Source organism: Sapajus apella, unplaced genomic scaffold (genome assembly GCF_009761245.1).
Source record: "Sapajus apella isolate SASKATOON/1434 unplaced genomic scaffold, GSC_monkey_1.0 scaffold52, whole genome shotgun sequence".
Taxonomy (NCBI): domain Eukaryota; kingdom Metazoa; phylum Chordata; class Mammalia; order Primates; family Cebidae; genus Sapajus; species Sapajus apella.
Window position 1 is genome coordinate 767,545 of NW_022436992.1, and position 71,464 is coordinate 839,008.

Here is a 71,464-nt window from a genome sequence, read left to right on the forward strand (position 1 = left end):
ACAAGGGCAGGGAAGAGAAGAGATGCAAGATTTGGCAACATGTAGGTCATTATGATTACTATGACAAAAGCAGCTTGAGCTCAATTCTGTCTGGAGTATAGGGAAGGAGGGTTGAGGACGTGCATTTGGAAGGGTACATAGTTCTCAAGTTTTGCTGAGTGCATCCGTAATCCCAGCTATTTGGGACGCTGAAGTGGGAGGACTGCTTGAGCCCAGGAGTTCAAGACCAGCCTAGGCAACACATGGAGACCCTGCTTTAAAAAAAAAAAAAAAAAAGGTTTTGCTGAGAGGCTAGATGGATCATGGATGTTTTCCCCCTTTTTATCCATATATTCTTATTTTTCAATAATGAGCATTGATTACTTATATAATAAGAATTTTAAGCCTATACACATTGCAGACAGCATCCCACTGTTTGAGGGGAAAACTCTTCAGTAGAACATGGCAGACTTTCATCTTCCTTCCCTGAACCTTTTCTAACCTTAGGCTCGCCATTCTCCACCAGTGCCAATCTCATGTCTCCTGAAATCAGTATTGAAGTCAGTATTTCATTTTTGCCAGTTTCCATTGTGTGTGTGTGTGTGTGTGTGTAAATTTGGAGTCTGGTGTGTCAAGTAACAGCTGGGGCTGGGGACTTACCTCTCAGCATTGGTAAGTCCCCTCACCCACCCCATCTCACATCCAAGATCATCCAGTTACACACTTACCATCCCCAGTTCATTCAGGTTATCAGTCTCAGAGCTACAGAGATGTTCCTTTTCCACCTCCTACTTCCCTGGCTCTTAGAGAGGTGCATGGGATAATGGGGGAAATGAATAGGGCCTAAAAGTAGAGGGACAGGGGCTCACCTCCCCATCTGCCACTTATTAGCTATGTGACCTCGGGCAAATCTCTTTTCTTTTTGAGACAGGGTCTCCCTCTGTCACCTAGGACGGAGTACAGTGGTACCATCATAGCTCACTGCAGCCTCAAACTCCTGGGCTCAAGCCATCCTTCCACCTCAGCCTCCTGAACAGCCGGGACTACAGGCACATGCCACCACGTCCGGCTAATTTATTTATCTATTTTTATTTGGGAAGATGGCTAGTCTCACTATAACGTCCAGGCTAGTCTTGAACTCCTGGTCTCAAGCAATCCTCCAAACTTGGACTCCCGAAGTGCTGGGATTACATGTGTGAGCCCAGGCCTTGGGCAAGTCTCTTAACGGCCTGGTGTGCCTCAGTTTCCTCATCTGTAAAACGGGGTTAGTAAAACCCGCATCCTACCAGTGGTGTGAAGGATGGGCCGACTCTTGTATTGCCTGCTCTAGTGCGATCAGCAGCTAAGGCGGCTCGCTTTCCGGCTGTGCTACAATAGGTAAGAACCAGGTTGCTTTAGACGTGTGACTTGGGCAGTGGGAGTCCCTCACATGATCCCGGGATGCCAGACAGTGTCTCTTCGCACAGAGCGTGTGCTGGTCCAGTGACCCGTTTTTCTAGTCGCCCCACACCCCGGGTCCGTGATCACGCTCCCCCCACGCATAGCCGAGGCTGACGCGGCGGTGGCTCATGCGCCTTTCCGCCCCAGCCTTTCGCCACGGACCACACGTCCCATCTCAGGCGCCCCGCCCCGCCCCCGCCCCCCGCCCCCGGCGCGCCTACCCAGGCTGTAGGCTCGGGTGTCGGAGCGGCCGCGCCCGCGAGCCGTGAGCGCTGATTGGCTGCACCGAGGCGGCGGGCGGCCCGCCGGCGCACACACCCTCCCCGCACAGCCAATGGGCGTGCGCACGTCACGGACCTGGAGGCCCGCGGGCCGGCAGCCCTTCAATAAGCCACATTGTTGCACGAAACTCCAGCGCAGGAGTCCTGGGCCGCCGCGGGCAACGTCGTGTCACTCAGCTAAGAAGATCTGCGGACTGGAGCCACGCGCGTGTGAGCCGAAAGGTCCCATTGCCCAAGTGGAGCCGGGCTGCGATTCTTCTCAAGTTGAGGCTCAGTGAGCCTGTGGCCGAAGTTAGCGCCTTGACGTGGGACAACTCGACACGTCGCCAGGAGGGTACTGAGGCGCCTTCTAGCAGTTGAGACACCAAAACGCCGTCTCCAGAGACCCGCGCCCCACGCCAGCCGGGCGTACCCTCGCCGTTAGCATTCTTTGTGCGCCGCCAGGACTCCCAGCACCCCGCCAGGCAGCCGAGCCGCGGCTGCACAAAGCAGCCGAACCGCGCCGCCCGCCTCCCCACACGCGCCCCCGCCTCGGTTTCCCAACTCTGCGCCGTCGGGCAGCGGCAAGATGATTGCCTCGCATCTGCTCGCCTACTTCTTCACGGAGCTCAACCACGACCAAGTGCAGAAGGCAAGTCAGCGCGGGCAGGGCGGCGGGCTGGGCTCCGGCAAAGTGGCGTGGGCTCCGGGAGTCTCCTCCTCGACCCTGCGGGGACCCGCTTCCTCCCCACCCGGGGCCCGGGACGCGGGAAAAGTTTGGGCAGCCGGGACACTCCTGGGCGCCTGGAGCCAAGTCCGCTAGGCACGGCTGGCGAGTGCGCGCCGGCGGGGAGCCGGGGTCGCGCTCCGCCTGGCGCCCTCCCTCCCAGCGCTCCCGCACGCGCTCACGCTCTCTCCCCCAGCCCCTTTTTCCCGGTTACTGGAGGGACTGGTCATCCCACACGTAGTCTGGGATTGCTGCGCCCACGTGGAAGGGAGCCCCCTTCAGCAGCGCGAGTTCCGGCGAGAGCACGTGGGGAGGACAGTGGCTGCGGTAGGCGGCTCCACTGCCGCGTGGAGCCGCCGGGGGCCGTCAGAGCTGGCGGACCGCATGTAGGAGACAAGCGGTTCCCTCCTCTTTCCTCGCTGCCCCGCGAGGATAGGCCTGGGGAGAAACTGACCCGGGAAGGTGTAGGAAAGAGGCAGAGGAGCTCTGCCTGCCGCGCCCCCTCCCCGGAACTGTGGCGCCCGGAACTGTGGCTTGGCTATGGGCGTCCCCCACTAACCCTCGGCCCCCCCCAATCTGCCTCGGGACTGCCCCGCCTCGTGGCCCCAGGGCCTGCCTCCGAGTCAGGGGGAGGGCTTTCGTTGTTTCTTTCTGGTTTGTTCCAAAAGTTACTCGGAGAGGGCCAATCCCCCGCGTTCCTGGATTCCTTGAGATTTGTGTCCTTCCGAAAATGACCTTTTTCTTGTCTTAGACCTCAACCTGTCTGCGCCCACCTCTCTCTCCGCAGTTCCCTACAGCGGAACGCTCACCCCGCCTGGGTCATTTGCATAAGAAAGCCTAGGGCCCAGCTGGGAACCTCACAGTCCCGGCCTCGGGGTGTGGGGGTGGGGACGGGGACGGGCTGGGCTAGGGGCGCTCTCAGAATTGAGTTTCTGAAAGGCCCGGGATTAGGGGATTGGCTCCTGGCCCGGGCCTGGGCTACGATTTGAGGTAGGGAACAAGTTGGGAAGGGATTAGGGGAAGGGAGGTTGTTTTAGAGCCATGAGGCAACTGAGCGTTGCTCAATTACATGCTTGAAATATCAATGTCTGGTGGGAACACATTTTTTGGAAAATGTCTTGACGTTATCGTTCTTTGCGACAACCTGCTCGTACTCCCATTCTAGAGGTCCCGAGGGCATAGGAGGCACCTTGATGTAGTGATGGCAGGTGAACCTCCAAGAAAAGCAGGAGTTACTCAGCCTCAGTCTGGAGGAGAGAGCAGAGGCGGTTGGTTTACTTGAGTTTTACTGTTTGTAAACGGCTGTTATTCTCCAACTAATTCCTTAAGATTTGTGTCCTTCCGAAAACGAGCTTTTTCTTGTCTTAGGCCTCGACCTGTCTGTGCCCACCTCGCGCTCCGCAGCTCCCGACAGCCGGGCGCTCACCTCAGCCGGGTCATTTGCGTAAGAAAGAGCCTCCAGCCCAGCCGGGAACCTCACATTCCCCGCCTCTGCACCTTAATTCAGTTTATTTAAAAACGTGTCTTTGAGCTGGCAGGATCTTGGTAACTTCTTAACTTCCCAGAACTCTTGGGGAAGGCTATCATCTCTTGGCAAGTCCTAAAATACACAGTGGAGGATCATTAATCTTATTGAGTTCTTTTTGTATTACCCAGGACATTCGAATCCTTGCATAAATTCACTCTTCCTCAATTCAGAGGTGGGCATTAGGACTGGAGCCCTGGTGGCCTTATACCGCTCTCCATCTTGGAATGGGGGTCATCTCTCGGTTCCCAGAGTGGAACGGGAATTAGCCAGGATATCTGGAAATGAGTCGTAGTTCCTCTCTAGTGGTTTATTAACCACAGGACCCTGAGCCTCTTTGGACAGCCCGTTTCTTTTTGTAAAATGCCAGTAATAACAACAGGCTTGTCCACTTTATGGAGCTGCGATGATTAAGCACAGCAGTGTGCAGCTGTCATTCCTGTAGGCTTCTTTTCTTTACCTGTCAGTTTGAGTAGTGTGTCCTAGGACACTTAGGTGTATTTCCTCTAAACTACCAATGGGGGCAGAATTGAATCAGGCCTTTAACTCAATAGGTGTCAGAACCTGGGTCTCCCAGCTTAGGTGAGCCAAGCTGTTTGATTCCAATGGCAGTTAGAAAGAAAGCAGAGAAAGACTCAGAGAATATCCGGAAGCATCTTTCTGAGCTGCCATTGGAAAGAAGAATTAAGATAGAAGAATGAGTATTGAGTATAACTTCAGCGTCTTTTGAAAAGACCTTTTGATGTGGACCCCTCTGAAATCCCCTTGTGATAACATCATCTTACATATTCTGGGTTGTAGTCTGATGACATGGAAGGCTTGGGCTCACCTGCCAAGTGAAGTCACTTGTCTCCTGATGGACAAGACCATGTTTTGGGGCATTAGAGATGAGAATAAGAGTTATTTGCTCACTTTTGCCACATTTTGGAACTCAGGAGCGACAGCAGAGCACCCACTGTATACCTGGCACTGTTCTAAGCTCTTTAGGTATGTCAGATTATTAACATTCAAATCAATACCATGAGACAAAGACCGAGTGCTATCAGCATGCCAGTTTAACTGGTGAGAAACTGAGGCCCAGGGTAACTTGCCGAAGACCACCAACTTTTCTGTACGAGCTGGGAATTGAAGCCATGCAGTTGGCTTTAGAGCACCATGCTCTTGAGCACATACTTGCCTGTCTCTGGGGAACGTGAGCAGGCTCCTGGCCCATTCCTGTGCCCACTCATGGATGCTGACACCACCCGCCCCCCCACCCAGCATGGCCACAGACGGAGCTAGCTCTTCTGTTGGTTTGATCAGTGGCACCGGCACCCTCTGGCTATTCTGTCTGAGAGTCCCGGATTCATTTTCATCAACTCTCTAACTTTGTCAACTAGTCTCTGAGTTACTTTGGAGGACTCCTAAGGGTGTCCCTATTTCTAGTCTCTTTCTGGAGCCAGACTGGATCTTTTCAGGAGCCCTCTACAGCTCTTTATTGCTTCCCACTTCTACCCCCCGGCTCAGCCTCATCTTCCTCTCCATCCTTTCATTCCTCTGTCCTGCCTGTTCATGCTAGGTCCTTTTGCCCTTGCCATTTCTGTGGCCCTGACCTCTGCTTGGCTTCTTTCCACTTAACCCCTTCCAGCTCAAATGCTGGTTCCTCTCTTAATTTTCTTTCTGCCTCCTTCCCCCGCTCCAGTGTGCTGACATAAGTGTGTTTGAATCTTGCATGACATTTGCTTCATTTCACCATAATGTTAGATAGAGTTGGTGGTTTTCAGTTTGGGTTCCTTCCTTGATTCTCCTTCGGCAGGGAGAATCTTGACTGTTAGGTTTGTCGCCCCAGTTCCTGGCCGCTGGTGAGGTGCTCAGTGAGTACAAGAGTGAAGGAGGAGAACTTCCTGGAGAAATAAGCTAAGTGAGGGCTGCAGGAAGTAGAGGAGCTGGGTGGGGCGGCTAGTCCTAGGCTAAAGAGAGGGAAGGGCAGTTCTCATCTATCCTGTCATCCAAAGCATGGCCTGAGGCTGGTCCTGAGAGGGAGAGAGAAAGGGAGGAGAATTTCCTGCCCTTCAGCAATCAAGGCCATATGTCCTGCCTGTGGAGAGATAGAGAATTCTTTCTATTAATTGAGATAAATTAGTATACAAGATGCAGGATTTTGTCTCTTAAGAATGAGAATCAGGGTTAACCACAGAAATAAAATGAAGCATATGCTCTTTCCTCTGGCCATTGACTAAATTGTTTTAATACACACAAACTGGTGGTGTTTGCACTGGAATCCTGTAATAGACATAGCCCACGTAGACTCCTTGCTGTATGAGCAAGGGGTGACCTTTATTTAGTGCTGGGCTTGAGAGGAATATCTTGGAAGCAAAAGGATTGAACAGAGACCCCAAGAGTCAAGAAACCTAAGAATTTTGATGTGTGTTTTTTTTTAAGAACCTACAGGAGCGCCAGGCCCTTTGAGTGTGATGTGGAAGACAGAAACCCAGGCACTTCTCAGTTGTCTAGAGACAAAAGGCTCCAGGAAGAGATAATTTATGGCCATCTAAGTCAAAAGAGAGTGAATTACCATGGGTGGGAGGGGAGTTAGAGGCCTCAAGGAATCTTGGCACATTTGGACACCTACTGTGTGCCATTAGTCTCCATATATGAGATTAGAGTATCGAGAGTGAATTGCTGATTAAAACCCTAATAAGATTATTTTTTTCTTTGTTAATTTTCATTGGGCAAACTGACATTGACAGGTTCAGTTCACTCCATTTGTTCAATTTGTAACATCTCTGTATCCTAACTCCATCCCTTTCTCTGCTCAGAAGACAACTGATGGTAGTAGGAATACTTTGTAGCTTTTGTTAACTATCCCTTTGTTTTATATTGCCAAATTTCTATTTCAGAGATCCCTAAGAAGTACTTTTTTCTCTACCTTTGAATGAATTAACATCCCTCTGAGCTCAGCCAAAGCCAACTTTTTTTTTTTTTTTAACATCACTTTTTAAAGTTGAACTTTTCCAGTACCCTGGGGAGTTCAGGCATTTGGAGGTCCTTTTCCGGGGGGAATCAGAGCAACACAAACCACAGTTGGCCGTGGGAGTAAGAAGATCTGTTGAACTGAAAGACCTTGGAGTCCCAGAAAACTGTCTTCCTTTGTTCAGATACTTCCGGTTTAAAAGACCAAATCTTGATAAGAGATTCCTCATTATCATCGTTGAGCTTTGAAGTCAGGAGGTTTGGTTTGTTTCCAACACTGTGTGTTGTCTGTCTTTGCCTTTTCAAAGCTGTGGAGGTTGGGGTGTGGCAAATTAAATCCCACAGCTTACTGGACATGTCTTCATATCACACTGTGTGCATCACGCACCATGCTTCCTTGCACTGGAGTGGCTCTTTCTGCTTCTTTCTTACTTTTTTTTTTTTTTTTTTTGAGGCGGAGTTTCGCTCTTGTTACCCAGGCTGGAGTGCAATGGCGCGATCTCGGCTCATCGCAACCTCTGTCTCCTGGGTTCAAGCAATTCTCCTGCCTCAGCCTCCCGAGTAGCTGGGACTACAGGCATGTGCCACCATGCCCACCTAATTTTTGTTTTTTTAGTAGAGACGGGGTTTCACCATGTTGACCAGGATGGTCTCGATCTCTTGACCTTCTGGTCCACCCGCCTCGGCCTCCCAAAGTGCTGGGATTACAGGCTTGAGCCACCGTGCCCGGCTCTTTCTGCTTATTTCTAAAGCAGTATTCTCAGCCTTGGTGCTATTGACATTTTGGGACAGATACTTTTAATTTTTGGGGCTATCCCAGCCTATCAGAAAGAGCATGAATTCCCACCTTACTCAAATTTCCAGAGACAAAGCCTGTCTTTAAAAATTCTTCATTTTGAGCAGTAGTTTTCAACTAGGTGAATTTTGCCACCCCTCCCCACCCCCCCCCACCCCCAGTGGACTTTGGCAATGTCTGGAGACATTTTTGGTTGTCACAAAGGTTTGGGTGAGTGTGTGTTACTGACATCTAGTGAGCAGAGGCTAGGAATGTTGCTGAATATCCCACCATGCACAAGATAGCTCCCCATAACAAAAAATTACCTGGCCCAAAATGTCTACTGTGTCAAGATTGAGAAACTGCTTTAGAAGAACATGGTCCATGCCCCCACCCCCTTCAGTTTTCAGGTGTATTGCTCATGGTCATACAGTAACTTAGTAGCCCCAGTTGGGACCAGAGCCCTGAGTTCTCAACAGTGTGCCATGTCATGGAACCATCATAGTGGTAAATGGGCTTCTACAAAAGATGAACTTAAGGTGAGGTCTCCACAGCAATCTGCAGATGCTCATAGTCCCTTGCAGGAGCTAGTTGCTGTTTCTGTGTCCTCAGCCAGAAAAATGTGAGCATGCAAGTGCTCCAGAAAGCCAGCAAGAGAAGTCTACTCAGTTGTCCTTGGGAGATGCTCACCCTGGTGCTGCTGGAGTTTCCATGGAGGTTGGGCATGAGCCAGGCTTCCCAACAAGACAGGCATGTGAGCCGGTAGAATGGGAGCTCAGAAGGCACTTGAGCCCGGGAGCAGAAGAGAGGAGCTGGTGACATCCACCGAGGGACAGCCTGACAGTTACTGGGAGAGGCTGTTTGATGAGCTGGAGTCAGGCTCCCTAGGGTTGAACTCTGGCTCTCTGCATAACACGCAAGTATGAGCTTGGGTCAGTTATTCAACCTCTCTAGACCTCAGTTTGTTCTCCTTATAAAATGCAAGGAAATGGATAACACTTTAACAGAATAGTTGTAAGAATTAGAGAGAAAGAGGGTGAACAGGTGTGAAGCTCTGAGAACTGCCTGACATATAGCCAGTGCTTTATGTGTTAAGTGTTGGCACAGATGGTTCCCAACTTAACAATGGTTCAACTTAATGATTTTTTGACTTTATAATGGTGCAAAAGTGATATGTATTCAGTAGAACCTGTACTTTCAGTATTCCTATAACCATTCTGTTTTGCACTTTCAGTACAGTATTCAGCAAATTACATGAGATATTCAACACTTTATTGTAAAATAGGCACTATATTGTGTTTGGTGGTAGGTTAGGTGTATGAAATACATTTTTGACTTACTAATTGGGACATGACCTCATTGTAAGTTGAGGAGCATCTGTACATGAGAGACACACTCTTAGAGATGTCCCACTGCACTGTCTTCCTGGACAGGAGCACAAAGAGGCCCTACTTTACCCTGGATAATTCCCAAGAGCTTCTTTTAGAATAAGTGGTGTCAGGCCCGTTTGTGTCTCTGTCTGATGTTGGATTGAATCAGAGGACAGAGAAGGCAGAAGGATGGAAAGTTCCTGAAGCCAGGGAAGAAGGATGCATCCTCCCTACACTACCCCTTTGTGGAGGTTTCTAAAACCTTCTCTTTCCTGGGTGTGGGAGACCCATCCTTAAGCTCTTCCTCTAAATTGCTTTTCTTCTGGTCCTTTAGGGAGGTGGCATCCCCATTCAAGGTCTCTGGGATGCCTGGCACATTGGTGCACCTGAGGCTGAAACTTCCTTGAGATGCTGTGGGAGATGCAAGCTGTGCTGAATGATCACAGTGTTATTTCCAGCTTATTTTCGCTGGAGAAACCTAGTCTCTCTTACCCCAGTAACTAACTCAGAGAAGAGCAGAGGCTTCAGAGGGCAGTTGCTGAGGCTGCTTACTTCGGATTTTGTTTTCTTCTGTTGTATAGTTTGCCTTTAGTTAAATACTTGTTTGCCCATCCTCATATCTCTCCCAGACCCTGGCTTTCCACAGGGGAAATCATTTGCAGTGCCCTGTGCTGAAGAGTTACAGGACTCACCATGATAGGTTTGGCCTCACCGACCCCTGGAGTTTCACTGAAGAGAATGGCCATACTTTTGGCAGAACCAGGGTGCCCTGGGCTCTTGACAAAGCCCCGGGGGATTCTGCACTTGGACCCATTCCCTCCTTCCCACCTCTTGAACAGGTCAGGAGTCAGGAGTGTTAGTCCTGTTCCTGTGAACAGAGAATCTCATTTCTCCTAAAATACTGCCTTCTTTTAGGGGCAGTCACTCATTTTGTTTGCTGATGGATTGTAAAGCATTTCCCAGACATTCTTTCCCACCTTAGTTAAATCTTATCTCAGTGTTAACCAGAAGAGTGAGTCAGGGTCTGAGAACCTGGCCCCTGAAGCCCTGGGGCCCACCCATCTCCCACCCACCTTCCACCCACCCAGCTTTCCTGCCTGTCCACTATTTCTGGCCTGGATGCCTGGAGGTGGTCCATGTTTGTAAAAGGCCTTTTTCCCAATCCCTTCCTTCTGGTATCTCTGTATTGTCTGATGAAGGAAAAAAGCCAGATGAACCATCTGACAGCTTTAATTAGGGTTAAATGAGGGCATTCGAAGCTGCCACTTTTCCTTCTTTCCCATTTGAGGGACTTCCTCTTCCTGCTTCCTTCCCAATTTTCCTGTCTCAAGCCCTGTAGCCTCTTATCAGCTCTGTGTGTAGCAACTCAGGCTGCCCTTAAGCTGCCCTCCAGGTAGACCCTGTTATTATCTGTTATTCAGATGAAGAGACCAGGCACAGAATAGGACAGAACCTTGCCCCAGGGCAAGCCAGAATCCAGACCCAGGCAACCTGACTCCAGAGCCAGTGCCCTCAACCCCTACCACAAAGCTGCTGGGACAACTGGAGATGGTAAATTATCATGGGGTTATGAGTCAGGTATCATCAGGGAAGGGACCTTTGGGACCATGTAGTCCAAACAAACCCTTCATTTTACAGTTAAGGAAACCAGGTGATGTGTACTAAGGGACCAGCCCAAGCTTACTCACATAGGATAAGCCCCAGATCTGGAACCCAGCTTCTTGATCCCCCTCATTTTTTTTTTTTTTTTTTTTTTTTTTTTTAAACATCATTTGTGCAGCATAAACTCTTATTATTTTAGGTGTCAGTTTCACAAGAGCAAAGGCAGGATTTACTTAGTGAGTTGTATTTAGGGGGATGCTCTAATTAATTGTCCAAACTGGGCCACTTTTGAGAATGGAAGAAAGCACTATCAATAGTTATGCCATGACCACAGGTGTAAACTGAGATTGTCTTGGGTAAGCAGGGAAGTGTGGGTACCTTGCCTGTGGTGGGTGTGTCTTGGGGTGGATAGGGCAGACTGGGACAGACCCAAAGGCATTTGGTCCAGTAGGTGGACTGCTGGCAGCAGACAGGAGTGGGGAGTTCAGATGCCACTGTGGGGCAAGAGGCTCAGGGGCAGATTCTGGTTCCTGGCCTGGGGCTGTCCAGGGGTAGGTGGAGTCTGACCTCTAGGGGACCTAGCATCCTAGGCAGGTTAGCCAGGTAGACTGGGAAGAAACCTTGCTACTGTCAGGATCTCTTACAGTGCGGGCTCAGGCCTGAAGATCAAGGTCCGACACAGAGCACCTTGTCAGTCAGCAGTAGTCTGCTCTTCCCCTTCACCAAGTTGCTTTTCCAACTTTTCTCTTTGGTGTTCCCGTAGCAGAGGTTTCCTAAGCACCTGTTATATCTCCAGTATTGAGATAGCTGCCGATATGACTGGAGAGAGGCCATTTGTGCTGGGCTATGGAGGGTAAGTGGGAATTTGTTAGACAAGGGGAGGGGACTTTCTGGGCAGTGGGGCCAACACGTACAAATTTCTAACTTTTTCAAGATAAACACTTCTCAGATTCACATTGATGTATGTGATTTAAGTGATTGTAAATCTATATTTTATTACAGTAAAAGAAACTACCCACTGTCTGCCCTTACTGTCAGTTTGTAATTACTTGTTAACCAATCTGTTTCTTGCTAATAGACTGAGCCCCTTGCTGGCAGAGGCTGGTATCTCCTTTATCCCATTATCCTCAGGGCCCAGCCCTGGCACACTCGACTTGGCGCTCAGTCAATGTCTGTTGGCAGGTGAACTGTGCCATGGTCACATGCATCTGGGACATATTCCCCCTTTGCACTGCTGCCCTGTAGTCAGAACAGAATGTCTGAGGACAGGAGGACCCAGGGCTGGGTGTCCCAAATGCTCATCTCCTGGACCCCGGACAGGTGCTGCTGCCTAAGGTCTGTGTGGCTGTAACTTGATGCAGCTGAGAGTGAGAACTGGAAGAACAGGAAGCTCTGTGACTCACAATGCTGCAACAGAATCCTGGAGGAGTGGCCCATATGCCTCTCTGGTGAGCTCTGCACTTACCCGCTGTCCCGGGATTGTGAGTCTTTGGTGTGTCAGAGCTGGCATTGGCCTGAGGTGGCATGGCTGCCCCAGCGAGGATAAGCTCCTTGTCCCATCTGAAGAAGTGGCATAGCAGATTTGTCAGTTTCAGTCAGTGGGCTTTCAGAGGACAGGAGACTTACAGAATCCATGTTCTGCTGTGTGTCCTCCTCCTGCCCGGCTCATCTTTTTTTTTTTTTTTTTTTTTAAATCAGAAACATCTGTCCCTGCCCTGGCAACTTTATACAATAAACTGGCTGCTCTATGTACAGTCTTGGCCTTCCCCAGAGGAGTCTGTGAGGGCATTATTATTAATGAGGTCATTGACAGCAGTTGCCTGGCTTTCCCTGATGGGCACACCCGTGCCCTAGGTTAGGGCACTCCCTTGGCTGGTCACCGGATGCTGTGGGCCTTTCAGGGACTAGGCCTGTGGTTTCAGGAGGCTTCTTCAAGCCTCAGTTTCCTTGTCAGAGATTTGTGGTAAAACACTGGCAAAGGAATAATGCAAAAATATGAAATTTTTTTGAAATTAAGTTGCAAGCATGTGTCAGCACAGTCAGTGGAAGGCTTTGTGTGGCCAGATTTAAATGTTGGATCTCTCTTTGGCCTCTTTTGACCTCTTTAATCTTCTTTGGCTCCTTGACCATGTATAGTGGATAAACTTAGGGCCAAGTCAGTGCCACCTGCCTTTTTTTTTCTTCTAGTGTCTTTTGAATTAAGGGATAATTGCACATGGGAAACTGAACGCAGCGGGTAACCACCATCCAGATACTGTAACAGATCATTACCTGAACCAGCCCCATGTTCTACTCACTACCATCACCAAGTGTAATCACTGCCCTGACTAACAGTATAGGTCTGTTTTTGTACATAATGTAAATAGACTCATATCGCATATAAAAGATGTCTTTTGTGTCTAGCATTTTCACCCCGCATTTTACTGTATTTTGAGATTCATCTATATGGTTGCATGTGGTGGTAGGTGGTGCATTCTTGTTGCTGTGTGCTATCTCCTGCAATACTCTGGTTTGTTTGTTTGTTTTTAAAAGACAGAGTCTTTCACTGTTGCCCAGGGTGGAGTGCAGTGGTGCGATCATAGCTCCCCACAACCTTGACCTCCTGGCTTCAAGTGATCCTTCCGCCTCAGCTTCCCAAAGTGTTGAGATTACTGGTGTGAGCCACTGTGCCCATCCCACCACCCTGTTTTGACTGTGATTGATTTAAAGCAAACAAGAGTAGTCAAAAGGCCCTTGACTTCCAGAAGGTATGGTCCTTTCTAAGTTTCTGTCAAAGGGGCCAAGTAGGAGTGTTGACCTAATATATAGATGACCTGATTGTATCTTCAGGACAAGAACATGCATGTTAAGAAAGGTAAAGTTCAATTAGTTGGTCTTCAAGGGTCTAGAAGCTAAAGGGTAGGATTTTTAGCTGTGGTCATCCAGGGCTGCCTGGAGAGACGGTTCTAGACGTTAAATTAGAAATATCCCAAGACTGGAGAGAAAAAGTTCGGCTGTGCCTCAAGCATCCTGCATCCTTTGCTTTGAAGCTTCTATGCTTGTGGAGTAACTTTCTTATCCTATTTGATCACTTGAATTCACCTCTATACCAGGAGGGCGTGCCCTGTAGATATGACTGATGAACATGTGCTTATTCATGTATTATGTATTTTCTGCCTGCTTACTAAAAGGATTTGGTGATCTGGTTTAGCTTTCAGTAAAAAGATTTCTAGAACAAGAGTCATTAAACGGGCAGAGATGATTACCGAAAAACTTGACAGGCCAGCTACGGTGGCTCATGCCTGTAATCCCAAACCTTGGGAGGCCAAGGTGGAAGGATTGTTTAAGGCCAAGAGTTTGAGACCAGTCTGGGCAACACAGTGAGACCCTGTCTCTACAGAAAAATAAAATTAAAAAATCAGCTTGGTATAAGGGTGCATACCTGTAGTCTTAGCTACTTGGGAGGCTGCAGTGGAAGGATCATGTGCCCAGTAGTTTGAGGCTGCAGTGAACCATGATTGCATCACTGCATTCCAGCCAGGGCAACAGAGCAAGACCCTGTCTGTAAAATTAAACAAACTTGATGGAACTCCAAGCTTTCTAACAGTCAAGGCCAGAAGGGTAACTCTCCTTGAGTCAGTCATTTTCATCCCATCGGCCTAAAACAGGAAGCACAATGTGTCTGGGCAGCTAGACTTTCTCCTGACACTAAACCCTACTGGGGACTGAATGGCTAGGGAAGCGTTAGTGAACAACACAGCAGCTTTACACAGCGCAGTGGTCTTTATAGTCTTTCCTTCCTGTGAGCCCTTGATTAAAAGTGATAGAATTAAACCTATGACCCATTTCATGGGGAGCTAATGTAAGGTTGTAAAGGTAAGGAGCTTTCTGTTCCTGGTTCATAATTTCCCTGGGTCTTGGGCTTGCCCATGCCTCCTGAGCCTTTCACACTGCTGTCTCTAGGTCAGCATTTATCTGATGAGCTGGTTGAGCTCCAAAACTTTCCCCTTTGATTGCCAGTCTTTCAGGCCACTTAAATCTGTGACATTTCCCATGGGCTGCCTTGTATTACGCTCTGCGTTCTTATCTGACAAGATTAATCTCTCCACACATTCTAGAGGCACTCATTGGTCTATAATGTGAGCCAGCTTCTTTGATATAAAGTCCTAGAGAGCAGGGATCTTGATTTTTAAAAAATTTAAAAAAATTGTGATAAAATAATAATCACAAAATTTACCATTTTAAACATTTTAAGTGCACAATTTAGTGGTATTAAGTGTATTATTCACATTGCTGTGCAGCTACCACCACTATTCATTTCCAGAATTAATTTCTTGTAAAATTATGTTTCTGTACACTGTAGTGCTTTGCATATAATTGCTGTTTCATAAATGCCGTAACATGGGAGATGCTGGGGTCGCAACAGTAGTCAGAATTCAGGGATTGAATGATACTGATCTTACAGACTCAGACATTGAAATTTAAGGTTTTGTTTCTTCTATGCTTCCTTTTTAAACCCCTTAAGGTACTCAAGGTAGGATCTGTAGTACTTTATATAAAAACGGTCAAGATTGAAATATTGCTGTCTTCTGGATGTAAAAATTTGATCAGAGCCAATTTCCCACAGGGACCAGATAGGGTGGGCTCAGGATCCAGGCAGTGGCACGAATCTTTCAGTTGCATTGGGCCTGCAGAATGAGATGGACGCTTCTGGACCAGAAGGGTTGACATTCATCGGGTGATCCAGATTCTAGTCTCAACTGTGTGACCTTGGTTGAGGCTGCTCCCTGATGGGCCTTGGTTTCTCTGAAATCCCTTTCTTGCACTTACCTCCAAGCCTTTCCTTCCTGGCTTCCCCATACCTGGCCAGGACTGTGTCTGGCCCACCCTGCCCACTGCGTTTGAAAGTGGAGCCACTATGAGTGTCACCTTTTGTTCTCTCCATTCCTTGCTTTGTGACAGTGACACAATTTCCTCTCCTTTTTTTAGTGCTGGTCTGGAGGAAAACGCAGGTACTTAAGGGGATGGGTGTTAATGGCTTCCCATTTTGGGTGTTATCTTATTTCATAAAGATATGGGGTTAATTTCTCTTTAGGGCTTCCCCTGACACTATCCCTAATTCTATAGAGGAAGCGGGCATGTCAGACCAGTATGTTATGGGAAAAACTGAAACTGACCAAAGTTACCCAATAAGGAAGCTCTAATCTGACTCTTGCTGAAGAGATATCAACTAACAGTGCTATCTCTGCCTAACACACACCCTCGCTTCCTGGACTGACAGGTTGGCAGACAGGAAGGTAACCCGCTCCTTAGCCAGGCTTTGCTCTGGCCTGCCTCTGATTCCTCAGCCTGGAATGCCCCCTCCTCTTTTCCTCCTCTCTCCCAGATAGAGATTTAAAGAGAAGCAGCCTTGTCCACGCCCATCACAGAAAGAGAAGGAACAGTTTGGGGAAACAGCCTCTGCTTTGTGACTAAGTAGGGTTGAGAAATGCCCATGATTGCCTGAAGGTGCCCCTGGGTGGAGAGAATCCTTAGAAGAGAAGGGGTAGAAGGAAAAAGGGGGTGATAGAGAACTCTTGTCCCCACAATTATGCTGATGACTCTGTTGTGTGGGGCTATTCATCCTGTTTTGTAGCGAGGAAGCTAGGGTTCAGATGAAGAGTGAGTCCTCTAATGTTACACACCTGTACAAACGCTACCACTAGGATTATTTGCATACTGGTGTTTCTGATGCCAGAGCCCTCCCGTCACCACCACCGGCTACAAATCGAGGGTTGACCTGAATGAGTCTGCTTTGATAGTTTCCAGAAACTTACATCTCCTAACAACAAATGCAGGGTTTGTCTTCCCAACTCCCAGCAGGCTAGATCAACACAGGATTACTTCACAAGGACACATTTGGCCTAATATTTTAACCACCGACTCTCAAAGACCCCAGGCAGGAAAGTGGTATGCAGTGTTGACCAGAACAGGGCCAAAGACAATCACATTATTGGCATATTGGTAGCCTGCCAGAGGAGAGGGGAAGGTGTTTGAGCCCCAGCCTACAGTTGTCCTTTGGTTAGTCTGGAATGGATCCTTAGAATTCTCACTGTATTTTTTTTAAAAGCTTCTTATATGATTCTGATGTGCAGCAACTTTGGAAACTCTTATCACAAGTGGCAGAATGGAGATTAGGCAGAAGTATCAGGAAGCAGATTTATCTTTGATTGAGGGAAATCTTTGAAACAAGTAGAGCTGATCAACAATGGAGTTTAGAGAAATAGCGAGCCTCTCAGGCTTGAAAATATTCAAACCTAGGCCAGATGACTATCTATTGGGTGAAGAGAGACAAACTAGACAAACTCGAATACTGTGTTTAGTGGGATTTTCAAGTAGTTACCCTAAGAGCCTTTTCTTTCTAAGGGTGAATACTTTTCAACTGTAGTCCCACTGCTCTGTGTACATCCGCTGGTCTCCTGCTTGGCTTTCTCCCTTGACTTTGGGCCTGGTGCTCCCTCCCACTGACTGCACTATGGGTGAAAGTTGGCAAGATTCTGAAAATTGTATTCATCTCCTTCCCAATCCAGGAAAATCGCCTTTGTATGGTGGCTGCTACTTGGTTTTGACTTCTGCTTCCTTTGGCTACCAACACAGCAGTGCCCACGATGGCTGGGTGGGCTTCACTGGTGTGTTTAGGAAGCTGTGGCATCAAGTGACTAATTATTATCCCTTCCTGAGTGGCCCTAATAAGCTGGGTGAACACATCATCATGCCCTGGTGCCATCTATTCTCAAGTTTTGAGAGTTCAAAGAGCTCCAATGTGAAAGAGGGGAAGTTTGGGCCAAGCTACTGGCCTGGGCATTTTTCACAGCTGTTTCATATCCTCTGTCTTAGTCCCCTCTTGTGATAGAGAGGAAACTAAGGTCCCGGGGTCATCCAAGAAACAACAGGGCAGGCAGGGAGTGCTCATCTACACTAAGAGGGGCCCACAGGACAGGCGAAGGTGGCTGTCCTGAGGGCCTGACATTGGGGCCAGACTGACCTCTGTGGAATCTCAGCTATGTCCCCTCATCACCCAAGTGACCTGCCAAACAGGGATACAGAATTTTTACAAAGACAATGGAGAACAGGTCATTAAAGCCGAAGGATGGTGCCTGACAGGTGAGAAATGCTTAAAGAATGTTTAGCTGCTGTAACTGTCACCAATACTGTTTTCATCTGTCATTGAACATGTGGAAGATGATTTTCTATTGGGCAAAAGGCAACATGTGTAAAGGGTGACTTTAACTCGATTCTTAGGGTTAAGGATGAGAGGTGTCTGATTGGAGTTCCAACAAATCTTGAAGCAGTTTAAACATTGAAGATAAACTAAGATTAGCTGCTGTAGAGTTTGCTCTTTTGTGTGCATAATGTCATGCCACTGGACGTGATGATGGGACCTTTTAATCAGGTGGGACAGGCTCAGATCCTCAGTGCAGGAATTCCTGTGCCCTTTGCAAACACCTGGAGCCTTATATGATAGGGGGAGCATTAGTGAGGCTTCTGGGCCTTTCTTCTCTTTGGGAAAGTAGTGAGGTGGGAGCATCTCTGTCACATGTCATACTCATGACAATGTTCAGAGACATGTCTGCTGCCCCCTGACTTGCTCAGTCACCCCTGTGGGCCTTGCTCTCCACTATCTGCCCTTCATGTCTGCATTGGGAGGTGACTGGAATAGAAGGTGGCCTTTTAATGGATATGGCCAGCCTGCATTCACTGCAATGCTGTTTGACATGTATAGATCCTGCTGTATCCAAGCAGACAGGGGGCAGTCATCTAGCAGAGTGGACAAGACCAGTGGACCCAGACCGGAGGCCAGTGTGAGGTCACATCCAGGAAAACACAGCCCTGGAGGCTGAGGTAGATTCCAGGAGTTGGAAACCAGCTGGGAAATATAGCAAGACCCTGTCTCACAAATAAATAAATAAAATAAAAGATTTAAAAAAAAATCACCAGAAAAGCAAGTGAGAGAGCTATCTGATGCTTCTCATTCTCCTGGTATTAAATCTGGGAGAAGTTCATGTGAATTTATGTTGGAAACAGGATCAGTGAAAGAATTAGGAGCATTGCCTCCACCTGTGCACAGAGGCTGCATTATCATTTACATAGAGCCTCTCTGTTGTGTCAGGTGCTGTGCCAGCCTCAGGTATGCAAAGGTGAACAATTAGACATTGTTATTCTAGCCTTTGGTGATTATGATTTGGACCCTAATATACATTTAGCTCCAAATTGTGGATGGTGTTGTGAGGGGAAAAGCTCAAGCTCTCAGAATAACAGGGAAGCCTGACTGATGTGATCTGGAGGATGAGATGAGGCCTCTGTGGAGAGAGGCCTGAAGGAATGGTAGGAGATTGGCAGGTCATACACCTGGGGGGCCTGTGTGCCTGAGCTTCAAGGCAGGGATGGGCAAGTTGGGGAAGTTGGGGAACTGAACCAGGGAGAGAATCTACACAGAGTGCAGACGTTACAATAAGATTAGGAGGTGGGGCTGGCATGGTGGCTCACCCTTTTAATCCCGGAACTTGGGAGGCCAAGGCAGGTGGATTGCTTCAGTCCAGGAGTTTGAGATCAGCCTGGATAACATCATGAAACCATGTCTCTGCTAAAAATACAAAAATTAGCTGGGTGTGGTGGCACACCTGTGTAATCCCAGCTACTTGGGAAGATGAGGCATGAGAGTCTCCTGAACCCAGGAGGTGGAGGTTGCAGTGAGCCAAGATTGTGCCACCGCACTCCAGCCTAGGCAACAGGGTGAGACTCTGTTGTCCCCTGCTCCCCCCAAAAACCCCGGAAAATTAGCTCAGCATGGTGGCATGTGCCTGTAGTCCCAGCTACTCAGGAGGCTGATGTGGGAGGATCACCTGAGCCTGGCTGAGATCTCATCACTGTACTCCAGCCTGGACAACCTGAATGACACCCTGTCCCCAAAAAAAAAGATTAGGAGGTGGCTAGAGGCCGCATCCTATGGGGCCTCGAAAGAATTTTGAGTTTTGTTCCAATGGAAAGCCATTGAAAGATTTTAAGCCGGGGATCAGCAGAGTCTGGCTGGGTGTGGAAGTGGAGGGAAGAGGTAAAAGCTGAACTGGGGACTGTAGGAGTCCAGGAAAAAGGCAATGGCTACCTTGCCTAGGGTGAGGGGCGATGGGATTGATGTGACTGCATGTGTCAGGTGCTGGGGGAACAAGAGATGAGGGTAATGAACCCTGGCTCCAGCCAGGGTTGTCACAGGCCTTCAGACTCAACCATTCTGAAAAGAACTCTCCTCTGCCTTAATAGGCCTTTCTTTTTGGAGAATTGGTATGCACCAATTCTCCAAAAATTAGATCCATTTTTATAATTTTAGTTTCTTTTAAAGACAAAATCCTATCAAACCAGTTCCTACTAGTGGTCTTTAATAGTAACTTTCTGTACATAACAGGTTTTGTTCTTTTGAAGGATCGAGTGGTGTTCCATGACATAGACCTATACCGTAATTTATTTAACCTGTGGGTCTCTGCTCTTGTCTTCCTCCTTTCAGGTTGACCAGTATCTCTACCACATGCGCCTCTCTGATGAGACCCTTTTGGAGATTTCTAAGCGGTTCCGCAAGGAGATGGAGAAAGGGCTTGGAGCCACCACCCACCCCACTGCAGCAGTGAAGATGCTGCCCACCTTTGTGAGGTCCACTCCAGACGGGACAGGTACTGCACCTCGGGGATGGCTCTAGCTGCTGCGTTACTTGGGGGTGGTTTAGTTGGCTTTGCACAGGGACCTAAAGAACTCAAAAGCCTCAGAAACCAACTCTGGCTAAGGGAAGCATTCAAGGAATTAAATGGAAGGGTGTGTGATGGATGGACAGGAGGTCTGGGAAAAGCTGGCAGTCCTGGCAGTCAAGGAGAAGCACCTTTGTCAGCCCTACTGTGGCATTGCTGTTGGCCATTTGTTTTCCACCTGTGTGCTGAGAAAGGCTGCTTGGCCCTGTTTGGCATTTTACAGTCCCACTGAGGTTGCACGCAGTGGTGGCAATGAACCACAGCAAATGTACCTCATGTGGCCACGACTCTACACCATGGTAGCTGCTCTCTGGCTCACCTGCGCACGCCCTAACTGGGACACCGTGTAGGCATGCGGGAGGGACGATGTCGTGCACATTGACCTAGGTTTTTTTCTCAAGCCCCGTGAAAGAAGTACTAGAAATCCAAATAGACTTAGGGAAAGAATGGAGAGCCACAGTGCGTATTAAGGAATTAAAGGTTCTGAAGTCCCGAAATATGAACCTATTAAGCTTTGTTTAATCACCTTATTTGGATACAGAATTCTTATTTTATGTTGTACCACCCAGCAAGTGATTTAATCAGGTTGGGGGAAAAGGATCATGGTGAAGATTCAAGTTGGAGAGGGCCAGTGGGTTAGGGCTAGATGACTGAAGGCCTTGAATACAAGCCTAAAACATTTATAAGTCTCTCTGCAGTAGCACTGGGGAGTGAATGCAAGTTTTTGGGGGATGTGAGCAGAACCATCTTGGTAACGTTATGTCATTGGCAGTATAGGTAGAGTGGAGGGGGAGCAAGGCTTGGCTGGCGGAGCACAAGACCTGACCCTGGTGGGTGGCGGTGGTGGGTGGACAAGAATAGGATTCAAGGGTGGGGCCCAGGTGTTCAGCCCAGCTGCCTGGGAATGGCAACATCCCAGAGAAGGGGACCAAGCAAAGTTGTGTCAGAGCTTTTATTTAATCCTATAATAGGTGCCTCCATTTTAGAGATGAGCAGCCTGTGAGGTCCATGAGGGGTGGGGGATGGAGGGTAGGTACTCACATCTAGGGGACAGGAGAAAGAGCCCAAGGGGCAGCTGCCAGGGCAGTGGAAGAACCAGGAAGCACAGTGTCTGAGAACCTAAGCGGGGCGACATCTCCAGGAAGCTGTCAGGTCACTGGTGAGGCATCTGCAGGGGCATTGTTGGGAGAGGAGTAAGGGCAGGGCGTGGGTCAGGGCTTGTTACTGCACGTGCCTGTGCGATTTCTAGTGCATATGTGTCCTTGAGGCTCATCTCCCTAAGTACCTCTAGGGACCTGGTTGTCTAATGAGACTTTGAATGGTTCCCAAAATAAGTAAGTGTTTGCTGAAGCTTTGGGACTCAGCCTGGAGCCAACACTGAGGGTATGACCTTGTTTAGAATTGTTCTCTGAGTGTGTATTTCTCATTTGTGTGAAGAGCCCCTTGAGGTGAGGGGCCTCTGTGGGTTATCTCTTTTTTGTCCTCTAGATTGGCATGTTTACCTACCACTCCCTCTGACTGGAAACCACACCCATTTCTGAGATTTTTATTTGACATTCAGGGCCTTGTCTTTATTTCACCCAGCACCAATACTAAGTAAGGACCCTAAATATTTTTTAAATACATATGGTCTACGGACCCTTCTGAGCACCTTAATGTATTAACTCATTTGCTTTTCAAAAACCTTTACGGTAAGTACAAATTGTATCCACTTTTTTTTCTTGAGACAGAGTCTCACTCTGTCATCAGGCTGGAGTGCAGTGGCATGGTCTCGGCTCACTGCAATCCCCGCCTCCCAGGTTCAAGTGATTCTCCTGCCTCAGTCTCCTGAGTACCAGGGACTACAGGCACACACCACCACCCACACCCCCAGCTAATTTTTGTATTTTTAGCAGAGACGGGGTTTCACCATGTTGGCTGGGATGGTCTCCATCTCTTGATCTCGTGATCCGCCCACCTCGGCTTCCCAAAGTGCTGGGATTACAGGCATGAGCCACTACGCCTGGCCTATTTCCACAATTTTTAGATGAGGAATTTGAGGCTTGGATGTCAAGTTGTCCAAGATCATACAGCCAGTGAGAGGCTGAGTTAGGAATCAAGCTTGTGTAAGCCGAAGTTCAGGCATTGGTACTGCACCTGATGCCTTCTGTCTCCGTTAGTGCATGTGTCAGCCTGTGCACTTGGCGCTGGAGCACACTGCAAATGCTCAACTAAAATTTTTTTTTGGAATGGAGTTAGGACTGATTGTTTAGCCTGTGTTTAGCCTTAATTCAGCCTGCCTATAGGCAGGCTGAATTAAGTTTGTTGGGGATAACTAATTATGGGGAAAGTTTTCAAAATTCTCATTGCTTTCCTGAAGCTGGAGGCACCTAGACCTCCCATGCACCTTGAAGCTTGCACTGTTTGTAGCACATACTGGAAGGTCTTATTCACTGAAACAAAGAAAGTGTCTCCTGGAATAGTGGAGACCAGATTGCAGGAAACCTACACCTAATCCCTCCTGCCTCATTTGCAGGGCGTCCATAGGTTAGCTCCTCACCCCCACACTCTTGGGACTCAGCCTTTGCCTTTGTAAAGTAAAGAGGTTGGACTCAGCAGTTCCAGTCTGTTCTGCACGTTTACTAGAACTAGTGTGCTAGTCTATTTACACAAAAACTTCTGAGGTCCTGTAATGGGAGATGAACCCTTAGTGTTCATTGGATGGTGTCTTAACTCATTTTTGTGTTGCTGTAAAGTGGAAAAAATATATATATACATATATATACACATCATATATATATATATATGAACACACAAACATATATGGATACATATATGACAACTCAGCAATTCCACTTCCAACTATATGCCCTGAACAGACTCCTGTACGAATCCAAAAAGACATGGCCCAATAATGTTCATTACACTGTTGCTTATAATGGCAGTGTATTGGAATTTTTTTTTTTTTTAGATGGAGTCTTGCTTTGTCACCCAGTGGTGTGATCTCAGCTCACTACAACCTCTGCCCAGGTTCAAGTGATTCTCCTGTCTCAGGCTCCCGAGTAGCTGCAATTACAGGCACCCACCACCACACCCAGCTAATTTTTGTATTTTTAGTAGAGATGGGTTTCACCATGTTGGCCAGGCTGATCTCAATCCTGACCTCAAATGATCTACCTGCCTTGGCCTCCCAAAGTGCTGGGATTACAGGTGTGAGCCATTGTGCCTGGCCTGGAAATAGTTTATGGCATATTCCTGTGATGGAATATTATATAGTATGTTACATACATGAGCGTATATGAATACAGATATATCCCAAACAATAAGTGGAGAACATTGAGGGAGGAGATGTACCTCATAGCAGTTGAATGGAAATTTAAAGAAATCCCTCAAAGCTTTACCTACTTTGCTTATGGACACACACTCACATCATAAAGTTAATGGGATATTAACTGGAAAATGCATACCTGATAGCTGATAGGGGCTACTCCTGGCAAGAGAAAGGAAAATGGACTGGGGAGGAGAAGATGAGGGAATGCCATTTAAAGTGGTCAGCATCAGCTGGGCGTGGAGGCTCACGCCTGTAATCCCAGCAATTTGGGAGGCCAAGGTGGATGGATCACCTGAGGTCAGGAGTTTGAGACCAGCCTGGCCAACATGGCGAAACCCTGTCTCTACTAAAAATAAAAAAATTAGCCGGGCCTGGTGTCGTGCACCTATAATGTCAGCTGGGAGGCTGAGGCATGGAGAATCGCTTGAACCTGGAGGGTGAAGGTTGCAGTGAGCTGAGATTGTGTCACTGTACTCCAGCCTGGGCAAAAGAATGAGACTACCTCAAAAAAAAAAAAAAAAAAAAAAAAAAAAAAGAATAAAGATACAGTGATCAGCATCAGGGCTTTCAAGTTTCGTTTTGTTAGTTGGGGATGTGAGTTATGGAATATGGCAGTGAAGATAGGTGACTCCTAAGTTGATACAGATGATCAAGAATGAAAATTCTCTGTTGTCAGCACCCCAGTGAAGTGCTAAGAGGAAAGGCCGAGGTGAAGTTGTGTCAGCGATTCCCTGGGCCAGGTGGTTGCACCCAGCCTGGGTGCCTGCTGCTGCTGCTGGGGTGAAGCTGCATCCCTCTCCCACAGAAGGCTCGAGGCCTTTGCTTCAGGGGCACCTGTTCAATGACACCTTTCTTAGCACCTTCATTTCTCAGCCTGTTCATGACTAGTATTACTTTTCAAATCTGAGAAATCAAACTTCAGCTCTAGAGAGAGCCAATCCTTAAATCCATAGCTTTCTAACTTTTCTGTACTTTATCTTCACTGCAAGAAACATATGCATATAAATATTTATATGAAATGAAACAATTTTGGGGACCAGAATTTATTCTTAAACATGATGAAGTTGGGTTTCTTGTCTTCTATTCTTTAAGAAAGTTGCTAGTCAGAACCTACTACATGTTTTTCACATTGCAGTTTGAAAGCCACTGCCTTAAATGATCCTTGGCCCAGTTTGGTTCTAGATGAGCATTTCAATTCTTGCTGGCATGAAATATGTAGTTTCAGGACAGTGTGGGGTGAGAGGTGAGAGTCAGAATTACACGTTCAAATGGGTTTGAATTCAAGCTGTGTGCTTCAGAGCAATTTATTTATGCTGTGACACTCTATTTCCTTATTTGTGAAAAGGGGAAATATCAGGGGATTGGTTTTCTGAGACTTAAGGGAGCATCTGATATGTGACTTTCTCACATGTGCTACAAACACCCCTGCAACCACAAACCACCACTACAAAAGGCACGCTTATTGCCAAATTTACTAAGAAAAGGTGAGTGAGTCTCCCAGGTTCTTAATTTCAGAAGAGATTGGCATCAAGGGAGCAGACGTGAGGGTTCATCCCCATCACCAGGGGCGCTGCATTTTGGAGTGAAGACCAGGCTCCAGTTCTCATACCAGCTCCACTTATCTAATTGTAATCAAAGTCCTGATAGAAAATGTAGGAGAGGCCAGAAAGTTTCAGGCCATTCTTTTGTGGTGGAGGCCTCCACATCATGGCTTATGGGCTGTCTGTAAAAAGGCAGGGAATGTCAGCAGCCACTGAGCCCTGTGGGGGTAAAATGTTCAATGCCAGTCCTGAAGTACCTGTGCTTCAGAGGTTGTGTGGTCTACACAGTGTGAAGAAACATAGTTGGCACAGTTAAAAGTGCAGTAGACATGAATGGCCCGGGAATGTCTTACTCGATGACTGAATTTGGTGTCAGCCAGAATATATTTAAAAATGGTCTCAATTTGTCTTTTTGCTTCATTCCTAAACAGTTTTAACAAGTTGAAAGAATTCTATAGTGATCATCTATATTTTACTCGGTTTGCTTTATGCTTCCATCTGTCAGTCCATCTTGTTTTAATTGATGTATTACAAAATATAAATTGTATTTTATAATGTATTTTGAGAAATACAGTAAATACTAATACTGAACTCTATTACTATGTATGCTGAAGTTTTAGGGTTGAAATGTGTACTTCAGCATACATAGTAACTAGAGTTCAATATTTGTTGTATTTTCTTTTGATGTAAGATCTACATGCAGTGAAATAAATCTAAGAATATTATCTAATGAGTTGACCAATACAACTGTTTAATACAACCTCCACCAGAAAAGGGAATGCTTATACATTTGGTGGGAATGTAAGTAAGTGCAGCCTTTGTGGAAAACAGTATGGAGATTTCTCCAAGAATTGCTCTCAAAGAACAGTATAGAGATTTCTGAAAGAACTAAAAATAGAACTACCATTCCATCCAGCAGTCTTACTGTTGGGTATCTACCCAAAGGAAAAGAAATCATACCAAAAATATGCCTGCGCTTATGTGTTTATCACAGTACCATTCACAGTAGCAAAGATGTGGAGTCAGCCTAAATGCCCATCAATGGACAGATGATTGGATAAGGAAAATAGGGTATATATACACAATAGAATACTATTCAGTTTTAAAATAGAAGGAAATCATATATGTTGCAGCATCTTGGATGGAACTGGGAGCTGTTATTTTAAGTGAAACAGCTCCAAGACAGACAAATACTGCATGTTTTCACTTATAAGTGGGAGATAAAAAATGCGTCCACATGGGCATAGAAAGTGGAATGATAGACAGTGGAGGCTTGGAAGGGTGAGGGGTGAGGATAGGAGGGTGGACGTGTGGATGATGAGAAATTGCTTAACGGATACGATGTGTGGTATTCGGGTGATGGATACACTAAAAGCCCTGACTTCACCATTGTGAGTATATCCATGTAACAAAATTACACTTGTACCTCATAAATTTATACAACTAAAAAAAACCTCCATCAACTTAGAGAACATTACCATCACCCCAGAAAGTTACCTTGAACCTCTTCCCAGTTAATTCCTGTTCCTGACCCATCAGAGGCAGTCACATTCTAATTTTCCACATATATGAGTCTTGCCTGTTTCAGAGCTTCACATAAATCGACTCATACAATATTTGTTTTTTATGTGAGTCTTCTTTTGTCATAATGTGGGATTTATCTGTGTTGTGTCTATGTGTCGTTCAATTCTTTTGGTTGCTGATTCCATAGTATGGTTAGAATCACCTATGATTTGAGTATTGATGGAAACCTGGGCAGTTTCCAGTTTTTGACTATTTGAGTAAAGCTGCTATGAACATTATTGCACAAGCCCTTTTGTGGACATGTTTTTGGTTTCTTGTATAAACAACTAGGAGTGGAATTACTGGGTCATTCATAGAGTTTGGTATCTGTTCAATTTTTAGAAAACTGCCAGACCTTTTCCCCAAATTGTTGAACCATTTATACTCCCACCAATAATGTTTGAGAGCTCTGCCTGCTCCATATCTTCAACAGCATTTGTTGTCTGTATGCCTTTATTTCTCTTTTTGCAGTGGAGAGCTGACTAAAGAAAGCATTCATTTGTATTTGCCAGGAATCACACCATCTTGACCTCTCTGTAGGTAGCCCTAATCTGTGCTATGATCCTGTGTGTGATTGTGGTACTGGCCCTAACACAGCTCTGTCAGGGGCCCACCACACACATCGTAGGGTTCTGGTTTTCAGAGAACAGCTTCATCTTTTTTTTTTTTTTTTTTTTTTTTTTGAGATAGAGTCTCCCTCTTTTGCCCAGGCTGGAGTGCAGTGGCACGATCTCGGCCCACTGCAATCTCTGCCTCCTTGGTTCAAGTGATTCTCCTGCCTCAGCCTCCTGAGTAGCTGGGACTACAGGCACGCACCACCACGCCTGGCTAATTTTTGTATTTGTAGTAGAGATGAGGTTTTACCATGTTGGCCAGGCTGGTCTCGAACTCCTGACCTCAGGTTATCTGCCTGCCTTGGCCTCCTGAAGTGCTGAGATTACAGGTGTGAACCTAGCCGACAGTTCCATTTTAAAAGGGAATGCAGGGGCTGGGCCCAGTGGCTCATGCCTGTAATCCCAGCACTTTGGGAGGCCGAGGTGGGTAGATTACTTGAGGTCAGGCATTCAAAACCAGCCTGGCCAACATGGTGAAATCCCACCTCTACTAAAAATACAAAAAATTAGCTGGGCATGGTGGTGCACACCTGTAATCCCAGCCATTCGGGGGGCTGAGACAGGTGAATCACTCGAATCCGGGAGGTGGAGGTTACAGTGAGCTGAGATTGTACCGCTGCACTCTACCTTGGGTGAGAGATCGATGGAGTGAGACTCCATCTCAAAAAAAAAAAAAAAAAGGGAATGCAGGAAGAATTGAAGGTGAAGGTCACTTGTGGTCAGATGGTGACAGTTGGGATGTAAGCATAGATAGTCCATGGCCATGAGATTTCACAGTTTACATTGGCTTGAACTGCTGAACAAAAGTTGCTAGGGCAAATCAGATGATTATCTTTTTAAAGGAATCCTAAATACAAGTTGGCTTTGTGTCATTAAAATAAGAAGCTCAAGTACAACCCAACTGAAAATGTGCCAGCCGCATGTTCTAACTTAGAAATGAAGTATCTTTGAGCTGTGTTTATTACCCTTGTCTTGGCAAGATCGTTTGGATCTAACTATGCCTTATAAGGCAGAGTGAGGATAAGGCAGTGTCAAATCGATCATTTGACTCTTCATTTCTGAATTGTGAATTATTTTCACAGGTAAGTATACTTCCATCCTCTAGCCAGACTTAACCCTCTAGAGAGCGGGGAACCATGATGCTGATGGTGATGGTGATAAACATTGCAGATAAATTTTTTGTAGTAGAGACAGGGTTTTACCATGTTGGCCAGGCTGGTGTCGAACTCCTGACCTCAGGTGATCCACCAGCCTCGGCCTCCCAGCGTGCTGGGATTACAGGCATGAGCCACCACGCCCGGCCTATAGATGTCTTAAGTGCCAGGTACCGTACTAAACGGTGTGTTTGAGCTATTTCATCAGTTCTTAAAGTCATCCAATGGTGGGAACACTGAACTTCATTTTACAGAAAAAGAAAATAGATTTGGAGCAATTAGGCAACTTGCCCAAAGTCACATAGTGAGCAGGTGGCAGCATTGGGATTGGAACTCAGCTAGCCGAATTGCCAGTGCCTGGGCCTTTAAGCACGCCACCAGTGGCACATTTTGTGTTTATGTGCCTTCCACGCTGCTAGCATAATGCATGGATTCTTCTTACTAACCCAGGCCTAGCTGTTCAGTTCACTCAACAGACCTCTCCGAGCCTTGGTCCTCTGTGCAGCAGCAGTGTGCTAAGCTGCCTCGTGCCCTGCCTTTGAAGAGAGAAAGTTGTGCTGGGGAGATAAGGCCCATGCAGACAAAACAATTAGAGATATCGGGCCATAGAATGCAAACAAATGATATGATAAAGGGAGACCAGGCTGGTGATAGGTTGCATAGAAAGCTGGTCAAACCTGAAAGAAGCCCTTATCTTGGTTGCTCTGCATTATATTAACAACTATACAGCAGAGACATACATCAAGAGCTAGCACACAGCAAGTTAATTTGTGAACTTATATAGTCCAGGCAATATAAATTGAAGATTGTACTGATAACCTCAGTACAGCAGGTGGCATTTATGTTGTCAGGCGTCGTGCCAAACACCTTACACTTCATTGCATTGAATCTTGATAAAGTGCGTGTGCGTGTGCGTGTGTGTGTGTGTGTGTGTGTGTGTGTGTGTGTGTGTATGTTTCCCTGTGTTCTTGTTCTGGGTTGTGAAGGGGAGGTGCTGGCTAGAAGGAGGTTATTGTTACTGTTACCCATTTTTAAAACAGATGATGAAATCCGAGTAGCAGATTTCCTAATAAATTTCACAAAGGCACATGGCTGATACATGTTAGAGTGGGATTTGAACCCAGGTCTGCCTGCCTGAAAAGCTGAACATGCTCAAACCTTACACAATACTGAAATATAATCATGTTTTAACCCTTTGAAGAGTGGTTTCACTTCTGTGGGGCTAATTACATCTCTCTGTGACTAGCATGTATTTTGAGCTTAAGAAACATTTCCCAGGTAAAAGGAGCACCAGAGTGGTGCTTTCCAAAGGGTATCCTAGAAGCTTTGGGGTGCTGGTCATGTGCTTTATGTGTTCCACACCCCTCCCTTCAGTTGAAGCAGCTCTGTTTTTCTCTATTTTACATTGTGGCATTTGGCCCATCAGTTTTGTTTGGAAATAAACATTCTGCTGCTTAAAATGGTTTGAAAACAAATGATGTAGAAGATCAGATCACTCCCTTCCTAGTCTGTACCAGACACCAGTATTAACTGTGATTCATTACCTTTAATGACACGGAGTAGCCGGGCGCGGTGGCTCACGCTTGTAATCCCAGCACTTTGGGAGGCCGAGGCGGGTGGATAACAAGGTCAAGAGATCGAGACCATTCTGATCAACATGGTGAAACCCCATCTCTACTAAAAATACAAAAAATTAGCTGGGTGTGGTGGCGCATGCCTGTAATCCCAGCTACTCAGGAGGCTGAGGCAGGAGAATTGCCTGAACCCAGGAAGAGGAGGTTGCAGTGAGCCGGGATTGCGCCATTGCACTCCAGCCTGGGTAATAAGAGCGAAACTCCATCTCCAGGGGAAAAAAAAAAAAAAAAAAAGACACAGAGTATTGAATACTTCTGTATGGCTGAGCTCTTGAATGGTGGCTGGTGTTGCATTGTAATGGAGTAACTGGAATCCTGGGGCTTAAAAAGAGGCTGCCAGGTGTGGTAGTGACCATGGTGATTCCAGGTACATGGAAAATATGTGCCTGGAGACCCGTATCTTGCTGCATTACCTGGTTAGGACTTGGAGATGTATCTTTTCGGTCCTCGTTTCATTTGGAGCGCATGTCATGCATTCTCGGAGCAGTCCTCTGTTGTGTGCTAGCAGGTGCTTCAAAACTAAAGGAAAAAACGAGATCCCCTCAACCCAGAGTCACCCCATAGAGGAAGATTGGAATGTTCAGCGTAGTTACCTGGGGCCACTGGAAATGCTTTTGCAGAGCAGGAAGGGCAGGTCCCTTTAGGGGCATTAAGTTCTAAATATAGGGCTGGTTCAGGAACTGAATGTGAAAGTATGCTTGTGTGTCTTTGACCCACCTCCAAGTTTAAGGCTGCATGCCTCAGGCGTTGAGTGACAAGGAAGAGCTGCAGGCTCTATGGTTGGATGAAATACAGTCCAGTGTTCTGATTTGCCTGAGCCTCTCCCTGTTTTGGCATTGAAAGTCCTATATCATAGGAAACCCCTCCATCCTGGGCAAACTGGGATGGTTGGCCACCTTACATGGCCCTGGAGCCCATGCTCTCGCTGCTGCTCAGCTCAACTGTGGCAGCAGCCCTGAAGCTGCCTACCTTGTGCTAGCCCTGTCCACCACAGTGCCGCTAAAGTCACTAAAGCCCTTTTGAAAACACAAATCTGACTTTCTTAAGAACCAAAGAAAGTCCTTGGCAATGGTATTTGCTGTGCGGTTATAGCCATGTCACATGAGCCCTATGTTGTAGCCACTCTGGACGTGCCATTTTTTGGCACCCACAAATTAGTACCAACTTGTAGTTATACCAAATCTCTGTCCTGCCTTACTGGACACTGGACCATGCCATGAACCTCCACAGCCTTGACAGGGAGAAAGGGAACAAGTACCATGATAGGATTCTTTTTTTTTTTTTTTTTGGAGACAGAGTCTGGCTCTATTGCCCAGGCTGGGGTACAGCAGTGGTGAGATCTCAGCTCACTGCAACCTCCACCTCCTGGGTTCCAGTGATTCTTCTGCCTCAACCTCTTAAGTAGATGGGATTACAGGCCTACACCACCATACCCAGCTAATTTTTGTATTTTTTGTAGAGATGGGGTTTCACCATGTTGGCCTCAAATTCCTGACCTCAAGTAATCCACCTGCCTTGGCCTCCCAAAGTGCTAGGATTACAGGTGTGAGCCACCGCGCTCGGCCTATATATTTCTATATGTTCGGGAGACGTCGGCAATATGAATCCTGTTCTACAGGTGAGGTGACGTGCTCAGAGAGTCCTGTGATGTGCCCACACCACACAGGTAGTGAAGCACTGAGCTGGAATTCAAAATGAGGTCTGCCCACCTGTCTGAGGTCCAGTGCCTAACCTGCTCTGTGGGGTCCTGTCATGGGTGGGCATTTGGAGAGAGGGGCTGTCTCAGGATTGCCGAGTCACAGTGCTGGGCCTGCCTCGGAAGGAATGCAGTCCTTGGCTATGGTGGTTGTGGTTTTGCATGTATGTGGAAGAGAGCTGCAGGGAGGAGGGTTATTGGGGAATGTGTGTTTCAGAGGAGTCCTGTAAGCAAAGAAAGAGAGGACCTCCTTCCTGGGAATAGGGTCATCAGCAATACTTTATTATTCGTGTTTTCCCTTCAGTCCATCAGAAAATCCTGCACAGGCCCCATTCTTGGTGGAGCTGTGCCCTCCCGTGAATCCAGCTGGGCTGTCCTCGGATGATGACCGGGGCAGCCTCGCCACCTCAGACCCCTGTGGTCACTGATTCAGCGGATCGCATGTGTCCTGGACTTGAGAGTGCTGATGAGGCAGTTCATCTCTGATATCCCTTTTATCCCTCATGACAGCCACCATGTTGCGTTTCCTAGAATCTGGCTAAGTTCCCACTACCAGGGAAGGCTCAGAGCTGGAGTGTCTGGAAAAGTCACCCATGACCATGAGGCAGGGAGGCTAACCCCAGGTGAGGGCATTGTTGCTGTAGCTGGTGGTGGGGCCACATCTAGTTGCTGGGCAGGGAATGGAAAATTAGCACCCCTAAGGAGAAATTCTGCAGTCACTGAAACTGATCCCAGTGACTTTTCTTGGGTAGGTTTCTGCAATCCCTTCTGCTGTCGTTGGCCTGGGAGACTCAAGGGTGGGTATGGGACAGGGTCTGCAGAGAGCCCGGAGAGAAAGTATCTAGCACTTAGTGAGCGTGTCCTGCTCCACACTTGGTCCTGCTCCACACTTGTGTGTCTAGGTTTTCCTCTCACAGCAACCCAATGAGATGCGATGTTCCCATTTTAGAGACCAGGCAGCTGAGGCTCAGAGGCTCAGGAACTTTCCTCCTGGACCGCAGGTGATGTGGGCTCCAGAGCCAGTCTCCGTGTGTCATGCCGCCTGGCACTGCTGGTTGTGTGGTTTCTGGTGGATGCTGTCCACCCTTTTCCCCCTTGGGACCCTAGGGGCTGTGGGTGGTGGTTTCAGGTAGCTGGGCAGATGTTGCTTTTCTCAAGGGCTAAGTGCTAGAGGTGCTGAGTGGACTCGGGTGTAAAACAAACATTCTTGGGTCGTTGAGTCAGAGCATCTCCCTGACCTCTGACCTGTTCTGCCTCATTTCAGTGCCGTTCTCCCACTGGGAAGGGGCTGAATGTTGACAAACATGCCAATAAGTGACCCCCCTGGGAAATTGCCTTGTATCCTTTGAGAAGGTTGTGGCGGGGAGCAGAAGACTGCGATACTGCTTGTGGTTGGGGCGGCCAGCTGGGGATGTGCCTTGTCTGCCCCGCCAGCCCTGCCCCGCTGTAGGCTCCACGCCTCTTCAGCACTTTCATTCTGTGCCACACAATGGGGCCTTTCCCTATAGCTGGTGTTGTCACCCAGCATCTGGATGTTTCCTGTCCACACTGCTGCTTCCTGGAGGGTAGGAAGTGCGCCTTCCCAGTGACACATGACAGTCTTCACCCATTTGTGTCTGTGTCTCCTTTCCAAAGTCTCACTCGCCGTCTCCTGTTCCCTCACAGCTCTTCTATGGCTTGAGTGGCCTGACTCTTGTCGTACACGCATTCTCTTGTATTGTAATAAGCCTGAGATCCATTCTGGGGGCACTTGCTTGGCTTATTCATCAGGCCTCTTACTTTATAGTGAGTTAGACCTCACTCCACTTCAACACATGACCCCACTGATCTTGCTGCATGACATGGCCCTCATAATATGCAAACATTAGAAAGTATATTTGTAACTGCCATCACAATATGCAAACATTATATGCAAACATTAGAAAGTAAATTTAGTACTGCTGTCACAATTTGGTGTTCTGGGAGTATGAGGAACAGAATGGACCCCTGGCCTGGGGCTTGCTTGAAAGCATTGAGGAGATAATCGGCTCTCAGGAGAGGGTGAGCACATCGTTGGATGTGAAACTGCCTTATTGTGGATTGAACCATAAAAGTAATGTATATGCGATGGAATACTACTCAGCCATAAAAAGGAATAAATTAATGGCATTCGTAGCAACCTGAATGGGATTGGAGACCATTATTCTAAGTGAACTAACTCAGGAATGAAAAACCAAACATTGTATGTTCTCACTCGTAAGTGGGAGCTAAGCTATGAGGATGCAAAGCCATGAGAATAATACAGAGGACTCAGAGGAAAGGATGGGAAGAGAGTGAGGGATTAAAAAAACAACCTATGGGCCGGATGCGGTGGCTCACGCCTGTAATCCCAGCACTTTGGGAGGCCGAGGCGGGTGGATCACGAGGTCAAAAGATCGAGACCATCCTGGTCAACATGGTGAAACCCCGTCTCTACTAAAAATATAAAAAATTAGCTGGGCATGGTGGCACATGCCTGTAACCCCAGCTACTCAGGAGGCTGAGGCAGGAGAATTGCCTGAACCCAGGAGACGGAGGTTGCGGTGAGCCGAGATCGCACCATTGCACTCCAGCCTGGGTAACAAGAGCGAGACTCCGTCTCAAAAAAAAAAAAAAAAACAACCTGTGAGTTTCCAGTTGTAATAAAGCTTTGAGAATTAAACAACAACAAAAAAGTAATGTAAAGGTGTATAGCATTAAATCAGACAATGTATAAATGTAGAGATAAGTAAATCCCACTGGTCACCCCTTACCCACAGATAATCCTGGAGGGACTTGGAGTTTTAAGTCTTGGTTGGTTCCTGGAAGAGTTTGACTTTGTTCTCTTGCCCAAAATTAATAGTGGCCTTTCTTTTCTCTGCAGAACACGGAGAGTTCCTGGCTCTGGACCTTGGAGGGACCAACTTCCGTGTGCTTCGGGTGAAAGTAACCGACAATGGGCTCCAGAAGGTGGAGATGGAGAACCAGATCTATGCCATCCCCGAGGACATCATGCGAGGCAGTGGCACCCAGGTATGACCCTTCTCTCGGGGCAGCCCCTGGTGACAAAAAACTTCCTTGGGCTGTTCTTTCTGCACCTTCTCCAGTCGCTCTCAGCGTGTGGATAGACAGACATCCAAGACACTCCTGGATGCCAGCACAGTTGTAAGGGATCCCTCTCGGCTGGAACTCGGGCTGCTTGGTTGTGTTTTATACCTAATGTGTACTCAGTATTAAAAGCAGTGACTGGAGAGGAAGCATGAAATCCAAGTAAGACGCTGTTCCAGTATTGTCACATCGCAGGCCTCAGGGCTTGGAAGAGGTCGAGCCCTCTGACTCCTGGTCTGTTGTTCTCTCTCTCACGCGAAGCTCCCTCCTGGGAAAGGAATTTCTGACCATGAGTAGAACATGCGGGGAAGATATTTTTAGACTCATAATTTGTCTTTGGGGGTGGCCTTGAGGTAAACTGGCTTTCATTGTTATAATGCTGGGGTTGGAGAAGGGAGGCTGCATACCGAGGACTGTGGGCATTTGAGCGCTACCGAAGGTGTCACGTGACTCCAGTATAACATCAGGAGGGACACAGGGTAGACGCCCTTCCACTGCCACTCCTGTGCCTGCACCAAGCTGAGGTATTAAAGAGGTTGGGCCCTGTCACTCAGGCACTCTAGCTATGTGATTCTGGGCAAGTGATATGGCTTGGCATTCATCTGTATAAAGGGATGGTAGTATGTGGTTTGTGGTGTAGATTAGAGGAGATGATGCCTGTTAAGTATTTGGCATAATGCTGGTGCATAATCTAGTGCTCTTACTGTTTTTTCACAGGGGCTTTTATCTTTTTATCTAATTGCTTCTTGTGCTATCACTTTCTGTGGCTAGTAATTGCATTGTTCCCTGTTGTGGGGGTTGTGGTTGCCTTTTCTTCCAATTGCCTCAGTCTCCTGCCTTAGGCCCCATCCCCCAGATTACAAATATTTAAGAACCAAGTAAACAAACAAACAAACAAAATCACACCTGAAGTTTGGCTGTGATTATGTAAAAGACTTTGTGATGACGATGTGTTGCGTGGATTTTTAAGTTGTGTGAGAAGAACACCCTCTTTGTTGCTCACACTTTGACAACATGCAGGGCCCAGGCACCTGGCAGTCCCTGCAGTGTCGTCCCTAAAGCCTGGCAAGGACAATGAAGTGCGTCTCTGCCAATTGAGAAGAATTCATTTTGAACGTTCAAGATGTGAGTGAAGTTTTTCTTGAAAAACTTAACCTTAAAATCGCTCAGACCACCTAGTTCGAGGGTATCAAGAAAGTCTACTGTCCATGCAATAAATAAGCAAAACATTTTAGTTCAGATTTAAAAACAACAACAACAATTATGAGACCCACCTCAAAGAACATTAAAACTGTTAGGATATTAGAAAGATTTTGAATAAGCAGAAAAAATGTTATCTACAAATGAAACAGAAAACTAGAAGAAAATATAGGTATCTGTTTGATCCTAAGGAATGGAAAGAAGACTGTGTGCCTAAAAGCAGCAGAAAACACTTGGAAAAAGACTGGAAGTTCATTGTGGCTATTTTAGTGGTGAAATTACTGGTGCTATTTTTCCTACATTTTCCCTTTTTTTGGTATTCGGTATCAGTATTTTACTTAAAGGAAAACAAGTGGATTGTAAAAATAATTTAGTTGAAACTAAGAACAAATCTTGAAACCCCAAACTTGCAAACGTCTTTGAAGAATTGCGAACCTGGGCAGTGGCGGTCCCTGGGTAAAGTCTGTCTTCTGGCACATTAATTTCTCCTGAAGAGCAGTGGATTGCAAACCTGAATAGCAGCCACTTAAGATTTTAAAAGTATATCTCATGGAAAGGGAAGTGAGCAGATGTTCAGAGCAGTAAGGAAAAGGAAACTGTTTTAACTCATAACGTGATGCCCTTTGAGCCTTTTTTATGACAGGAAGGTGTTAGCTTTTTCTCAACATCTTACCCTTAGTTACTCCTCAAAGAGAAAATGAGATAGTCTTCCAGTTCAAGGAAGCAATGTCTCCTCTTCCCACTTGAGAAAAGGTGTAGGTTCTTTGAACCCGGCACTAGCCAGTGGAACTTCTTGCAGCGATGGAACCGTTCTCTGTCTTCCCTGTGTAGTATGATAGCCACTGACCCTGTGACATCGAGCCCTTAAAATGTGGCTGGTATGACTGGGAACTGAATTTTTAAGTTTTTTTCTTTTCTTTTCTTTTTTTTGAGGCAGTCTCACTCTGTCACCCAAGCTAGAGTGCAGTGGCACTATCGTGGCTCACTGCAACATCTGCCCCCCAGGTTCAAGCGATTCTCCTTCCTCAGCCTCCTTTGTAGCTGGGACTACAGGTGTGCGCCACCAGGCCTGGTTAACTTTTCGAATTTTTAGTAGAGATGGCTAAGTTTTTGAATCACCATGTTGGCCTTGAACTTCTGACCTCAAGTGATCTGTCCACCTTGGCCTCCCAAAGTGCTGGGATTACATGCAGGAGCCACTGCACTGGCCTGTTTTAAAAATTCTAATGAATTGACATAGCCACAGATGGTCAGTGGCTACTGTAATGGGCAGGCAGTATTTAATGCTCCTTCATGGTCTATTTTTCTCTACCTACCTATGTTGGGAGGGCAATTGGAAATAAAGCAGTGATCAGAGCTGGGGGAGGAGAAACCATTTTGCTTTTCCTCCTTCTAACCCCCGCCTCCAATCTTTGATGATTGGTTTTATCTCTTTGCACAACTTCTGCAACTCCCAAAACTCCCGCAACTCCCCCCTTCTTTTTTTTTTGGATAAACACTATTTGTATCAAAGATCATTTTGACTAGAGTACCAGGAAAAGAAGGTGCTGGGAATTTAATATACGTATCATATAATTCATCTCCAGTCAGTTTCCCAACAGAACAGAATTTGCTGAATATTTCCCTATTTCCATGTTAAAATACTTGAATTCTGTTCAAGGGAGTTGTCTCACCTGCACTGGTGATCCTCATGGCAAGAGAGCCTTGGCCTCCCAAGCCTTTGCTCTTTGAGAATGTTTTGGTTTGGAGGTCAAAGGTTCAGCCTCAGCTGTTGTTAACTTTGCATGGGATCAGACAGAGGGACAGACAGAATGGATGCGGGAAGCTTAGTTAGATCCAGCCATCTTCCAGATTGGGGTGGCCTTGTCTTCCTGGGGCCCTGCTGCTGACCATACCCTAGGCATCAGGAGAGCCAATAGGTCTGTCAGCTTCCCTCCCCCAACCTCTCAATTCCTTTATAAATGCAAATACTTTGTGCGGTTTGGCATAGTGTTTCTCAAGCTACTGTTCCTGGATCACCTGGAGGGCGGAGGCCTTGCTGACAGATGGCTGGGCCCCACCCCACAGTTTCCTCTATCATCGATCAAGGGCGGACCCTAGAATGTGCATTTCTATCATGTTCCCAGGTGATAGGGCTGAGCTTTCTGCTCCAGGAGCACACTTTGTAAAACCATAGTTTAGTGGAATCTTCTTGTTCCTTCCTGGATAGGAAAAGGATAGTTGTCCTCTGACTCATCTTGGCTTTTAGATTTTGTTACTTGGTGAACCTGGAATCTGCCTAGCCTCTTTGGCCTCTGCTTACTTTTTATACCAGAATGCCTCTGGTCTCAGCTCTTAAAACCTACAGGGTCAGCAACTTCTCTTTGAGGGTGTAGGGTGGGCAAGAAGGAAGCCAGGGGATTGTGGGTTTTGGGGCTGATTGAAAGCCTGGCCTATTGTGAATACAGCTTTTCTAAGGCTTAGGAGCTCTGGGTTCTGCACAGTGAGTGTGTGTGGTCATGGCTCTGAGGCTGCTCATCCCCAAAACCCTACTTATTTCTCAGCGCTCTTCATGGACTCACTGGATATTCCGTTTAGAAAGTTAGAAAACAAGGATAACTTCTTTGAATTGCCCTCAGGTGATGAGTTTTCTAGAATGGGGAAAAATATAAAAATTACTTGTTTTTGTTAAGTTGGTTCATAGAATGCCAACAGAGAGTGTTGTCCCCGCAAGCCACTCCCTGCCCCATCACCAGAGATAGGGATGCTAAAATACTTCTTGGCAGCAAGATGGGCTGGCCTTTCTGGTAAGATCATCAACTGGGCATCTATGTCAATGGAGCTCTGATGGGATCACCAAAGCATGTTCTGTTCCCCAGGCATGCAGTGACTTTTTGATTAATGTTGGCCATGATTTCCCCTCCCTCACAGGGTTATCGTGACAGCAGTTTAGATAAATGGCTTAAGTAGAAGACAATATTTAGTAGGCAATAATAATGTTAAGACTTTATATGTATTGACTCATGTCCTCCTTTTTGTAACTCCATGAGGACAGGTCCAGTTATAATTCCCATTTTGTAGATGAGCAAATGAAGATATCAGAGGAGATATGGGTTTTGCACACATTCAGCTAGTTACTTGCTGAGCCAGAAGTGCATGCCCTTAATCTCCATGCTCTTCTATCTCTCTGCTTACCACTCTGTGTTGTGTGTCCTTAGCTGTTTGACCACATTGCTGAATGCCTGGCTAACTTCATGGATAAGCTACAAATCAAAGACAAGAAGCTCCCATTGGGTTTTACCTTCTCGTTCCCTTGCCACCAGACTAAACTAGACGAGGTAAGATGGGCTCTTCACCACTTTCGTGCTTCACTCTTGGGGCTGGGAGGGCTGAGAGGACTTCTGAGCCTCCTGCTATGGTATTGGTGGTAGTACTGGGTGATTGTGCAGATGAAGTTCTGCCTTTCTGGGTAAATGTGTGTGTCAGTGTGGGGAATGGTGAAGAAATATTTGGGGGGTTGAGAGCGCTCTTTGTCACCCTCTCTCCCACACACATTGCACAGTGTCCTTGTCCCATCCAGGGAAACAGGAATGAGAAAGCAGGAACTCCTTGATCTCAAATGCTGTGATAAAGACCCTTGGAAGAAAGATGCTTGGAGAGTTAATGATGTAAGGACACAAGAACAGTCATGTATTGCTTAACAATGCGGATATGTTCTGAGAAATGCTTTATTAAGCGATTTCCCTGATGTATAAACGTCATAAACTTACACAAACCTTGATGGTATAGACTGCTACACACCTAGGTTGTGTGGGACAGCCTGTTACTTCTAGGCCGCAAATCTGTATAGCATGTTATTGTACTGAATGCTATAGGCAGTTGTAACACAGTGATATCTGTGTATCTAAACTAGGCAATAGGAACTTTCCAGCTCTATTATAACCTTGTTACCATCACAGTATATGCAATCTGTCATTTACTGAAACATTGTTATGTGTCACATGACTGCGTCTTATAGTGACAGATCTAACTTGCTCTTTCCATTTCCTGGAGTTTATCATGAAGGACTCATTCATTTAACCTCCCTTCCTGGTCTTTGAGGGGCCTGAGTTTCTTTTTCCTAGGCTAGCCAGGAAGTAATACACAAATTCAACCACGACTTCAGCCCAGTGGCAGAGGTCTCTGCTAATGACGGCAGTTTGAGAGAATGTGGTGTGAACTTTAGTTTTAGTGGGAAATGAATATTCACTCGTTGGTCCTCTTTCAGAGTTTCCTGGTCTCATGGACCAAGGGCTTCAAGTCCAGTGGAGTGGAAGGCAGAGACGTTGTGGCTCTGATCCGGAAGGCCATCCAGCGGAGAGGGGTGAGTGGGGTGGTGGGAGCCTGGGGTCTGTGGGCTCTTCTGGGTCCACCTCGAAGTCTCCCTGAGTGTCCTTGGCTCATCATGATTTGCTTTTGTGGAGCTTAGGGAGAGGTTCTCTTTTCCCTGACACACTTACCCAGTAATTTTGTATGTGATCAGCTGCTTTGTGGGGTGGCGGTTAAATTATCCCAATGAATAATAATCTTAGTCTTGGCACAAGACTCTTTAGTTCTTAACCTGAAGAAGACTTGAATATCATTTCCAAATAAGAAAGTTGGAATGGTGTTAACATGGAGTGGAATGGCACAGAGAGAGAATAAGAAAAACATCTTATCATGGCAGTTATGGGGAGGAAGGGGGAAAGAGAGAGAGAGAGAGAGAGAGGAGAAGGAGTAGTGATGTACAGCTGGAGTCAGGAAAGTCACCCTCTGTGATGATGGTCAGAGCCCTCCCTTTTATCTCCACAGGATTTTGATATCGACATTGTGGCTGTGGTGAATGACACAGTTGGGACCATGATGACCTGTGGTTATGATGACCACAACTGTGAGATTGGTCTTATTGTGGGTGAGTGAGTGAACACTGGGCATGAGGGCCTGTGCTGGCCAAAGTATGGGAGTGTGGGCTGGAAACGAATGGTCCAGTCATTTTGGAGAGCTGAGCTGGGACTCATGGAATTGGGTGTAGCAGAAGACTGGGCCATGTGTTGGGTTGCCCCCAGAGTCTGCAGTGAGAAATCCCAGCCACCCTGCAGTGGTGTAAGAGGGAAGAGGGGTGGGGGAGATGGAGCAGGCGTGTGTATAGCAGTCCCTTGTTTTGGCAGGCACGGGCAGCAACGCCTGCTACATGGAAGAGATGCGCCACATCGACATGGTGGAGGGCGACGAGGGGCGGATGTGTATCAACATGGAGTGGGGGGCCTTTGGGGACGATGGCTCGCTCAATGACATTCGCACTGAGTTTGACCAGGAGATTGACATGGGCTCACTGAACCCTGGGAAGCAACTGTGAGTAGGCCCTTCTTGTGTGGGTGGGCTTGGAGGGGGCCTTGGGAGCTTAGTCTGGGGCTGGTCAGGGTCAGGGGGTGGTTTCTTTACAGTCTTACATCCCCAAAGTTTGCCACGGTGGCCACTGGTCGTAGGAATGTCTGTGACTATTAATTGCTGAAAGGTTCTAAAACAGAGAGCAAGCGGATATCCTAGATTATATCTAATAATGTGTGTCCTTCAGAGGAGTCATTTTGGAAGGTTCTAGTCTGAGTGTAAGTGGGTGGCCCTGCTCTTTTTTCCGCCTTCTATTTGTAAATTGTCTGCGGGAACTGTGAGCCACTAAAGTGTGTTGAGATGGCCAAGACTGGGGTCTCTGAAAGCTCCTTTCATAGCTCCCACTCCATCACCCCCAAAGGACAGGCTGACAGCTGGCTGCTCACTGCTGGCCCCTGGAGTCCCGAGTCCTGCCGCAGCTGCAGGCAGACCTATGCCCTCTGGAGACATTGGCTGAGGAGCTTCCTTGGCGTCCTTCCCTTGGCCCTTGGCCCAACTATGTCCTGGGATGGATTGGAGGAGAGGCTTCTAGCATTTTGGATCCTGAATATTGTATTCTTCAGCCTGGCCTGCCTTCGTTTTTAGTCGCTTTTATCTCTTACAAAACCTTATTTCACCCTCACAAACATTGGCCAAATGTGCATGGGAGACCTTGAAACAGGGATTGCTTCAAGGTCTGAAGCAGTTGCAAAATATTTTGAGCAATACAGATCATCTCTGGTCTTATTGAGACTGTTGTAGAAAAGCTTTGTGTGCAGATCCCTCCTTGGAGAGGAAAATTGAACTCTATAAACCAAGTCAGTGGTGGGCAACCTTTCTTCCCAGGAGAGTCCTTGCTTTCTCAAAGCATGGTTTGTTTACCTAAGTCACAAGTTTCTTTCATATGTTGAAATGTGAGTCCTTTACTTGAACTTTCTGAGGAACATACTGGTTGTCTGCAGTGGGTGATGAGAGGTTTATGAGCTGAAAAGTCACTCAGCGTCTGCCTTCATGAATGAGGCACACCCAAGTCATTCCAAGGAACTATAGGCCCTTTCAAGTGTCAACAGACAAATGTGCCAGCCAGGCCATGACAACACGCCCCCGGCTTATCCTTAGACAAGACAGGCTGAAAGGACATGTACCAAACTGTCATCCATGGTAGCCCTCAAGTCACCATAGACATTTTTTGCACCCTCTTATATGTTTCCAAGTAAGTATCTTCCAAATGTTGACTGGAACAAAGTGTTTTTCAAAACTAGAACAAAAACTTATAAAAAAAAAAAAACACCACCCACACTTGGGAGACCCTCTGGCCTCAGCCCACTCCCCCCAGCTCCCAGAGAACCAGCTGTGTGGGAGAAGATATTGGGGCAGAGACGGAGTTCCTTACTGTTGAAGGCAGGCTGGCATCCAGGCTGGTTTTCTTCTCCGGAATCTCTGCCTGTCTCGGCGCACTAACGCTTAAAATGCGCACTGTGATCTGCGCAGTTTCGCCAGCTCTCTGCCGTACTTGGCCGTGGGTCCTGAGCAGGCTGCTTCCTGGAGGCCTGGGTTCCTCTCCGAATGGTGACCTTGGAATCCCTTCCACACCGCAGTCCTGGGCCTCCTGGTCACTGGGGTTCATTCTAGTTACTGCCAGCAGGGCTGGGCGCCTCCTCTCTCCAAGACACAGATTCTTTCTCAAACATCCAGAAATGGGCCTTTTGCCAAAAAGATTTGCCAGAGATTGGTTTCCGCTGGCTCAGTCCTAGCCAGAAAGACCAATTTCCAAGGAAAACAGTGCCATCTAGTGTTGAAAAATTAAATCATCTTACCGCACTGCTGATCTTTAACCCTTAAAACATGCCTTTATCTTGTCAGCTGCCTGCTCAGAAGCGTGTTTCACTCTCAGACTCCTGAGACCCATCATTTAGAGTTCAGAGCCCAGTGCCGATTCCTCTATCCCAACCTGCCCTTATAATGTTGCCCCATCATCCCCTGCCCCAGGTGATTTTCACACCATTTTCTCTCGAGCCCACCAACAGCTTGCAGGGGTGGACAACGTGAGCAGATGAGTTTCTAGGCCTGTGCCATATATTTAATCAGATCAGCCTTTTCTCTTGTAAATAAATATTGGGCTATGTAAGATTTTAATTTTAAAAAGGATTTTCTGGCTAGAGAAGAATTTTAAAGATTACTACCCTACACATCTTTACCTAAAATACAGACTGTTCCAGAATGTTCCATACTTCCTAGGTATTTCATTTGTCTGCTGAAGTCTCATTCATTCTTCTCCATAGGTCAAGGCCCAGCAGCCTGCAGGGACAGCCCAAGCCAGCTCCCCTGAGCTGTCACCTCTCCACGTATCTTACTCCTGGGCCGTGCTGCATACATTAACCCTTAGTTGTGCTGCAACCCACAAAGTGTGAAGTTTCACATGTGCACATCTTGCTTCAACAGGGAAGCTTTGAGTACACGGACAGTGGGGGCTTTATGTTTTTGGTTTGTGTCTCTCGGCAGGTTTGAAAAGATGATCAGTGGGATGTACATGGGGGAGCTGGTGAGGCTTATCCTGGTGAAGATGGCCAAGGAGGAGCTGCTCTTTGGGGGGAAGCTCAGCCCAGAGCTCCTCAAAACTGGTCGCTTTGAGACCAAAGACATCTCAGACATTGAAGGGTGAGTTTCTGGCCAGCCCCCTCTATTCACTGGATCACCACAAGAGTAGATGGGTAGTTGGGGAATGAGGAGGGGACACCACCTTTTGACTATTCAAATGTAGACTGCAAGAGGGTCTCATATGATGTGGACCATGGTGGGCCTGTGGCTTCACTTCAATTACCAGTCTCCACTTGTTGATTTTGAGGGTGATTGCTACCAGTGACTCAAGGTGCTGGGAACCGTGGTTGGCCTCCGTGTACGGGGACTTGGGTTGTTGCACTGGGTTTGAAGCAGGAGGCTCCCAGAAGGTCCCTGAATGACTCACCTGCATCTGCTTCCTTTTCCTTCTCCTGAAGCTCCAACATCTGGTTCTCTATTGGCGATGCTCAAAAAGGACTTACCATGACTCCCGCTTCATAGTAGAAAGCTAGATCTTTGGATTGGCCAGAGATATACCTACCCAATTAATTCTAATAAATAGAGCTGGGGCCTGCATTTTCACAGCCCAGCAGGGGCAAGAGTGAGGATGGCCTGATTTTTGTTTTTTTGTTAACAGTATCCCAAGAGTCAGGCCTCGTTTGCTGTTCTTGAGATTTCCACTTGTAGATTGAAGAAGTTCTGGTGTTTCAGGTACCAGATGGTAGAGAGGAGGTGTCTTTGGAGCCAAACGAAGCAGTGAAACAGTTCAAATGACTTTAAGGGGAAACTCTTGAAGGAACGGGGCCTACTTGTTGCGATATCCCAAGGTGATGCAAGTACCCGATGGTGATGCAAGATTTAGTTCCCCTGAGAAGGGTGCTAAGGTTATAGCACCAGCCCCTTACCAACTGTCTTTAGGCACAAGCTAAAGCAGTGCCAAGTCCATGGTGAAATGCAATAGACTCCGACTGCTTTAGAGGGAGAAACCAGGTGGACATCATGGCAGGGTTCACATGTGGAAAGTGGCTGACAGCAGAGACACTGCCTGTCTCCCCTAACACGAGCAGATGTAGCACAAACTCCACACACACAACTCGGTGGTAAAGCACCAAGAATAGGACCTCGTTTTTACATAGCACATGCACAGGAAATAGTAGTTTTTCTTAAGTGTGTGTGTTTGTGTGTGTGTGTGGTGTCTTGGAGAGGAGCCTCAGGGTGGCTGTGTTGTATTTGGCAACCTCTTCCTCCTCCTCCTGCCCCTGTGCAGGTGGATTGAGCAGTGAAGAGGGATTCTGCCCCCACTGGGCGATGAATTTGCTGGAGCTGAAGGACTTCCTTGCCACCCCTCGACTCACACACTGGCCACAGTGTGTCAGACACGGTCCCATATGCTGCCTTTCTGTTTCCCAGGGAGAAGGATGGCATCCGGAAAGCCCGTGAGGTCCTGATGCGATTGGGCTTGGATCCGACGCAGGAGGACTGCGTGGCCACTCACCGGATCTGTCAGATCGTGTCCACACGCTCGGCCAGCCTGTGCGCAGCCACCCTGGCCGCTGTGCTGCAGCGCATCAAGGAGAACAAGGGCGAGGAGCGGCTGCGCTCCACCATTGGGGTTGACGGCTCTGTCTACAAGAAACACCCCCAGTGAGTCAGTGTCCAGGGCCTGGAGACTCATTTCCTGGAGCACTTGGGGCTGAGTGACTCCTTAAGCCAGCTCCATTTTGCATTTCAGGGGTGGTGTGGAGGGACCATGGAGCTGAGGGTCTTGGTGGAATGAAAGTTCCCACCTGGGCAAGAGGAAATGGGAGGGAGTCATGTCTGGTGTAAGTGGGGGTGATTTCTGAAGGCTACCGGCGACGTGGGCGCTCCTCAGAGCTCCTCTGGCTGCTTGGCACTCTCTTTGCCACCCTCTTTTTTATGAGTTACTGTTTCTGTCTTTACTCTTAGAATTCTTGGTGATTCCTGCAGGTGCTGTGTCCCCTGCGAAGGGCCACCCCAGCCCAATAGGGTTACCAGCTTCTCTGGTTGACCTTGATATTAAGGTGGCCTTCCCTGTCTATAATAATTTGGTCCCTCAGGTCATAGGTACCAGAATGTTCACATTTCAGCTGAGACCTGGAAGATGTCTCTCTATTGTGCCCACTTATTTCCCTATCATTTTCACCTAATAAGAATGCCAGGTCAATGTGCCTTCATTTTCTTAACTGGTCGGTGCAGGAGGCCTCAGCCCTGAGATTCGCTGTTCCTACCCAAGTGATGCAAAAACTTGAGTGTGCACGTGAATCATGTGGGGATCTTGTTAAGAGGCAGATTCTGATCAGAAGGTCTGGGGTGAGCCTGAGATCCCACATCTCTACCAGCCCCCAGTGAGGCTGCAGCCCACAGACCACACTTGGAGTAGGAAGGCCCTGGAGATCATGGCTCCAAGTGGCTACTACCCAGAGTTCCTGGCTGAACGCACCCATTGTCTCTAGCTGTGCAGACACTTTTGGGATCATTGACAGAAAATGGCAAAATAGAGGCTAAAGTCCAGAGAAGCATTCTAGCTTTTAATTTTGGGTCTTTCCCAGACAGCTAATGGAATGAGTGATGGAACAAGACAAGTAGGTGGCATCAGAGCCACCTAATACCACAGGGCAGCTCCAGCCAAGAGGCTGATGGTACCATGATGGGCAGAGGAGCTGTGGTCAGGGGGCCTTCTTCAGTGAGGAAGAGGAGGTCTTGTGCGACTGCATGCAGGAGACAGTGGCTTATTAGAAGGTCCTTTCCTTTCATGGTGGTGGTGAACCAATCCCCGGTGGTCATAGTTGAATATCTGGTTCTCATAGTGGCTCCTAACTTGGGAGAGTGGTAAGAGGATGTTTAGGGCAGCACAGGCTCCAGCAGGTGACTTTCGGCATTTGGGCTGAGGCTGTGGGCAGCTGTCTAACTAACCATGTGCACCATTGACCCTAACCGTGGACACCTGTCTCTTACCCGCCCTGGGGAACTGCAGTTTTGCCAAGCGTCTACACAAGACTGTGCGGCGGCTGGTGCCCGACTGTGATGTCCGCTTCCTCCGCTCCGAGGATGGTAGTGGCAAAGGTGCAGCCATGGTGACGGCGGTGGCTTACCGGCTGGCCGATCAACACCGTGCTCGCCAGAAGACACTAGAGCCTCTGAAGCTGAGCCGTGAGCAGCTGTTGGAGGTCAAAAGGAGGATGAAGGTAGAAATGGAGCGAGGTCTGAGCAAGGAGACTCATGCCATTGCCCCTGTCAAGATGCTGCCCACCTACGTGTGTGCCACCCCTGATGGCACAGGTATGCAGCAAGGTTGCCTCCTGGCTCACATGGTGGGCCTTTGTCCTGGTGTTGATGCCCTGGGAGGGCTCCCTTAGCATTAGCATTGGACATTTGAACCAGAACACATTTCTTCAGCTATATTACTAGGGAGTTCTAGTCTTCGATAAACTCAAAAAAGGTGCTCCTCTGCAAACAGTGGTAATGGTCTATACTTATTGAATGCTTACTGTGTGTCAGAGCACTTTATATGTATGAATTTATTTAATCTTTAACTGTTAAAAAATAGCAGCAGTTAATTCTATGTATTAACCTATGTTTGACAGAAAACTGAGGCACAGAGAAATTAAGTAAGACACCTGCGTGAATTCACACAACTAGAAAATGTCAGAGCTGGGATTCAAACCCAGGAATTCAGGTTCTAGAACAGCTCTTGCAACTATCACCCTGGTCTGGGTCAGGACTGGCAAACTGGACCATGGGCTGAATCTGGCCCACCACCTGTTTTTGTATATAAGGTTTTATTATTACATAGCCGTGCCCATGTGTCTGCCTATTGCTCACGGTTGTTTTGCACTGTCTTGGCAAAGTTGAGTGATGGCAGCAAAAACCGCATGACCAACAGAACCTAAAATGTTTGCTGTCTGGGCCTCTACAGAAAAAGATTTCTGATCCCTGCTGTAAGTCTTACAACCTTGGAAGTGGTGGTCTTAGTTCCAATTCAGAGAAGACAATGGTTGAGCAGGCCAGTGTAACACAGTAGGTGCAGGATTCAGAGACAGAGACTGGGATTTGGTCCCTGCTCTACCCAGTTCTGGTTGTATGGCCCTGGGCAAGTGATTTAAACTATCAGCCAGGTCCCAATCATCCATGAGAGAGGAATGCAGTGTCTCCCTCGAGGGCCTGCCTGAGGGTTTAACCGAGACTCTGTGTGAGGCACATGACACTCTGTAATTGTCCAAAAAGGGAGAGTTTTCTCATTTTAAAGGTATTCCTTTCCATTTTCTTCAGGGAACTGAACTCTGCTGTTCCTTCTCTTGAATGTAATATAAGGTGGCATTTGATGGAACAGAAATGGTGTATTTGGATAGTTTTAAGTATACTGTCTCAGCTTCCCCAGGTTCTGCCCCAACTTATCACCTCCCTGGGCTTATTTTCCAGAGAAAGGGGACTTCTTGGCCTTGGACCTTGGAGGAACAAACTTCCGGGTCCTGCTGGTGCGTGTTCGGAACGGGAAGTGGGGTGGAGTGGAGATGCACAACAAGATCTACGCTATCCCGCAGGAGGTCATGCATGGCACCGGGGACGAGGTGAGTGGGCGGTGCCTCCAGGAGGGGATTGCTCTTGCTTTCGAGGACAGTGTTTTCTCTGCTCACCTGTGACCCTGGGGAGGGCTAGCTGGACCCAGGGCTCCAGCCTGGTCTTGATTCAGGTTTGTGCTTGAGCTTGCATTTCTTCTGGAGGGAAAGAAACACTGAGGTCTTGCACAGGTCCTGCTGGGGGCAGCCTGCCCTGCCCAGGGCCCCTCCCTCAGCATCTAACCTCTCCCTGCAGCTCTTTGACCACATTGTCCAGTGCATCGCTGACTTCCTCGAGTATATGGGCATGAAGGGCGTGTCCCTGCCTCTGGGTTTTACCTTCTCCTTCCCCTGCCAGCAGAACAGCCTGGATGAGGTAACAGCACCTTCCTGGAGGGCTCTCCTGTGGTATTGTTTCTAAACCAGTCAGGAATGGAGCAGGGGAGAAAGTTGAGCTGAGACTAAGGAAAGAAGGACGTGAGCGACCAGGTGGGAGGGGCCCCTTGATGGGAATGAATGAGTTGAGGCTGGTGGAGGTTAAGTAGCTTAGCTCAGCTGTAACAGCCTTTGGGGTGATGATGATGTTAACAACTGGCTGGGTGTGGTGACTTATACCTGTAATCTTAGCACTTTGGGAGGCTGAGGCAGGAGGATTGCTTGAGGCCAGGATTTCAAGACCAGCCTAGGCAACATAGCAAGACCCCATCTCTATTGAATATGTGTGTGTGTGTGTGTGTGTGTGTGTGTGTGTGTATAGAAACAATTAGCATTTTTTTTAAGCACTTACTTCATGCCAGGTTCTATGTTAGGCTTCTCATGTGCATTATCTCATTTACCCTCACAACAATCACGTAAGAGAGGTGTTTGAATACCCATTCTACAGAAAGGAAAATAAGCCCTGCAGAGGTGCTGGGTATCTTGCTCCAAGTCATAATAGCTTGGGAGTGGTCAAGCTCTGATTTGGATTCTGGGTTCCTGATGCCTGAGCCTGTGCTCTCAGTTATGCTGTGGGGCTCCTGAGGCCCTTGTTGTGGGCGCAGGGCATTTTCGTGCCATCTCCTGTTGTTTGGTTGCGCTGGCTCTTCTCTGGTCTCACCTTTGCTTCTCACCCTTCTTCAACTTGCCTTGGATAAATGAATTAGGTGCGTGAGGATCCCGGATGCTCTGGACTTGAGTGCCCCGAGAAATGGAGGAGAGCTGAGTAGGCAGTGCTGGATCTGCTGATGGCGGGTAGCCCTGGGCACTGGATGTCAGGAGACTTTTTTAAAGCAGTTGTGTCTGTCTCAGTTACGTAGAAGCGCACGTGCACGCTGCAGGTGTGCAGTATGTTGTGCATGTCACTGCCAGGTATAAAAGGCAGGCATGGCTCCTACCTTTAGATGCTTGCAAATAAGCTGGGCTGATGAAGCAAGCTCAGAAAAGGAACAGCTGCTGTTTGGAATGTGGCCCCAGTGGGATTGATACTGAAGCCCCTAGGACATGGAGTGAGACAGATGTTAATCTGAGCACATACCTGGGGGACGTCAGGAAGACTGGGAACAAGTCAGAAGAATGAGTTGATGGGAAAGAAAGGTGGGCAGGCTGATCAGTGTGGAGAGGGGCATGTAGGTCGGAGCAAGTGACAGGAAGAGCTGGGCCAGCACAGAAAAGCCTACCCCAGTGGAAAGACCAGCATTTCCCATAGGGCCCCTGCCACAGTGGCCCTCAACTTGGCTGCACTGAGTTTTGTAAATGCCTCCTCCTCCTCCTTATCTGAGAGAATTCCCCATGTGCACTAGTATAATTAAGGTTTTACGAAGTTCTGCAATAAAAACTCTGCTTAGTCTGGTATTTCTCAACACCTATTCACATTCATCTAGTGTTAACCAGACCAGCATTAATACTTAATGTACTACTTAATGGACCATTACTTATTATAATAAAGATGTTAGGAACAAACTTGTTCAATAGGGAGATAGTAGATAAATAATTATGACCTACTTACTGCTTAGTATCAGTCACTAGTTATTTGTAAGAAATTTTAATCACATGAGAAAATACTGGTGGTATGACTAAAAGTTTTCAAACTTTTTTTTAGAAATGGTAATCTCTTTATGATATAGAAAAATGGAAACTAGAACTAATGGGATGATAAAAACATAACACTCCATTGTATATCCTCTTCTAGACTTTCTACCGGAATGTTTGCAAGCAGTTACTGTCTTAACTTTTCATGCCAACAGGTTATATATTTATTTATCTATTTACCTGGGAAACCGGAAGGCATGCTACCTGTTTCTGTCTGAGTTGTGAGATTCCAGGCCATTGTATTAGATTTTATTCTGTATTCCAGGTTTCTGTGAGGAGCACTGTGTTAGGTCTAGAGTCATCAAAATTAAGAGCAAACAAAGCAGAAGTCATTTCTCTCTGTGGGCTCTGGCAAGATCCTCCTGTGATGGGGAAACTCACCAGTGCAGAGGCGCGTTCCCGCCCCCTGACCTTTCCCAGCTTCTGGCCTGGGGCAGGCCTCCCAGCTGTTGGGCCCCTGCTTGCCTTATCAGTAAGGATCACCTGAAATAATGTCATTGGAACATTCCATAAACACAAAATTTTGTCAGAGATGCAAAGCTAACTTGTAGAGAGCTGGGTAGAATAAGCATACACTTGGTCTGGTCGTGGGTGTGTTAGACAGTGCTCTGACGGCATGTGCTTTGTTTTTCTGAATCCCCTGGGATCTGAACACTGTGTGGCACCTCCAGGTTGATGTGAATGAAACAGCAAGCTGATAGGCCTGAATCCCTCAGCAAGGCCTGGAGAAATCTTGCAAGTGGGTGGGTTATGAGCACACAGCTCATTTATGGAAGCCGAGCTGTTGGGTAAGGGGTCTGAAGCCCTGAGGCTTGTTTCCTGGAGGGCTGTGGCAGCAGAGAGGGCATCAGGGAATAAAACCCGAAGTATTTCTCCTAGGTTCTCCCAGGTTCAGAGCCTTCATGCATCTGCTCCCAGAAGACAACATTGAAGGCAAGGGGCCCACTGAGGATGCTGAGGAGGAACCTGGAGTTGTTTCCCTCACTAAAAAAACTCAGGGTGGTGGCAAAGCCTAGTCACCCAGCTGTGGGCAAAGCACTTGTTCACCAGATGCTGGAGTTTGAAAATTAAGAGACGTTCTCCATGTTGAAAACACTTTCCCAGTTGAAAAAAGAAAAAAGAAAATTAAGAGACGTACACCGACCCTTCTGATGTAAAGGATAGGGACAGAACAAACTGCTTTGCCCAGTGAGGAAACCAAGCATATAGGAAGTTGCACAGCGGGGGCAGCTGCATGGTGCTTATGAGCCCATTCACTGGGATCAGCGGGCCTTAGAGTGCGTCCTGCTTCTTTCTTCCAAGCTGTAGGCCTTGAGCAAGTTACTCCAGAACCTCGGTTTCCTGTGAAGTGGCTGTAAACATGATAGATGTTCCACAAAGGTGCTGTGAGGATTAAGTGATATAATGCATCATCTATTCGTAGCCCAGTCCCTGCTACAAGTAGCTGCTCAATACCTTAGGAACAGTTTAGACTAATTTGTGGGTGAGATGATTGGTGACTCCAGGGGATGTGTCTGACCTGTGAGGTTGAGAGCTAGAAGTACCGCTAGATCCCCAGAACTGACCTGGGAACCCTTCCCTGATGCTTCCCTCTCCATGCTTGTGTGTGATTTTTAGAGCATCCTCCTCAAGTGGACAAAAGGTTTCAAGGCGTCTGGCTGCGAGGGTGAGGACGTGGTGACCCTGCTGAAGGAAGCGATCCACCGGCGAGAGGTAGGAGAGACATGGGACGAGGCCTGATGTGTCACCTCCTCGACAACTGACCTGGTCTGTGTGCTCAGAAAGTGAGGGCAACATTAAATGTGGCTGCATGGGTTGGGAAGAAGATTAACTCAAATCATTCAGCAATTGAGTGTGCACTGTGTGTCAAGCCATGCTCTCAGCACTGGGGGTTCAGGAGTGACCACAACAAAGCTTTATTCTATAAACAAATAAGTCCATAACCTAGTGGCAATTGCTATTAAGAGCTATGAGGCTGGGCGTGATGGCTCACGACTGTAATCCCAACACTTTGGGAGGCTGAGGCGGGTGGATCACCTGAGGTCAGGAGTTCGAGACCAGCCTGACCAACATGGAGAAACCCCCGTCTCTACTAAAAATACAAAAAATTAGCCAGGCGTGATGGTGCTTGCCTGTAATCCCAGCTTCTTGGGGAGGCTGAAGCAGGAGAATCACTTGAACCTGGGAGGCAGAGGTTGTGGTGAGCCAAGATTGTGCCTTTGCACTTCAGCCTGGGCAACAAGAGTGAAACTCCATCTTAAAAAAAAAAAAAAAGAGCTATGAAACATACACATACACAAGAGTAAAAGAATAAAAGAATGGCTATTCCATAAGCAGAGCAGCCTAGGGCTGCTGGTTGCCCATTTTTATGGTTATTTCTTGATTACATGCTAAACAAGGGGCAGATTATTCATGCCTCCCCTTTTAAGACCATACAGAATTAAAAAAAAAAGAAAAGGAGCGAAGTGGGGTGAGGAGAGCAGATGGAGAAAGTGTGCTGGAAAGGGGCACTGTTAAATAGCACAGCCGGGGAGGGTCTCCGAAGAGGCGACATTTAAGCACAGACCTGAATGGAATAAACAACCAGCCATGGTGTCTGAGATATATTTTATATACCTATAAATCTCCCATGCACATGTCTGAAAGGAGAATATTGGGGTTCACCTGTGAACCGGGCATCTGCTTTTGCCCTCTCAGGAGTTTGACCTGGATGTGGTTGCTGTGGTGAACGATACAGTCGGAACTATGATGACCTGTGGCTTTGAAGACCCTCACTGTGAAGTTGGCCTCATTGTTGGTAAGGACCCAGACTGTCCTTTCCACATGGGGATGCCCAGCCTTGGGTGTAGGGGGGACAGTGCTGAGCGAGGCCCTGGTGTCCTGTGATTGGCAGGCACAGGCAGCAATGCCTGCTACATGGAGGAGATGCGCAATGTGGAACTGGTGGAAGGAGAAGAGGGGCGGATGTGTGTGAACATGGAATGGGGGGCCTTCGGGGACAATGGATGCCTAGATGACTTCCGCACGGAATTTGATGTGGCTGTGGATGAGCTTTCACTCAACCCTGGCAAGCAGAGGTAGGCGCTCAACTGGGGCCCTGTTAAGTATATTCCAGAACTGTATGGCAACAAGTGATCAGAGCTTCCACAGTGGCATCTCCCAGGATGCTCATTCTTGTGAGATGTTAATAAAAGAAGTTTCCTTGGAAAGGGATTCTTGTCAAATGCACCTGGAAAGTTCTGAGTTAGTAAATGTAAGAAGTATCTTCCACCCTGAAGCTTGGGAGAACAGGTGGGAGAATACTAGAACCTAGGTCTGGCACTCTAAGGAGAAACAGAAAGTTGAAGCACCTGCTGCTGCCAGGCTGAAGAGCATCTCTTGGGTGATGCAGACAGGAACCAAGCCTCTCCCTCCTCCATCCTCCAGTGCCGAGCACCCCCTGTTGTCAGAATTGAGCAAGGGGCCAGCCCCAGTGTCTCAAGGCCCTGTACATGGTGGAGGAGCGGGGTCTGAGCTGAGAGACAATAGTTTAAGATCTAACACACTTTGCATTAAGATGTTGTCTGTAGTGCTTCCTAACTAGATTAATCAGACACCCTAGTTCTGCTGAGTACACCTTGCAAAACGTGTCCAGAATAGAAGTCAGACTAAAATGCCTCTGGGGGCCAGGCAGGTGACATTCATGAAGGAAGTAGGCTGGTCCAAGTGATGGGGTATTGGTTGAAACTAGGGACCTAGTTTTTTTCAAGGCAGGATTCAGGACCAAAAGACCCTCAAGCCACTGCATAGTCATGTTTAATTCCAGTGGCCAGGACAGGGGCCCTACAGCTGGCAGTAGTTACTTGAGTAATGATGATTAAGTCCAAGAGAATGCATGCTGAATGCCTAGGGAGGTTAAAGATTAAGACTCAGCATCCTACCCGTTCCTAGAAGTCCGGTGGGGCTATGGTGTGTGTTCCTTCTTGAGTTGCTTCTTGAAGGTTCGAAATAAGCCTTGGAAAGGAAATGAGTTCCTTTTCCTGCAGGTTCCTTTCCAAGGCTTATTTCCCCAGGAGCCCCACATGCCTCAGGCACTGTGGTCAGTGTTGCTGGAGGTTGTGGATTAGCATGCAAGGACACCAGGGATCCTGCCCAAGTGAATCAAGTAGCAATTCCTTCCCATCAGGGGATCCTGCCTGTCTGCCACTTCTGATGCACTGGGGGGTGACTAAGCTGGCCTTTCCCGTCTCCACACATCCCTCCACCTTCCTACTTAACTTCCATCAATGTTACCCGCATTGCAGGTACGAGAAAATGATCAGTGGAATGTACCTGGGTGAGATTGTCCGTAACATTCTCATCGATTTCACCAAGCGTGGGCTGCTCTTCCGAGGCCGCATCTCAGAGCGGCTCAAGACAAGGGGCATCTTTGAAACCAAGTTCTTGTCTCAGATTGAGAGGTGAGAACTTAGGGCTCAGGGTAGCGGGGGGCCATGTTCTTCTTTTTACTCATTAACAGACAAACTGAAAGATTTCCATAGCTCAGGGCATGACTCATACAAAGGTCAGTTGAGTGGTGAACACATTCATATCTATAGTGTTTACTAAAAGCACATTACAGACAGTTGTCATTTTAAGGGCAAACAGCACATTTTCATGAAAGTTTGTGCTAAGCTTGGCCTGAGGTCATGCAAAGTGATATTTTTGGGTTTTAGACCATACATCAAAGGTAGAAAGATACCTGCTTATAGCATGTAAACTGAAATGCACAGAGGAAGATAACTTATGAAAGCATCTGCACTCAGCTTGACAGCCCTTCCTAACTGCTGGCTGTAGTAATCAGGCAGCCAGGATTGAGTAAGGGTTGGAACGTCAAGCAGTGCAGATACATGCCACACGGTGGTTCATTAGAGCAAAGCCTCCCTCCTACAGTCAAATGATGGAAAATCTGCTCCAAATTAGAACCGTGAAGTTCAGAGCCCTTTAAAAATTAATGCCGTGTCATTACTCTCAGGGCAGAGAAGAACAGGAACTAGACAACTGACATGGGTAGACCCCTCAGGCATTTGCACCAGTGAATACAAAGATATGTTCTAGCTTACAGGTTTGTTATGTTCAAGGAGGTGATTCCAGGCTTCTAAAATAGTTTTCTCTATATTTTATTTTCTTTCTACAACTATATTTACACTTGCTTCATAAATAGCATGTAAATACAGTTCAGACCACCCAGAGCAGCAGGGCAGAAATAAAGCAGGAGTCTAATGCTGCTTGGTTAATTCCTGTCCTGCAGACCCATGAACAGCAGCGAGAGAATGGCCATGGAAGAGCTTTGTAACTCACTGCTGCCATAAACAGTGAATTTCCTTTGTTTTGAGTATCCACTTTGTAGTAGCAATGCTCTGCTTCGACTAGGGAGAATGGAATGAGGAACTGTTTGAATTCCTGTCACCCTCAAGAAGAGTCAATGTGGTCCAGTAGGATGAGCACTGGTCTGAAATTAGGAATGGGAACTACCTCGCAGGGCCAGCTCCTGGAGAGCCAGACCCCCACAGAGCCTCCCCTATAAAGGACTCAGGCCCTGGTGTGGTAGGCTACCAGCCCTTTTGGTGCATGACTGAATGCTTGCTGTCTTCCTCCCACCCCAGTGACTGCCTGGCCCTGCTGCAAGTCCGAGCCATCCTGCAACACTTGGGCCTCGAGAGCACCTGTGACGACAGCATCATCGTTAAGGAGGTGTGCACTGTGGTGGCCCGGCGGGCAGCCCAGCTCTGTGGCGCAGGCATGGCCGCCGTGGTGGACAAGATACGAGAAAACCGTGGGCTGGACACTCTCAAAGTGACAGTGGGTGTGGATGGGACCCTCTACAAGCTACATCCTCAGTAAGTGACTGACCCCAACCCTCTCTGCTTACCTTCTTTCTGTCTCTTTGTTCTTTCCCTTGCTTTCTCTCTTTCCTTTGTTACTTTATAGTGAATTATCAGCCATTCCAAACAGTGTATATAATACATATATTAATAGCCAGAAGTAGGCCTGTGTTTCACCCCTCATTGTGGGAACCTCCCTTCTGAGCCCCTCCACAATGGTGTCCTCACTCTCCCATGCCAGGGGTAAGTGTTGTGCTGAATCAGTCCCTTGCTTTTCTTTTCTGCCCCATATATCTAGGTTTGCATCCATATTGTTTAGTCTTACTTTTTTTTGAAACTGCCATAAATGGAATCACATGGTATCCCTTCTCTGGCTGGTTTTTCTCACACAGCGTTTATGTTGAGATGCATCCTTATTGAAGAATACAGTTGTAGTTCATTAATTTTCAGAGCTGTATAGTGTACCTTTGATTATATAGCAGTTTCTTCTGTCATTGAAGTGATATTTGGGTTATTTCTATATTTTGACCATTATAAACAGTGCTACTGTGAACATTCTGGCAAATGTATGCTAGAACTCTGGAGCAAGATTTTTCTCAACATTCTAGAGCAGCGGTTGGCAAGCAACAGCCAGACTGTTATTGTACGTAAAGTTTTGCTGGGACACAGTCATGCTCGTTTGCTCAGGTATTGTCTCTGGCTGCAGAGTTGTCGTAGCTGACCCCAGAGCCCACAGAGCTGAAGGTATTTACTGCTTGGCCCTTTTTAGGAAAAGATTGTCATCCCTCTGTGTGTGAGTGCTACATTTTCTTCTCTGGTTGTTCTTTTCCCTCTCTTTCTCCATCTCTCTTGTTTTCCCCCTTGTTGACATTTCTCTTCTCTCTTATTCCTTGTTTTGCATATGTTTTCAACAATTTATTTTGAAGTCTGGAAATGCCCCAAATCCTCTCTCCTGGGAGCCTAGAAGCCTTTTAGCAAAAGGTTAAAAGAGTAGATCTGTGCCCTGGCTCAGGCAGTATGCACAGGGCTGAGTGAAGAATGGGTAGTGTTTGATTGAACTTCACTTGCTCTTACTAGGTTCATTTCAAGGAGTTGGAGCTCTCCCAGAGTCTACACAGTTAATGAAAAGGGAGGAACTTTAGAAGTTCTCAGTCTCTTTTTTGGGATATCAGTGTCATTGTAAAAATAAGAGCCTTGGCTCCAGATGAGGATTGGGAGGGGGACAGAAGCTCAGCCACCAACCCTGGGACGTGGCATCCTCAGCTTTGCAGTTAGGGAGGGCGTCCTGATCCCGCTATGTTGGGGCAGATTATGACTCTCTCTTTATCTGGTCTATATAGGAAGGATCTGTGATCACTGTGGTATCCTAACAGTGACTCTGTAAGTCACTCCTTTTGCTTCCAGTGGCATTTTGGAGCATATGTGGGTCTGATATGAGTCAATATACCTAGAAAGTAGAAAATCACATTCCTGAGTCCTGGTCTCCCCCTCCAGAGTTTGTGAACAAGTTGTGCTCTTCTGTTAGGCACACTTGTGGTTTCCATGGTTATTTGTTGAACTTCTTTTTTATTGATTAGTTTTAAGAACACAACTTGCCAGGATCTCAGACATTTGTCCCAGAGTTGAATCCTAGCTCTCCCAATGGCTGATGTGATGTGGAACTTAGGCATAGTACCAGTATCTCCAAGCCATAGTTTGCTGGTACTTAATATATAGAAAATGTTTAATACATTATAGCTGTCATCTTTCTCCTCTTATTTATTTCTGGGTTTCCAGCATTGCTTCTTAGCTTTCCATTTCTAAGTGCACAAACCGATCATGACTAAGATTATTTTTCCCGTGTCTTCCTCCCACCTTTTCCAGCTTTGCCAAAGTCATGCATGAGACAGTGAAGGACCTAGCTCCAAAATGTGATGTGTCTTTCCTGCAGTCAGAAGATGGCAGTGGGAAGGGGGCGGCGCTCATCACTGCTGTGGCCTGCCGCATCCGTGAGGCTGGACAACGATAGAACCCCTGAAATCTGAAGGGACTTCCTTTTTCTCTCCCTCTTCTCTGTTTTAAATTATAATATGTCATCCCCTCGTGTCGGAAACAGACCCTTTGGCTTTTCCTTGGCAGAGAGGACCCCATTGGACTGGGTTTTGTCTCTGCATCTCCTCATTATAGAGCTTGGTGCCCGAGCTTGGCCCTACTGAGATACAGTTCCAAGAAAGGATTTGTTCACATGCATCACATGTGAACACTGGTTCTCTTAAAACATGAAAATTCTCACCCTTAGAAATCCCCTTTGCCGAATTCCATGTCCCTGTATAATTCTACAGGATGGGGACACTAATGAAGATGTGGTTGCCTCACCTTGGAGCCAGAACGTGACATTTCTAAGTGAGGTGCATCCCCCAGCACTGATGTTGATACTGATTCTCCTGTCAGAGATCTGGGAGGTCTCCACTGAGGATGTGAGCCTGATTGTCTTACAGGCAGATGTGGGGAGGGTAGAAGGGAGACAAAGAGGGAAATCCATGGATGTCCATGGAGCAGCCCCTCTTCAACCTCATCTACAAGCATTCGCCCTGTGGATTCCAGCATTTACTATTCCTGGAATCAAGGAATCCCAACACCAAAGCCAGGAGTTGATGCATCTTGCAGTTGGGCTAGTCGTCGCATCTCAGTGGGGCGCAAACATCATCCATAAGCAATGGACCTTTGGGGGAGGGGGAGTTTTTGGTTTATCTTACAAAATTTTCCTGCAAAAATGGAAACACTGTATTTTCATTTTAATTTATTTTTGAAATTTTATTTAGTTCTTGAAGTAGATCTGCTCCTTCATTTTGACATGTAATGGTCAGTTGTACGTAATGTATTTATATGTTAATTTGCTATGTACATAGATATTCAGGCCCTGTCCAAATTGGCCTCAGTGTAGTTAAAGAGTGGAAGGGGAAGATACTAGTCATAGAAATACCTCATTCGCCTGTGGGAAAGGGAAGCCTCTTCAGGGTGAGTGAATGGCAAAGTGGTTGCTTTCTGGTCCCTCCTTCCCCTGCGGTCTTGGAAGTGTGTGGAGGGCAGGGACAGGGACAGAGGCTGGGCCAGTGGACTGAAGAGACCACAGCAGTTGGCTCCTCTGTCTAGAGATTTTTGTGGGGTAATATTTCATGAGATGTTAAGCAAAGGAAACCAAAGGAATCATTTCAAATAGACTCGTGGCTTAGAAATTTTTATTCTTGGGGCAGTCAGGAGTATTCTAAAGCTTTCTGACAGGATAAAGGAAGTCACCAAATTTGTTTTTAATTGTATCTAATCCTCAACAACAAACCAAAACAGAACAATTAAACAACCAAACAAAACCTCAGGGACAACATTTTTGGTGTATTTGTGCCCTCCCAGCAAGTTTCACCTTGGGTTTGTCTTTTAAATGTTTTACAAGAATTGTTGTCCATGTGCTTCCCTAGGCTGAGCTGGTATTGGTCTGCTGACCTGTTTTTGTGGTCTTTTTTTTTTTATTTTTTATTTATTTTTTTTTTTTTTTTTTTATGCAATATTTCTTTCCAGCTATTGGGAGGGATGAGAGTGGCTTAAAAACTTCCGTCCCTACTTTTCAAGAGTGCAGTTGATTCTGAATCTGAAAGCCCGCCTCTGTCCTAAAATACACACAAGCACAGACATTAAACCTGGATACTACATAATAAGGAGGGATGTAACTATTGAATTGGATACAAGGATCAGAATGGAAAGATGGAAAGAAATTCATGAAATTGCACCCAGTTTTTGTATATTTATCAAACTTGTCCTGAGAATAGTGTCTAATTATGCAACGTTTAAACAAAGTTGGGTGTAATTAGGTGAAAATGGCCCAGCTCCTCTCAGGAGCACAGAGGGGCGAGGGGCTGGTCCTTCCCGTTTGCTCCTGTCTGGCTTTCCTGTCAGGTGTAGCACCTCTGCTACTTCCATCTGCACTAATTGACCCAGAATGTGAGTGTTTTCCTGCTACACAAAAGCCAAAAGCTTTCGCGTAGGTTTTAGGATCACTAAAAGGTGCCCAGAAAATAGAGACGAATTTTAACTTAAATTTTAAGCTTGAAGATTAGATACTATCTTTGAAGTTACACTTTTTTTTTTTTTTTTAAGGTAGAGATGTAGATGTGTAGGTATTAAAGATGTGTTGTTGGTTTCCAAAAAGGAACACTGGAAAATAAATTTTGAATGGTTGTGTTTCCAGAATTAGGTTGACAGTCCCTTGCTGACACGACTTTGCTTTGTGTAAATACAGTGGATCTCAATCTTTGGGGTGTGCTGAATGGCCAATCATCTCAAATCCTTGAGCACTCGGTCTAGTGAAGATGTCGTCATTATGTATAATAAATAACGTTTAATTAACTATGTGATGTTAACTATTATTAATAAATTTTAACATTTTCCAAAATACCGAAATGTGTGATTCATGAGTGTGTTTAAGAGTGTAGTCATCTTCTGGTCATGTCAGTACTTCCTGGCCAGCCTGATGAGTAACTTGTGGGTGTCTTGATTTTGAGGGTGTGTGTTTTGAGAGGCATGTGGCCTTTTCCAGAAACTCAGTCCCAATGGAACTAGAAGGCAGCTTTTCCTGGGCTGCCTTTGACCCCTTAGATTTCAAGCCACTGAAGAGCTATGGCTAGCCCTGCAGTCTACTGTTTAAATGGCTTGGCTGAAATTAGCACAACCCTCAGGGTCTCTGGTTAGTCTTAGTTGGCAAATGTGATTCATATTTGGGATATGTAGCTCTCATGTGAACATCTAAAAAGCACTTGCCTCTGTCCTCTTCCCTACCAACTTTTCTCCTTTCCTCATTAAGCAGAACACAGGTCTGGAGAATAAATTCATCAAAGACCTTGGTCAAGGTGAGATTGGCTAATATGGGATTTGCCTAGTTTTGCTTTTTCAAAAGAAAAAATAGCATAAATGGCTAACTTTTACATGAGCAATTCAAATATAATTGTTAAGAATGAGTAAATTAGGTGAGTAAATGGGATAAATGCTTATAATTCAGCTTGTCATCATTTCAAAAACTTTCAGGTAACTGAAAATCATAAAGTCATGTTTGATTAAATAATAGATAATCATGAAATGTCTGACTCATTTCTAAGTTAAAATACAGAAATATTAATTATTGAACATAAGTTTAGGTTTATGTATTTTGACATATTATTGTACATGGTATAGAAAAGATAGGATCCGTTAATAAACAACTACAACAACCATATGGAGGGAAAATATATTTATTAAGCTCCTGGCCTCAAGCAATCCTCCTGCCTCAGCCTCCCAGAATGATGGAATTACAGGTGTGAGCCACCATGTCTGGCCAGGAATACGTATTTCTAAAAAATATACAATGGTTTTCATCCACAAATACTTACATAAAACAATTTAAAATAACTTACTTCCTAGGTTTTCAATAGAAATTATGGCTACTGGCCGGGAGCGGTGGCTCACGCCTGTAATCCCAGCACTTTGGGAGGCCGAGGCAGGCAGATCACAAGGTCAAGAGATCAAGACCATCCTGGCCAACATGGTGAAACCCCATCTCTACTGAAAAATACAAAAATTAGCTGGGTGTGATGGCATGTGCCTGTAGTCCCAGCTACTTGCGAGGCTGAGGCAGAATTGCTTGAACCCAGGAGGTGGAGATTACAGTGAGCTGAGATTGCATCACTGCACTCCAGCCTGGCGCCTGGCGACAGAGCAAGACTCTGTCTCAAAAAAAAAAAAAAAAAAGAAATTATGGCTACTAAGAGTTAAAATTATAATTAATATGTGTAATTAAAACTACTATGTATAAGAAACAATATACAGAGTATATGAGGAAAGTAAGATGTTACAAGTTATGAAGATAGGATTTTATTGTAGAAAGAAATGTTTTTGTCTGGGAGATGTTATTTAAAGTTCATTTTACAATAAATGAATAAAGGAAGAAATGATGTAGATGAAAATGAATATAAGAAGTTGGGGGAAAGAGCATAAAAAAGGTGTAAGATTATAAAAGTTTTATGAAAATGTTGTATGGTCAAAACTGACTGAGATTGAATGTACTTACTAGGTTTTATTAAAATTAGCTTTAGTATTGACGATACACTGATACAAAAGCAAAATTTGTTTTTCTCTTTTACATAAGATTTTCTTGCATCAATAAGAGATAATAAAAGACTTTGTTCACCTTTTGCACAAAGTACAAAAAAAATTTTAAAGGGAAGAGAGAGAAAAACAGATTCTGTATGCCTCATGCTGTCTTTTTTAGTTCTTTTGATTACTTGAAAAACTAAGTAGCTATTAAAGAGTGAAGATTTTTGCTTATTGAAATACTTTTATTACCACTTTGGCAAAATGAATGACTATTACTTTGCGGTTACCTGTGATCCTATTTTGATCAAGCATTTTAAACCTTGGACATATTTGACAGCCCTCCCAAATCAAATTTTAAATTCTAAGTTAAATTTTTTGACTTTGAATTAAATTTTGGACATCACAGAAGGGCCCCTGGGTGTCCAAGAGAGACATATTAGGCTTATTTGTATTTTAAAATCATACAAGAAGTATCATCAAGTAAAAAAATGGCATTTAACTTTATTCAAGTTACATTTGTATAAATATGTTATTAATATGTGGTCAAAATTATATAAAATTCCAAAATGCTGATATGTTGTGGCATGTTATCAGTCATAATATTGCTGCTAAGTTAAATTGTTGTAAACCACAGAAAATAACAAATGATTATCTTTGGTAGAAATGGGGGGACTGAAGAGAGAAAACTATGTTTCAGAAGAAAACCTATAATACATCCATTATTAGATTTCATTTCATTGTTTTGGGGATTTTTTTCTTTATGTGCAATTTGAACAGAATCTTACATTCTTATGGTTTTCTTCAATACCTTGCTGCAAGTCTCTAAACTGATGTATCCAATTTTTCTTCCATATTTTTCTCTAACTTGAAATCACTAAAAATTAAAACTGTCCTTTTTCTGAGGTTGAGGCTATTCAATCCAGCTTTCAAAAAAACTTATACTACTGGAAAGGAGTCCCAATCCATACTCCAAGACAGGGTTCTTGGATCTCACGCAAGAAAGAATTCAAGGCAAATATGTACAGTAAAATGGAAGCAAGTTTTTATTAAGAAGATAAAGGACAGGGGCAGGGCGCGGTGGCTCACGCCTGTAATCCCAGCACTTTGGGAGGCCGAGTCGGGTGGATCACGAGGTCAAGAGATCGAGACCATCCTGGTCAACATGGTGAAACCCCGTCTCTACTAAAAATACAAAAAATTAGCTGGGCATGGTGGCATGTGCCTGTAATGCCAGCTACTCAGGAGGCTGAGGCAGGAGAATTGCCTGAACCCAGGAGGCGGAGGTTGCGGTGAGCTGAGATCCCGCCATTGCACTCCAGCCTGGGTAACAAGAGCGAAACTCCATCTCAAAAAAAAAAAGAAGATAAAGGATAAATAAATGACTACTCCATAGGCAGAACAGCAGCTTGGGCTGCTGCCATAAGGATAATTATAGTTATTTCTTGATTATATGCTAAACAAGGGGTGGATTATTCATGAATGTTCTAGGAAAGGAGTGGGCAATTCCTGGAACTGAGGGTTCCTCCCCTTTTTAGACCATATAAGGTAACTTTCTGATGTTGCCATGACATTTTTAAACTGTCATGGCGCTGGTGGAGTGTCTGTTAGCATACTAATGCATTATAATTAGCATCCTAACAATAATGAGCAATGAGGATGACCAGAGGTCACTCATCACCATCTTGGTTTTGGTGGGTTTTTGCCGACTTCTTTATCACATGCTGTTTTATCAGCAAGGTCTTTGTGACCTGTATCTTGTGAAAACCTCCTAACTTATCCTGTCACTAAGAATGCCTAACCTCCTGGGAATGCAGCCCAGTAGGTCCCAGCCTTATTTTCCCAGCGTCTATTCAGTATGAAGTTGTTCTGGTTCAGATGTCTCTGACCTTGTATTTGGACAAACTTTGTGCATGCAAACTACGAACCAAAAAAAGTCTGTCAGATTGCCGCTAATCTTAACTGACTGCCTTCTAGGCTTTAATGAAACTGGCTTATACACTACTCCAGACATTTGTTTTTCTTATTTCCATAGAAATGCCTCTTATTAAGGATCTTTTTGCCTATATCATATATGGAGGCCTACCTTTGAGATCCCATCTGTAATGCCAACCATTTATAGAACTGATCTAGTCCCAAGAATGGGAGGCTGGTTGAATGGGACCCTTTGCCTACCAACTTGATTTTTCTCTCCACAGCTACTCACTAAATTTTTAATACATAACACTTCGACTAAAGTTTCAGACAGGGAATGTTGGGTCTCAGAAAACAGTACCCCAAAATGTGGTGCATGGACATGCCAAATACAGAAGCAGCTTCAGGAGCTCTCTATACTCCCATCCCGCCCCAACACTCTGTCTCTCCAAAGCATAGGATGAGGCTTTTCTCTAATACTCCTTTATGTGTATAAAGACTGGACCCACCTGGGAGAGCACAACTGTCCTCCAACCTCTCCCTGAAATTTCATTGTCTATTTCAGAAAAGAAGCCTGAGGAATACAACCATACCTGAACAGACTTTTTCATAAAATAATGTCTGCCTCTTAGGCTCATTCAGTTTCAAAGAAAATTATTTACAAGTTAATACCTGTCTTTTGAGTCTATTCATTCTCCCTAATACTCATTTACTATTCCTCAAAAAGATTGCCATATTTTCCCCGTCTCTTCTTCCTTTATGAAGAAGGGTATATAAGCATCTGGACCTCATTGGGTTATTGGGTAATACTCTATTAATTGTCCTGTGCTTATGCATGTTAAAATACATTCGTATGCATTTTCTCTCCTATTAATCTGCCTTCTGTCAGTTCATCTTTGCAAATCTTCAGAGAGTGAAGGGGAAAGCTTTGCCTCTTTGTCCCTAAACCTTCAAAGAAATGGGTAGTCGGCGCCCAAGTTGTTTGTGGCTTGGAAATTGCTTTTCCAGCTTCTTCCAAGACTGTTGGGTCCTTTTCTTTCTTTCCTTTTTGCTTTATTTTCTTTAGTGTGGGCCTCAGGTGCAGAAGGCAAAATTACTTACGCTTCTGCTGAATTCAGGGCATTTTCTAGGCTTTGCAAGAACCCTTCTTGCTTTTTCATTTTCTTATTCCCTTTTACCCTCATTTTCCATTCTCTGCTTACGATCAACAACTGTGTTATTGTGTTTGATGTGCAACTTATTTTTGTATGTTTTTATAAAACATTGTTTTATGCGCATGTTTTTAAAATTTACAAAATGCTATCGGCTAAAAGTCTCTTTTTTCCATCCACTAAGCACTATACTTTTAAAGACCCATAGATACTGCTACGTGTACATCTAACTTATTACTTCCAGTTGCTTCACAATATCTCATTGTGTGGATGCACTGTGTGTTGCTATTCACTCCCTCAGTGGTATGTGCATTGACTCAACTCCACCTACGCAAACATCATTGTAACAAGCATCTTTGCACATGTTCTTCTAATTGTATTTGTGATAATATTGCTGGGCATCTACACAGGAGTACGATAAGGGAGATCACAGTGTGTACATTTGTTTCATTTGACCCTGAACTACTGGATTACTCTTCTGAAAGTGCTCTACTCAGCCCCTAATCCCATCGGCAGCAAATCTTCACTAACACTGGCATTATCCAGCTTCCTAATTGTTGTTAATCTGCTGAGTGGAAAGTGAGATCTTTTGGTTGTTTTAATTTACGTTTCTCTAATTACTATGCACTTGAGCATCTCTTCATAGGTGTCTTAGGCTTTTGGATTTTCCCTACTTGCCTTTTCATATTCACTGCTAATTTTTCAGCCCGGGTTCTTTCTTTTTCCTTCCTGATTTGCTGGAGTTTTTTGTCTAATTTAGATCCGTCTCTTGTTGGCTTTAGATATTGCATGTATCTTTTCCTAACCTGCTTTATTTATAGGTTTACTTTTTACCTTAAAGTTCCTGTTTCCAATCAAAGGATTAATAAAACTCTCAGAAAATCCATCTTTCTATGTAACATTAAGTAGGTTCTAGTTTTATTTTATTTTTTTTCACATGATTATTGAATTATTATATTTTTTATTACTGATCTGGGACATCTTTTTCTTAAATATTTTCTGAGTGTTTTATTCTGTCCCATTGATCTGTTTACTTGTTCTTGGGCCAGTAACATGCTATTTCTATTACCAGGGCTTGATAGTGTACCCTAATATCTAGCAGGGATAGACTCCCCACTTCGTTTTCATTTGTTTATTTATTTATTTATTTAAGACGGGGTTTCAACATGTTGGTCAGGCTGGCCTTGAACTCCCGACCTCAGGTGATCTGCCTGCCTTGACCTCCAAAGTGCTTGGATTACAGGCATGAGCCACCATGCCCGGCTATTTATTCATTTTTAAGAGATGGGGTTTCTCCATGTTGGTCAGGCTGGTCTTGAACTCGCAACCTCAGGTGATCAGCCCTCCTCAGCCTCCCAAAGTGCTGGAATTACAGGTGTGAGCCACCGTGCCTGGCCTGACTCCCCTCTTCTTTTTCAAAGCTGACTTTTGCTATTCATGGCTCTTTATTCCTACATGCAAATTTTAGAATAAGTTTATGTAGTCTCCGAAAAAATTCAGTTTAAGTTTTGATTACAGGTGTAATGGATGTACTGATCTGGGAGTAGAATTGACTTTTACAATATTCGCAAGAGTAGCCAGGCGTGGTAGCTCATGCCTGTAATTCCAGCACTTCGGGAGGCTGAGATGGGCGGATCACCTGAGGTCAGGAGTTCAAGACCAGCCTGACCAATATGGTGAAAACCCATCTTTAAAAAAAAAATATATATTCGCAAAAGCATAGAATATCTCTCTGTATATTTATAAAATCTGCCTTTTTATCAGAGTTTTGAAGTTTTCTCTATAGTTTTGTGAATTATTTAAGTTATTGCACAGACAGTTCACAGCTGCTGTGTATGGCCCTTGAGTTTTATTATTTTTTCTGGTTTGTTATTGCAGATTACAGCACAATTTTTCAACCTCAGCGTTATTGACATTTCAGGCCGGGTAATTCTTTGTCGGAGTGGGAAGGAGGTTCTGTCCTGTACATGGTAGGATGTTTAGTGGCATCCTTAGTTTGTATCCATCAGATGTCAGTAGCACTCCAACTCAGGTTGTGACAAAATGTCTTCAGATGCCAAATATTCCCATGGGATTAACAGATAAAATACAGGATACCCAAGGTTTTGTCTCAAATATTGCCTGGGACAAAATTATACTAAATATTTACTCATGGTTTATCTGAAATTCAAGTTTAGTTAGGTATCCTGCATTTTTATTTACAAAATTTGTCAACTGTACCTGAGGAGCAAAATCATTTCTGGTTGAGAACCACTGGTGTAGAGAAATGTCAGACATTTTCATTAGTTGATCTTATTTCAGAGAACCCTGCTGAGTTTTGTTAATGGTAACACGTTCTTTGCTATGTTGGTTTTTCTACGTAGATAATCCTACATTAATGGCCGTTTCATCTCTTTTTTTTTTTTTTTTTTTCCCGTCAAGTAGTTAAACCTTTTTTTTTCTCTTTAAATATTTCCTTCTCTTACGGTAATGGTTAGGATCTCCAGCACCAAGTCATATAATAGAATTAATAGGGCATTTTGGTCCCATTTCCAATTTTAAAGGGAATGTGCCTAACTTTTCTCTATATGAAAAATGTTTGCATGTTCTCACTTATAGGCGGGTGTTGAACAATGAGAACATATGGACACAGGGAGGGGAGCATCACACACTGGAGTCTGTCAGGGGGGAACCAGGGGAGAGACAGCGGGATGTGGGGAGTTGGGGAGGGATAACATGGGGAGAAATGCCAGCTACAGGTGATGAGAAGGAAGGCAACAAACCACACTGCCACGTATGTACCTATGCAGCAATCTTGCATGTTCTTCACATGTACTGCAAAACCTAAAATGTAATAAAATATATATATATATATATTTAAAAAGTTTGCAGTTTTGTAGCAATTTAAGGGTTTTATTTTCCATTCTACTATCTTAGTCTGTTCAGGGTGCTCCAACAAAATGCCATAAATCTGTGACTTATAAATAGGAGAAATTTAGTTCTCAAAGCTCTGGAGACTGGGAAATCCAAGATCAAGACACTGGTAAATTTGGTGCTGGTGAAGGCCCACTTCCTTGTTCATAGAGGGCATCTTCTCTCTTCATCCTTACATGTCTTTTTTTTTTTTTTTTTTTTTTTTTGCATAGCTTTTCTTTCTTTTTTTTTTTTTTTATTGTACTTTAGGTTCTGGGGAACATGTGTGGATCATGCAGGATTGTTGCATAGGTACATACATGGCAAGGTGGTTAGAATGGTGATCATTAAAGAATCTTGAGACAACAGATGCTGGAGAGGATGTGGAGAAATAGGAACACTTTTACACTGTTGGTGGGAGTATAAATTAGTTCAACCATTGCGGAAGACAGTGTGGCAATTCCTTAAGGATCTAGAAATAGAAATTCCATTTGACCCAGCAATCCCATTACTGGGTATATGCCCAAACGATTATAAATCGTTCTATTATAAAGACACATGCACACCTATGTTCGTTGTGGCACTGTTTACAATAGCAAAGACCTGGAACCAACCCAAATGCCCATCGATGATAGACTGGACAAGGAAAATGTGGTACATATACACCATGGAATACTATGCAGCCATAAAGAATGATGAGTTCATGTCCTTTATAGGGACATGGATGACTATGGAAACCATCATTCTCAGCAAACTGACACAAGAACAGAAAATCAAACACCATGTGTTCTCACTCATAGGTGGCTGTTGAACGATGAGAACGCATGGACACAGGGAGGGGAACATCACTCACTGGGGTCTGTTGCGGCAGGGCTAGGGGAGGGACAGTGGGGGGTGGGGAGGTTGGGGAGAGATAACATGGGGAGAAATGCCAGATATAGGCGATGGGGGGATGGAGGCAGCAAACCACCTTGCCATATATGTACCTATACATGTCTTTTCATGTAAGAAACTATGGTCTTTTCAGCCCCTTAAAAGGGCACCAATCCCATGTATGAGGGTGTCACCTCATAACTTAATCACCTCCAAAAGAACCTCCTTCCTAAAACCATCACATTGGAAATTATGTTTCAATCTATGAATTTTGGGGGGTCACAAACATTCAATCTATAGAGTTCAGTTTGCTAACATTTTTAATTATAAAAAATAGTTGTTGAACTTTATTAAATGGTTTTTCTGCATCTGTTGAAATAAATGTACATTTTTCCTTGTTTACTCTTTACTGTGATGAATAACATGGATGCATTCTCTAATAAATGTTCCTTATATTGCTGGGATAAACCATATCTGTTGTTTAGTGTATAGTTGAATTAGTTCAGTTAATATTTTATCTGTTAATTTTGCAGACTTATTGTATTAGTCTGTTTTCATGCTGCTGATAAAGACATACCTGAGACTAGGAAGAAAAAGAGGTTTAACCGGACTTTCATGTAGCTGAGGAGGCCTCAGAATCATGGCGGGAGGCAAAAGGCACTTTTTACATGGTGGCAACAAGATGAAATGAGGAAGCAGCAAACCCAGAAATCCCTGATAAGCCCATCAAATGTCGTGAAACTTATTCACTAGCACGAGAATAACATAGGAAAGACTGGATCCCATGATTCAATTACTTCCCCCGAGTCCCTCCCACAACATGTGGGAATTCTGGGATATACAATTCAAGTTGAGATTTGGGTGGGGACACAATCATTCTGCCCCTGGCCCCTCCAAATCCCATGTCCTCATATTTCAAAACCCATTATGCCTTCCCAACAGACCCCCAAAGTCTTAACTCAAAAGTTCACACTCCAAAATCTCATTTGAGATAAGGCAAGTAAGTCTCTTCTGCCTATGAGTCTGTAAAATTAAAAGCAAGCTAGTTACTTCCTAGATACAATGGGGGTACAGGTATTGGATAAATACAGATATTCCAAATGGGAGAAATTGGCCAAAACAAAGGGGTTACAGGGTCCATGCAAGTCCAAAATCCAGTGGGGCAGTCAAATTTTAAAGCTCCAAAATGATGTCCTTTGACTCCATATCTCACATCCAGGTCATGCTGATGCAAGAGGTGGGTTCCCATGGTCTTGGGCAGCTCTGCCTCTGTGGCCTTGCAGCGTACAGCCTCCCTCCTGGCTGCTTTCATGGGCTGGTGTTGAGTGTCTGTGGCTTTTCCAGGTGCACGGTGCAAGCTGTTGGTACATCTACCATTCTGGGTTCTGGAGGACGGTGGTCCTCTTCTCACAGCTCCACTAGGCTGTGCCCTACTAGGGACTCTGTGTGGGGGCTCTGACCCCACATTTCCCTTACACACTGCCCTAGTAGATGTTCTCCATGAGGGCACTGCCTCTGTGACAAACTTTTGCCTGGGCATCCAGGCGTTTCCATACATCTTCTGAAATCTTGGCAGAGGTCCATAAACCTCAGTTCTTGACTTTTGTGCACCCACAGACTCAACACCACATGGAAGCTGCCAAAGCTTGGGGCTTCTACCGTCTGAAGCCATAGCCCAAACTGCATGTTGGCCCCTTTCAGCCATGACTGGAGTGGCTGGGACACAGGGCACCAAGTCTCTGAGCTGCACACAGTGGGGGGACCCTTGACTGGATCCATGAAACAATTTTTCCTCCTGGTCCTCCAGGCCTGTGATGGGAGGGGCTGCTGTGAAGTTCTCTGGCATGGCCTAAAGACATTTTCCCCATGGTCTTGGGGATTAACATTAGGCTCCTTGCTACTTATGCAAATTTCTGCAGCTGGCTTTAAATT

At 45.9% G+C, this 71,464-nt stretch overlaps 1 protein-coding gene across 1 annotated transcript; it reads left to right on the top strand.

Annotated features, from left to right (window-relative positions):
• Window positions 1–1,672: 1,672 nt before the first annotated feature.
• Window positions 1,673–58,817, top strand: HK2 (hexokinase 2). Its single transcript, XM_032243450.1, has 18 exons — window positions 1,673–2,331; window positions 20,148–20,310; window positions 34,776–34,924; window positions 39,397–39,516; window positions 40,446–40,541; window positions 41,009–41,108; window positions 41,365–41,548; window positions 44,066–44,221; window positions 45,533–45,766; window positions 47,118–47,422; window positions 48,563–48,711; window positions 48,956–49,075; window positions 52,384–52,479; window positions 53,464–53,563; window positions 53,660–53,843; window positions 55,050–55,205; window positions 56,391–56,624; window positions 58,473–58,817. Exons 1-18 carry the CDS (start codon window positions 2,269–2,271, stop codon window positions 58,615–58,617), a joined length of 2,754 nt encoding a protein of 917 aa, XP_032099341.1. The 5' UTR covers window positions 1,673–2,268; the 3' UTR covers window positions 58,618–58,817.
• Window positions 58,818–71,464: the final 12,647 nt, after the last annotated feature.

Bases quoted from the DNA above. Each gene is read 5' to 3' on its own strand.
- HK2 (XM_032243450.1), top strand. From the start codon at position 2,269: ATGATTGCCTCGCATCTGCTCGCCTACTTCTTCACGGAGCTCAACCAC. The intron at 39,517-40,445 runs GTAAGATGGGCT...GTCCTCTTTCAG, and splicing joins ACCAGACTAAACTAGACGAG to AGTTTCCTGGTCTCATGGAC. The intron at 55,206-56,390 runs GTGAGAACTTAG...CTCCCACCCCAG, and splicing joins TTCTTGTCTCAGATTGAGAG to TGACTGCCTGGCCCTGCTGC.